Below are 72,089 nucleotides of genomic sequence, written 5' to 3' on the forward strand. Positions count from 1 at the left end.
ACTTAGATCTAGGAAAAAGAAGATAATTAGAACATATTCCCAAAAGTTTGGCCTAATTTTTTGGCACGAGGTAGTACAGATTCACCTTGGTCCTCTGAATTTCACTTTGTCAAAAGTTAAACTTGTCTATCAATGTCAACTCTGTCAAAATCCTAGGGTCATGGGGGCTTCACTGGCTAGGAAAGATTATATCATGTGCATCCTTATTGGAGGGTTTAATATCCCAAAAATGAGGGTGCAATTTATTGCCTATTGGTGAAAATAAAAGGGTTTTTAATTCCGGCTATGAAAAAATACAATAGTTGGTGAAAATAGGGTGCTTTTAATTTGGGTTTTGTATTGGGAGGGGGTGACAAAACAGGAGTTTAGGGAGATATTTTTTGAAAATAGGGGGATTCTTTAGTATGTCATAAATGCACGTGCTATATAACCCAGGTTCACTAAGTGAAGCCCCCATGCCTAGGCTACAACTCTTGAACCTATTTCCTACAAACAAAAATAAAGGAAAAGATGTTGGGATAGGAGTTTCCCTTAGGTCTAACCCCAATTTAGAAATTAACCTTGAAATTAATATAAGAATTGAAATGAAAATTACTACTAAATGCTTTCCTTTTAAGGGAAAGGCCAAATCTGAAGTAAAAATGCTTGTAATTGAAAATATACCTTGATGGATTTTTGTTTGATCCTCATTAAGGGTTATTAGGATAGCTTGTAGAATGTCTTCAAATAATGTTGAGCATGGATTCCATCTTTAATGCATAAACTTGACTTCAATTTTGTGTCAATGCTTGATGAATGATTGATTGCTTGCTCACTTGAATTTTTTAGATTGTAAATGAGATCTTGATTTTGGTTAAGTTTCAAATGAGAGGGATAGATCTCCTTTTATTCTTGATTACTCAAAAATTAATTAAATTTCTAGAGTAGATTGGCATGGGATCAATTTTCTCGCTCAATTGAACTGATTGTTGTGGTGACCCAAAATGAGCCCTTATTGAGAGGACTACGGTGTTGGGTTCCCTAGTTTTGAGCTAGGACTAGGGTACCTAGTGCCTTGGTCCTATCAATCAAGACTCAAGTTTTGAGGAAAGGTAGAGAAGGTGATGAAAAAGTAGGATTCTAAGTGGTGTGAGCAGAATCAGAATAGCCATTAGGCATCAAAAGTTGAAGCACCAAGGTGAGGTCTAGGTGAGGACAAAATTGTATGCAGATATAATTTATGATGCTACAGTTTGATGTTAGGAGGTAGTTGATTATCTGGACTTTATTCTTAATTGCTTCCATGACTATGGTACATGAGTGAACGTGTTTGGAAAAAGAAGATTGGATGTTGATTGGGTGTTTGAGTAATGTGGTCTACAAGATTATTCTCTTTGATATCTAATTTTGTAATTTACTAATGTGATGATTATTTTTTATGTTTCAGTGACTAGATATATGAGTTATGTGATTGGTAGGTATGTACAATCTATTTGGTTGTAGTGGGATGACTCAGATGTGGACTATACATATCCTCTAGGTTTGATTCATTGTGGTGCATAGTTGTTAGTTGGATTTTTTGTGGTCATTACTGCATTGGTATGTTTATTTTGAGATGAGAGGATAGATTATTTTTAGAGTACCTATATAGTTGGTGTTAGGACTTGTAGCATGTTATATATCCCGATGCCATGATATCTTGGTTATTCATTGGCTAGACTTTTCAATAGGATCTTTTGAGACTAATGTGTTAATATTGTAAGATTGATTCTTGATTGGTGGTTTGTTGGTAGTTATATGTATCTTCTTGCTTAGATTTCATGATTTCACTTGATGTTGTTGAATTTTTAATTGTATGTGTCTCTAGACACAGATGTTCTTCATTAAGGAGATGGTTGTCACAATGCCATGTGTGACTCAGTAACATGATTTAGTGGGTGTTATTGGTAGCACAGTGTTGATTCGCCATTGGATGGTGGATGATCTTCTTAGTATGTAGATGTTGGAGGAGCTCTTCATCTTGTTTTTGTATAGGGTCCTTCACATTTGTAGGTACACTGGTAGGAGATGATTATCTTCATGTTGATTGGAGATGTTTGCAGGTGATGTTTGATTTAGAGTATTTTGTTATTATACCACATTGGTATACTCTTGATTTCAGCTTTGATATTTGGCATGATACATTTCTCTTAAGATCCTGTTATGTTCACTTGGACTATGTGATCTCCTAGTAGGAGATTTTAAATTGTTAGATTTGATTAATTATAACTTAGTTGTTGAGCTTGAGAAGACTAGGTATAATGAAATTTATTATTGTTTAGGCATTATACTTGTAAGGGACTAGAAGAAAAAATAATTTCATCTTTGTTATGAAATATATATTGATAATATCCTCAAGAAAATTAAAAGACTGAATACCACAATATGGTAATCACTTTGATAAAAGTTGTTGAGATGTTATTGCTAGAAATGTGTTGAAAGACACATGAAGAAGAAAACTTTATGATTACATTTCCTTATTATAGTTTTCTATGAAGCCAATGCATACATAGTTTATATTACACTCAACACAACACATGTAGTAAGGCTCGTAAGTTTGTTTTCAAGCAACCTTGCACAAACAATATTGAGAAAATAGTAAACTAAACTTTTTGATATCTACAAGAAACAATTAAACTTCATTTCACATTCTATAGCATTCAAAATAAGTTTTTGGAGTTCATGAATTATTGTGACATAGATTGGTCATAGATGTTTATGATTGTATTTCAACATTTTTTGATTTTGAATAGTGTTATTATTTTCCGGCAAGCAAGAAAAAACCAACAATCTCACTTTTTGTTTCTAAAGCAAAGTACATATTAGCTTTTTAAGCTATTAAAAAATAATTTGATAGGAAAAGTCCTACTAAATGATATTAATTTTAATCAAACCCAATCCATGATTTCAAAATATGATAGTGAAAGTAACATCATAATGATAAAGAACTAAAAATTTCATGATAAAATGAAGTATATGGAAGTGTTATATTAATAAGTTAAAAAGAACATAATAATTAGCCAAAATAATTACCCCGAAAGACATTCTATACAATGTCAGCACATCTGTGAAACAAAAAAAGAAAAGGTAGTTACAATCGCAGCCTATGAAATTTGAAGAGTCTAGAATGGAAGTGGTTTCGTGTCCATAAGGTAGTTGTTTCGTCCATAATTACAGAATTCGAAGAGTTCTTACATCTTTGGAGACGTTGACGAAGGGTTTAAAAGTCGATCTTTGTGAAAATGAGAGAAATACTACACATCGAGGGTAGTGTGGTAACCAAATTAGAGAAAAAGTTTTGGGAAGTGATATGTGATGAACATGGGATCGATCCTACGAGGGCGACTCCGATTTGCAGCTGAAGAAAATCAATGTGTATTACAATGAGGCGATCGGAGATTGATATGTGCCTAGAGTGGTGCTCATGGATCTCGAACCTAGGACCATGGATAGAACAAAGTCAGTTTGAGACAAAAAGGGGAAGGAAAATGCAACAACATCTCATGCAAATGTAGCAGATGATGGCAGCAGTCTATGCTTCTAACAATATTACCACTCATCACATTCAAAAGGTAACGGTGGAGTATTGTAGCCTTACTTTTTCTATCACACCAGCCCATTAGCCCAAAAAATAATCGGATAACAACTCTGTTGAGGATAAGCATCATTTTGTATTTTGATGATTCAAACATACTTTAATAATCTGTTCATTATTTATCTTTTGTTCATTGAGATTCTCAAAATTTTAATTAATTCACAGTTTAGATATTGGTTTAACCTCCTCTTTTTATTTTTGTTCATACGGAAAGGGCACCACAAACAACCCTTAAAAAAAACTAGGCCAAAAAATTATTCTCGAAGTACGGCCTCATTTACTATATATATTGCTTTGTCTCGTTTCGTAGAGGTATTCTTAGTTTCGACTTTCCCCTTAGAGTGGGGGTTTTGAGTAAATTTTCATAGAATCCTCATCACCCTCCTCTGCAATACACTCTTCCTGCTTTGTTCACTCGATATGGGGAGGGTATTTATTACAGTTTTTAAAAGCATTTTTAGGCTTGATGGGGATAAACAAAGATTTCACAAGATCCATAATTAACAAAATCAGTCCTTCAATAAGAATAGGGAGCTTATAATTCTTCATATTTTCACTAATGTCAAACTCAAGAGAAAGAAGTAGATAAAATGAAAAGGAAACTGCTTTTTATGAAGAAAGTAGTTGAGCAAGATAAAGTGATAACTTAAAAGACAAGTGAACTTGCCATCAAGAGTAAACTACCCCATAATTACCTTAGTATTATCGGCCCAAATTGGCTTGATGGAGATCTTGACATATCCTCGTGAAGAGTGTTTGGCCAATTTATCTCTCTCATCCCTCTTGAAGAATTTGTTGATTGCCGCCTCCAAAGCCTTTTTGTCTCTAAAAATATATTTACCATCAATGAACAACCCAAAAAATTTCGTAATTAAGTCCTCCAAAATCTCCAATTCCTTTCCACAAATAGACATAATACAGTTCGTCCAACCCTTAATGAAAGCCATGCTTACCTATATGGATCATAGTTATGAAGCTTTTCTTAATAAGGACTAACCTCTCCTTCCACCAAGATTTTCTAGACCCAAGCATTACTCTCCATCCCCTAGCAGGAGATTATCTCCACATGACTCTTATCACCATCCAAGATTAAGGAAACTATGGAAATGAGAAGTAGCAGAATGAAACAAAGCATACCCCACCATAGATAGAGAATAAAAGGGCCCAAAACATTGCCCAAAATTTGTGTGAAAGTCACTTTGAAATGATAACTATTAAAATTATACTCATTAATGGCAGAGCCACCTTAGCTCTACTGACTCTCATGATTAATGATGGCATTAACATCAAAGGGTAGAGGGTTATGGGAGTCCCACCATTGTAAAAGAGGAATAGAAACTCCTAGCTTCACAAAATAGTCAGTGATCTTATTGCTCTCCCTATAAATATGGGAGATATGACACTCTTCAAAGGACTTGAGAACAATAATTGAGTCCCTTATTAAATCAACAAGTGCTATAACAACTAAGAAATTAAGAAGTGTTTTTGAACAAACAAAAATAGGTTTTGATGGGCCCCTGAAACCCATTACAGCCAAAAGATCAAAAGATTTACATTAAAGCATAGAAAAACACAAAAGACAACACCGAAGAAAAAGATAGCTAACGAGCAAAACGCCAGCAAACTAGAGACAACTAGTAAAAAAAAAGGACCGACACAAAGAGCCCAAATTTAGGTGAAGTTCTAAAGCATTTCAGCAGCTTCCAGCTCCAGTTGTTCCATATTATCAGTCGCCCACTTGATTTCCTCAATTGCCTTGCTATGGCTTTGCATCTTTCTGGTGCTCGCCCACTTTCTTCCCCCAAGCCCTATCTCCTTATCTTTTGTGGTATGTTTCTTCACTTTAATAATGTCTGCCGAAGCCTTATCCCCATGGTCATTCTCAAGCTTACTAATAAGAGCCTCCATACTAGTCGAGGCAGCCTTAAAAATCTTATGACTTTGCTCACCAATTTTTTTGAGCGTGTTCTCAACTCCATCAATTCTTTTTTCAGTGGCCCCTGCTCTGTTCTCCAAGCTAAGAAAGTTATTGCGATTAGCATTGATGATCTCCTCTGCATTACCAATAGCTTTGGTAAGCTTGCTAAGACAATCAGGGAGGGAATTGAATTTACTCGAGCCTAAAGCTTGTAAAGTCTCAATTTTTCTTGCTTCCTAGGCTTGTTTGGTTTTAATGCCAGTAATTTCCTTTTGCATCCAGAGGAACACCTATTTGAAGCTATCCATGCCATTATTGATACAAAGGTCAATATCCAGGTGATGCTCTTCCTAGGTCTTGTCACCTACCGTCTCAAGATTCACTTCCAGTCCCACCTCCCTAACATTAGAACTCTGAGCTTCTTTCATGGTCGTATCCTCCCCCATCATGCCCTTATCCTTAGAATCAGTCATGAGAGGCGACCGATTCTTGGTTTCCACATCCTTAGTTTTATGAGTCTTCATTTTCTGTTTCTAGCTCACGAGGGTTTGGACCTCCTCGCTTTCAGTATCCATGTTGTTATCAGTCTCATTATCCTCCTCATACTAGCTATCCTCCTCCTCCCCTCTCTGCTTCTTTTTGGCTGACCCTTTGTTCTATTTCCCATGCTCTATTTTTCTGAAGAAATTAAGAAGTGTTTGTATGAAAGTAGTCATTCCTTATGGTAATGTGCATAAGATTACCAATGTAGATAACATGTATGAGCCCTTGATGATAGAACCAATCATTTTAGGAAATATTATTATTCTTAGAGTTATCATGTTGTGGCTAATAATTATTTATTTAATTATTAGTCTATTATACTCTACACTTAAGCTAAACTTAGGCATTTAATAATATTGCAGGTATTTAATAATTATTCTAATTATTAAATACACATTATCCCTTTAGGGTTTCTTTAGGGTTGCACACCTTTAGGGTTGCACACCTTTAGAGTTGCTAATCTCCTTTTATAAGGATTGTATTGTACTTTCTTATTAATTCCCTCTTTGAATAATAATCTTTTTCTTGAGAGCCATTATTGTTTTTTTGTCTCCATTCTTCTCTTATTTATTAATAAAATCGTGTGCTTATGTAAATAAATAAAGGACATCCATTATTCTATTCATACCTAGTGCTTGAACCCATTGCTTAGTGTGAATAGTTGGGTGAATGACTATAAGGTATTAAGAATATTGTTTCAATTGTAACATGACATATAAACCTACATTGTTGTGTACAAAAATTATTTATAGACTTGAGTATAACTATAAGATTACATTTAGGTCTTTGCACTTGAATTCATATTTTCTTTCAATCGTGAGCATAGTTTATGAGTATCAAGACCAATCTAGGAATAGGATATATTAGGTTTTGATTTTGTTTTATATTTCAAAAATATTGCATAAATAAATTAGAGGTGGGTAGACTATGCTAAGGGTTTGGCTATAACAATTTTGAAACTTTTGTGTACTATCTTTTACTCTATAATTCAACCATCTTAGGCTATAGGATACCAAGATGTTGAATAATAGCGGTTAACTTGCATACCTTGTATAAATGATCATATTGTATATTGAAGGCAAACAAGACCATCTAAAGATAGGTTATAGTAGGATAATTGATTTCAATAGCTTATATACACCAATAAATACTTAAAATTATATGCCTAAACTAGTAGGACCATCTCATAGCAAGGTATACCAGGAGTTTGGTATCCAATGGTAAATTTCTGTTTTGGTCTATACCTTATTTTTCATATAATTAATTAATGCATTAGGAAGAATCAAGAGATAGAAGTGTTGTAAATAGCTAACCCATATTTATATGATTAATAATTGAATGCTTTGGCCAAAGTGACACTATATAGCTATATATATCATCTATTGTACCGCGAGGTCCATGTTAGTTGAATATCATGTTATGTATAGAGGATCTAGAAGAATTTCATAATAGGATGCATGTGATGAGTGTCTATAATTTTTAATATTTGCACTTGGTTCTCAAAATTGTCTCTTCTACAAACATCCATATCTATCACCCTCTATGAAGGCTCATTGCTTCTCATGGGAAGTTGAGTGGGTCACTGCCTAGTCTATGGTTGGAGGGTAAAGTGTTTAGATGATTATCTCTCTCCTATAGTTGGACATTTGAACATGATTGCTAGTACTTAGGCAAGATGAATATGTCTAAGTAGCTATGATTGACAGTAAAAATATTTGAAATGAAAACTCAGATTGTGTATATTGTTGTATCTAGTAGAATGGTAGCATAGTAATCCTAATATGAATTTATATCTTATTAACCTTTTATTTGTAAAAAGTATCATGGAAATTTGTATAACGATATAATATTGATCTTTCTATTTTAAAATGAGAATCTGTATATTTATCGATTTATATGTTGAGAAAGAAATTAAAAAATAATAATAATCATAAAGACATTTGAATATTTTATATTTAAAATTATTGTTTAATAATTTTGTTAATATGGGTGGCTCGTTAAATTGTTCTTGTTCGAATAAAAAGTATTAAAAAGAGAAAATAACAAACAGCAAAACCAAACATATAAATAACATGCTTCAGTTTTCACCATTCCTCTAGGGATCATTCAAGATACAGCTTTTAACATGCTCTAGTTTTCAACACTTGCTTTAGGGATCATTCAAGAAGATACTATTGCTTTTAACATTCTCTAGTTTTCAACACTTGCTCTAGGGTTATTGTGGAGGGGCATGGTGCGATTAGTTATTGTAAGAAGAGATGTTATGTATTTAAGGGAAGTGACTCCCACACCAGTTGAACTTACTGCAGCACCTCCCTGAGATGTTATGTATTGGGCCAGCACTGCCCAATACAGTTTTGCCTTCCACAGTAGTCTGCAGTGCTCCCACACCAGTTGACCTTACTGCAGCACCTCCCTGAGTTGCAAAAGAACCTTCCTGCCGGGCTGCATGTTGGGTCACTCTCCACACACTTGCTCATCATCATCACTATCATCATCACCATCATCATCACTTTCTTCATCTCCATCTTTCCTCACTTGCTTCCAAGACTTTACCTGCACAAACAAAGAGTATTACTACCTACAAACAATAGGTTTATATAAGAACTTTTTCAATCAAATATGAAATGAATGGATGTAAACTGAACTAATCTTAGACTTGAATAAGAACTGTTTCTATCAATACCTTTCAGAAGTTAAAAAGATTACTTGCTTTTCTTGTGTTGGAATGCTTTGAAGCGCAGGAAGTACTCTATTTATAGTTCAAAAAGTGGTGAGTTCGTATGCCCACCGAAGAGTAGTGATGAATGCCGGGCTGCATGTTGGGTCACTCTCCAGACACTTGCTCATCATCATCACCATCATCATCACTTTCTTCATCTCCATCTTTCCTCACTTGCTTCCAAGACTTTACCTGCACAAACAAAGAGTATTACTACCTACAAACAATAGGTTTATATAAGAACTTTTTCAATCAAATATGAAATGAATGGATGTAAACTGAACTAATCTTAGACTTGAATAAGAACTGTTTCTATCAATACCTTTCAGAAGTTAACAAGATTACTTGCGTTGCTTGTGTTGGAATGCTTTGAAGCGCAGGAAGTACTCTATTTATAGTTCAAAAAGTGGTGAGTTCGTATGCCCACCGAAGAGTAGTGATGAATGCAAGCAACCAAAATAATAGTTTTTGATGAATGCCACATCCAGCCAAAATAGAGTGAAAATGGATGCATCTTCATTGCGCACCAGATAACTGTCAAGGTCATTGTCTTTATAGCCGCCTATCAAAATTCTGCCAGCCACTTTATTAGGCAATTTTTAGGCAATTTTTTAGGTTGTTTTTAGTAACCGTCTATACCACTTTCTTTTATATTTAAGATCAATGCGATTATGCCAGCCACTTTATTATGATTTTATTACAGGTTTTTGGAAACAGCATCTCTTCTGATTTGTTAATCAAGGTATTTTCCTAGTAAGATCTGTCTGAATATGTCGTCTCGTTGGCTCACACCAACACCAAATTAAACACGTTATCATTATTTATGAAAAAAGTAAAGCTTCACTTCTAAGTGCTTTATTAATATTTATGAAAAAGTTTTCGGCCAATGGAATTGTTTTAATATAATTATATATTCATAAATGCAAAAGTTTGCATTAATTTCTACTAATTTCTAATTATTATTTTTATATAAATTTAATACATTTTTTAATGGAGGTTTGTTTATAAATTCGTTGCAGCCTTATCTCTTTTTGATGTTGGGCTCATTAAGAACCATTCAATATCATAAATAAATCAAAAGTCTATTAACAAATCTTATACATTTGTTTCGATTTGTATTTGCATTTGTTTATGTAATTATTATTATTAATTTAATATATTTATCATTATATTTGTGTTTATAGATTTATTCTTCAATTCAAGATTTGCATCTTTTTATCGAAGATCAATTCCATAGTGTTTGGTTGATTTATTGCTATGCCTTAGTATTTAAAAGATTAAAATCTTGAATTGAAGAATAATTCTACCTGACATGCATTCTTGTGATTTATTACTATACCTTCATATTTACATCCATGTAATGTATAACCTCTAGGGCAAGCCTCCCTTTCATAGCATCTTTGTGCCCATTCTCCCTCTTGATGATCCAAAAAATACATGGCTATCAAAAAAAGAAATGCATAGCTAATAGATGATCATTCAACATCCTCATGAGGGCTCCCGAAAGGTCTCTTTTTTTCCCAAAGTGGGTTCCTAAAAAGGTATCTTTTCATAGTTTTTATGTAACTACTCAATAAATATGTGTTCATGACACTTCCCCTTCATTGGTCTCATGCCAAGAAGGGTATTTTTATGATTTTAGGGTTATAAATGATATAAAAGGTGTCTATTCTTATAAATTACAATTTTTTGTACACACAAGCCACAAATATTAGATATTTTCAACCCCTTATACCCCATTCAACACTTACTAGGTACATGGAGACCTATAAAAGCTTACATTTATTTTTAACCACCTGACTATAACAAAAAAACATTAAAAATAATATATTTGAGAGATGCAAGATTGCCATGCACCTTTGCATCATAGATGAACTTAAAGTTAGTTACTCCCCTTATATAAATTGCATATCTAACATTCCTAGGTTTTTCTCAATGGCCTTGATGCCACGAAGGATTGTACACAAAAGCTCTAAATCTCAACAACCTTGTGCAACATGGAAAAACCTTTGAGCCTGTAGGTTGCTCATAACAAAGGTGAATCTCCAGATTATGGGTTGGTTCCCTTATAACAACTCCTAAAACTACTGGAATTTGCTTGGGAAAAGAGAGAAAGATTTATTGAACTAAAAAACTACAACTATCAAGAGGTGATGCACCAAGACTTAGGTCTAAAACAACTACTTTTTCACATACAATATGACCCAAAAAAGGCATAAATATTCTCACAACTTGAGTAAGATCACAAAGTAAAATAGTGTTTCATATGAAGGTATTCTTTTCAAAGTTTGCCTGAAGGAAACTAGGTTTCACAATACTAACTTGATTGATAAAACACGACATATAACATGTACTAATTATGAAAATTCTTGTTTCATCTTACCAAAATGAGACAAATTAATTGATTTAATAGGAAATCACAGTAACTAAATCAAATCAATCATTGACAATAGGAAAACAAGAGACACTTTGAATGAACCACAACTTTAATTGAATTTGAAAGAAGTATTTTTGTTGTTACAAACTGAAAAATACTCTAAAACCAAAATTATATGAGCTAAACTTTCTTTGTGCTTTGCTGAGAATGCAACCCAAAGAAAAGAACTAGAAAGAAAATAAGAAGAATAAAGACTTATAGAAGAGGATTCTTGAAATCAAATTGAGGATAAGCAATTGATGAACTGCTTGTGCCTCCTCAACCTTGGCCCCAACAAATGGTTTTTTTCCTCTACCTTTAGTTTTATTTTAATGTTTTGAAGAGCCTACCTATGATTTTATTTAGCACATAAGGTTAGTAGACTTAACTGCAGATACAACTTTCTTCCAACTTTTCCCTTTCTCTTCCTCCTCCTAGTAGTTTATTGGTTGTCTTCTCTCCTCTTTTCTATCAATAACTATACAACTTGAGTTGGCCTAGTGGTGGAAAACTTATGGCCTTGAAAGAGATTTCACAAGTTCAAATCCCACAAGAGGCTAAGGTATGTATGCCTCATTTGTAGCATAGTTAGGTGCCTCCCATAAGGAGTACACTGTTAGCAATCATACCCTATGAATAACCATCAAAATCTGGGTCAATGCAAGAAGTTGGGTCCCAATTCCGCGGAAGTTCACGAGAAAAAAAAATTTCCTCTAGAAACGAGCACCTGTTTTTTTAAGAAACGGACACCCGTTAAGCTTCTTGGCCCTGACCCATAAAAATAAAAGGGGTGCACGTTTTAAAAAATGGGTGCTTGTTTAGGATTGGACCACCGCAAAGAAAAGGGTGCACAATTTTTAGAAATGGGCACACATTTCTAGAAACGGGCACACATTTCTTAAAATGCTACAAATTTCAAAACGGGTGCCCGTTTCATAAAAGATGGAGTAGGAAACACACCTATGCCTCGGTTTGGTTTTGTGTTAGGCTTGGTGGGACCAAGCCTATGTTTGGACCTCCCAAAAAAATGGCTAAGGCACTAAAATACCAGATTTCCACCTTGCCATAATTTTTTGAAGGTCTTCTTGATCATATTTTTTGATGAAACGAAAACCCATTAGAGTTATCACTGTCTTGATTTCAAAAATAAAAATTTCATAGTGATATGATTATTTTTACTATTTTTGCATTATTTATTAATAAAAAGTGGTACCTAAATGTAAAATAGTGAGGTTCAGTAAAACTTTAATAACTTTTAGTTTTTTAGGTTTTTTGAAAAATAAATTATACGACATCAATCCACATACAATTATTTTGAATATTAAAAAAATAAAATTAAAAATATGAAATTTTCATCGAATTATGGTGGCCGTACACCTGATGTTTTGAAAATGTACTTTATAGTCAAGTAAAAATTAATAAAAAAATATATATTCAATAAAAATTAAGAAAAAATATTTTCATCAATATTTAATGTCTTAGGTATCTTTTCCCCGTAGGATTTGCAAAAAATCATTTATTTACGTCAAAATATGGTGGTCGTACATGTGTGGTATGGTCCTGAAACATGCATTTTGAAAAAGTGGTTTTTTAACATGCCAACTAAAAAGCAATTTCTACCACGTGGGTATTGAAATAAATTACATATTTGAAAATTAGACTTCGAGCACTACATTTTCTATTACTGAAGTTTTTTGAGATTCAATCTCTAAGTGCCTCAAATTTTGACATCAATCGACAAAAAAATTGAAAAATAGGGAAAACAGTTCCACTTTTTGCCCAAAAGTGGGACTCAACTTCTTACAGTCATCCATTTAGCTTAAGTAAATCAGGGTCAAGGGGTCAATATTATTATTTAGTTATTTGGAACAACCTAGAGCTTATATATAGCTATATAAGTTAAGCCATCAAGGTTAGGGAGTCAATATTATTATTTTAGTTATTTAGATCAGCCTAGAGCTTATATGTACTTATCTAAGTTATCTTGGGTGATATCCTAGGTAGAACTATGGTATATATAAGAGTTAATGAGTCTTATTTGTTTATCAAATTATGAATTATGTTCCTATTTCAGATATTTGTAGCTTTGCTCCCACAAAGTGGCTTGCTATTCTCATCTATTGTAAATTATTAGCAAAATATTTGCGCAAGTTATTTCATTACAAATGCTCCATCTAAAAATTGAATTATCTCACTAAAAATATTATCCAACATGAAATCTCAATCAATGAGGAGATGCAATGATTATTCCATAAATTTTCTAAATAGTTATCACTTTTTTTAATACGATAGTTACATCCAATGTGGTGGCATTTTTTTTCCTTTGGTGGTGACTATATTCATTCCTTAGCAACAACTTTAACTCTTGGGTCGAAGCAATTATCTTTGAATACACCTTTTGAATATCTTTTGATTCTCTCTAATCCTCTACAATAATTAGAAAATAGATGATCTCCTTAGAAAACTTTAAAAATTCCTAATATGATCTATCCACTTTGATACTATGTTGAGAAATTATGCAAAGCAAATAGAAAATTTTATATACAAATAATATTATATTTTTTAATATTGCTCTTCAATAATATATATATGTAAATTTATAAGAACAAAATCTCTTATAACAAACCCCTTTTATAAACGATTTATTTAAATGTCATAATACAAATGAATAAATCACAATCAATTAACAAATAATTATTTTCTCACCTATAATACTTACACAAGTTATTTCTACAACTCACTTCATCCTATTCACTCTAAAGCACATTATTATCCATGTGAACACTAATTCCTAACTGATCGATCAAATGATATAAAAATCAATGAGTCATGAAGGAATTTAACCAATTATAGAATTATACTATCATGACGCTTCCTCAAGTGTAGTAAAAATAGCCTCCATAATATTTCAAGTGGCTATCTCATCAATATTAGATATTCAAATGCATCAATCAAAATAAAGTTTTTCATTAAGTTATCAAAAGAGGAGGTTTGCATGTAGCCAACACAACAAATAAAGGATATATAGAACAAGGGAAGAAGCAACTAGTACGTAGATTCAAGAAGACTTTGTACAAGTTAAAATAATCCTCAAGAGCATTTTACATGAAAGGTTTGATGGTTTCTTGTAGAATAAAATATATCTTCACTACTACGTCGATTTAAATGTCCAAATTAATAATATTAGTGAGCTCATTATTGTTCTAGATTTGCATGTTAATGGTCTTAATCTAGGAGTAGGTTATTTTGAATTATTAGATTTGATTAATTCTAGATTAGTTGTTGAGTTTGAGAAGACAAATTATAGTGAAATTTGTTCTTTTTTAGGCATTATACTTGAAGAGACTAGAAGGGAAAAAAATCATCTTTGTTATGAAATATATGTTAAAAATATTCTCAAGAAGTTTAAAAGATAGAAGACTACAATATGGTAACTACTTTGATAGAAAATGTTGAAATCTTATTGCTATAAATGCGTTGAAAGACACATGAAGAAGAAGAATTTATGAATACATTTCCTTAGCATAGTTTTTTAGGAAGCCTTATGTATACATGGTTTGTATTAAACTCAACACAACACATGTAGTAAGTCATGTAAGTTTGTTTTCAAGAAACCTTGAACAAGAACATTGAGAAAATAATAAACAAAACTTTTGAATATCTACAAGGAACAATTGAATTTCATATCGCATTTAATAGCATTCTTTTAAAAATAAATTTTTAGAGTTGATGAATTATTGTGAGAAAGATTAGTCATAGATGTTTATGATTGTAGTTCAATATTTAATATTTGTTTTGCTTGATAAGAGGCCGAAACTAAAATATATTACATTAAAAGGAAATAAATATTAGGAGTATGTAGAATCAAGACCAAAACCCAAAATCCAATGCTATCTACTCAAATCCAATCTGTATCCACTATAGATTCTTGCAACAAACCAGAAACTATCGAGTATGTAGAAGGCAAAAGTTTCCTTCAGAAAAGTATTTCAACCCCTACTCAAAAACCAAGGGTATGTGCAGGATCGTGGTGTGCCAAAAAGTGGTGATATGAAAAAAATAGCCTTCTCCACTTGCTTAAAAACGCGAAAAATACGTGTTGACTTTTTGGTTGGCTTGGACGTCAGTACATCTTGCCATGACAAAAACCCGAGCAAATCGGATATCTGATAATTTCATATATCCAATATTAATGGGATATTATATTAAAAATATATATATTATATATTATATATTATATATTATATATTATATTATATTATATTATATTATATGATATAATATATAATATATATAATAATATATAATATAATATATAATATATAATATAATATATAATATATTATATAATATAATATATATTATATATAATATATATTATATATAATATATAATATGATATATAATATAATATAATATATAATATATAATATATAATATAATATATATTATATATAATATATAATATGATATATAATATAATATAATATATAATATATTATATAATATAATATATATTATATATAATATATATTATATATAATATATAATATGATATATAATATAATATAATATAATATATAATATAATATATAATATATAATATATTATATTATATAATATATATTATATTATATAATATAATATATATTATATGATATATAATATAATGGGTAAGTGCAAGAAGTTGTGTCCACTTAATGTGGAAGTTTTGGACTTAGTTAAAAAGTGGAAATCGGGCGGAGTGAATAGGAGACAAAACGGGATCCCGTGGACCCCGGGATCTCGAGCCTAGAACCCAAAACGGGATCCCATTTCATTTCAACACGGGAACGCGTTTTGAATATATAATTTTTTTTAAAAATGAAATGGGGTTCATTTTTGCCATACATGATCCCGATTGAAGGAGTGGAGCCCTCCCAGAAATTGCTAGCAACCCGCTTGCAAGTCTTCCAGGTACACCCAATACCCATTTTTATTCAATAATTCATATTTAGATTAATTTTTTAGTTAAAAAATTAGATTTTTAGTTAAAAAATTAGATTTTTAGTTTTAAATTTATTTTTTTTAAATTATTTTTTTTGTTAGAAAAAAATTATTTTTAGCTTAATAATTATTTTTTTCATTAGAAAAGTATGTTTTTAGTTTAAAAATTAGTTAAATTTAGTTTGAATTTTTTTTATGAATTGATTAGATTAGGATTTTTTTAAAACAAATAAATTTAATAAAAATGTTGAAAACCTTGAAACAAAACCAAGACCCCCAAAAAAATCAAAACCAAAACATTTAATTTACAAGATAAAAACAAAAATAAAAATGAAAATGAAAACCAAAAAATTACAACAAAAAAGAAACTATTTAAAACATCTAAATTGTATACAACATACCCCCTATGACCACATAGGATAACATCACGTCCAACCCTTTACGACCACATATGACCCCATAGGATCAACCATAGTATCCAAAGGGATCATGTATGTGGTCCTAAGGGGTCACGCATGCACATTCTAATGTACATGTGTGACCCCTTAGGACCACATACATGACCCCTTAGGACACTATGTGCGATCCTATGGAGTCATACATGTATATGGTCCTAAGGGGTTGAATGCATGTGTGACGGTCCTTTAGGACCACATTGTGTTCTAAGGAGTCATATATGTGATCCTAAGGGATCACACATGTGTTAGAACACATGCGTGACCCCTTAGGACCACATATGAGCCATATTAACATCCTAACTTAGTTGGGGTATACAATTATACCCCAACTACTAGGATGTTAATTTAGCCCGCTCATATGTGGTCCTAATGGGTCACACATGTGTTCTAACACATGCGTGCTCGATCCCTTAGGATCACATATATGACGATCCCTTAGAACACAATGTGGTTCTACAAAGGCCTGTCACACATGCACGTGTGAACTAACTCATGCTTTCAACCCCTTCTATGACCATATATATGTGTAATATGACCTCATAGGATCACACAGTTCACCCTAAGGGGTCATATGTGGTCCTAAGGGGTCGCACATGTACATTGTAGAACACATGCGTTTATCCCCTTAAGCCATCTCCTATTTTCAAATTCATTCCCCTTTTAAGCCACATGTGTCCTATAATTTAGTTTGAGCTATGTCCATATTATACCATGAGTTAGAATGCATGCATGTGTTAGAACACATGTGTGACCCCTTAGGACCACATATGACCCCTTTTACCATCCTAGTAGTCGGGGTATATTGTATACACTAAGTATAGGATGTTAAAAGGGCTCATATGTGGTCCTAAGGTCACACATGTGTTAGAACACATGTGTGACCCCTTAGAACACAATGTGGTCCTAAAGGCTCGTCACACACATGCACATGCTCTGATTCATGTGTTCAACCCCTTATAGGACCATGTACATGTATGACCCCATAGGATCACATGGTGTCCTAAGGCATCATATTATGTGCTCCTAAGGGGTCATGCATGTACATTAGACCATGTATGTGTGTCCCCTTAATCTATGTCTCATTCCCATTTTAAGCCACAACATGTCCTAATAACTATTTTGATCCCCTTTCAAGTGCCACATGTCCCAATTAGGCTTGCATCCCCTTAAGACATATATATCTAGTTTAAACACATGCGTGGACAGCCCCTTAGGACACAATGCCACCTTTTTAACATTTATGTACACAACATGTATCCCTCATGACCCAACTTGACCACATAAGATCTCATGTATTGTGTACATACGTCCATCCCCTTAAGTCAGGTGTCTTAAATGATTAATTACAAAATTTGTAGATGTTAAATTTATAATTCCTATTCTAAGTACACGAAATTAACTAATTAACTAATTATGACTATACCCCTCTTAAAACATACTATTATGATCATACCTCTTTTAATGTATACTAGGACCTATTAACTATATATATTATTAAATGCCATAAATTAAATAGCATAATAGGTCCTATTAACTATATATGAAATTAAGTAATTGCGATCAAATTAAATAGAATTACTTGACCAAGTCTTCTTTTAAGACACATGTAATTAGGACATGCACGTGTCTTAAGGGGATCCCAGTCGTAATTATTTATTTAAAATGATCCCCTTAAGTCACATGTGTGTCCTATATTTAAAGTAGTTCTTCCTTCCTTTACTTGCCACATGCATCCTATAATCTAGGCCTATCCCCTTAAGCTACATACATCCTAATTAGGCCTATCATCTTAAGGCACATACATCCTAATTAGGCCAATCCCTTTAAGTCATGTCCCTTAAATGATTAATTACAAAATTTGTAGATGCTAAATTTGAAATTCCTATTCTAAGTACATGAAATTAACTAATCACAACCATACAGGCCTCTTAAATAGCATGTAATAGGTCCTATTAACTATATATTCAATTTATTAAACTTAATTATAATCAAATTAAATTTAATTTTGACCATGTCCCCTTAAGACACATGTAATTAGGAAATGCACGTACATCCTATAGTTTAGACCTATCCACTTAAGCCACATACATCCTATAATTTAGGCCTATCCCCTTAAGCCACATACATCCTAATTTGGCCTATAGATCATCTTAAGCCACATACATCCTATAATTTAGGCGTATCCCCTTAAGCCACATACATCCTAATTAGGCCTATAGATCATCTTAAGCCACATACATCCTATAATTTAGCCCAATCCCCTTAAGCCACATACATCCTAATTTGGCCTATAGATCATCTTAAGCCACATACATTCTAATTAGGCCAATCCCTTTAAGTCATGTGTCTTAAATGATTAATTACAAAATTTGCAGATGCTAAATTTGAATTTCCTATTCTAAGTACATTAAATTAACTAATTGCAACCATACGGGCCTCTTAACATACTATTACGACAATTCCCCTTTTAACATACTAGGACTTATTAACTATATATATTATTAAATGCCATATATTAAATAGCATGTAATAGGTCCTATTAACTATATATTCAATTTATTAAGTAATTATGATCAAATTTAATTTAATTTCGACCATGTCCCCTTAAGACACATGTAATTAGGAAATGCACGTACATGAAATTACGAGGTCATGTACACCCCTTTTAACATGTATATTATTACAACCATACCCCTTAAGCCACATGTGTCTCTTATTTAAAGTTTCTTCCCCTTAAGCCACATACATCCTAATTAGGCCCATCCCCTTAAGCCACTTGTCCTAGTTAGGCCAATCCCTTTAAGTCATGTGTCTTAAATGATTAATTACAAAATTTGTAGATGCTAAATTTAATTACGACCTATTTAGGCCTATCCCTTTAAGCCAAAATTATCCTATTTCTAGTTTGATCCCCTTAAGCCACATGTCCTAACTTTAGGCCAATCCCCTTAAGTCATGTGTGTCACTTGATGATTAATTACAAAAAGTTTCATATATGTTAAATTTTAAATTCTTATACATGATCATATTATATGTAAAAGTGTGCATGTTCTTGATTTCATGTGTACACATTAAATTTTTTTATCATTTATCTATCTATAGAGCTTGTGTGTATATATATATATATTGTTAGGCCCAATATAGAAAGCTAATGTACTGAGAGGGGAGGGGTGAATCAGTACTCCAAAACTTTTCTTTGATATTAACCTTACTGTTATGCATAAACAGAATAGTGCAATAACATAAAATAAAATAAAATCAATAGATAACAATCATACATGATTCACTCCATAACACATATATTTTGGTCACGCAGAAACTCTTGGTTAGAGAGAAAAACTGCAGTGGGGATGGCACCCACAACTTCACTACTACAATAATAAAGAATGCTTGGTTAGAGCTACATTTAGCTATTTCTGATAGCTTACCCTGTTAAGAGTATCAAGATCAGTTAGATCTACCTTACTAAAGGATTTTACAACACTATATAAGTGTAGCACCTGGTTAAAGGATTTACAATTTATAGACTTGGTTAGAGTCTTTTACCCTATTAAAGGTTTCTCTTACAACTTCAAAATATTACAATAAGATCATTACAAATATCTGCAACTTTACATCTAAAATGCTAAAGCCGATTCTATGTGCTCTGAATAAGATTACCTAGCTTGTAGCATACCTTGGTAACCCATAATGAAACTCGGTAAACCCTTCTGTTTACTCTATTCTTTGACTGTTCACTGATAACCTTCTCGGTGACCTCTCTGTGTCTCTGTAACAGTCTTCCTTCATGCATACACACACACACTTGTATCTCTTGTTGTATATATCATATCTAACCCTAGAATCATGTTGTATAAATAGATCTCTTACAGCGATGATTTGATTCATTGCTTCGATATTACAAAAAGATTCTTCGAATGAATAACTAAACAAAATATCTCATTGGTTAGATTGACCTTGTAATCATACACAATCTCCTAATGCAATTTCCAATGCAAAAAATGGTTAGATGTGCCTTGATCTTGTAACACATTTTCATGTGCATGTCCAGGTTCAATGTATCTGGTAAAATGTTTCACTCAGTGAGCTAACTTTACCACTCGGTAGCCATGAAACTTTACTTGGTAAACAGCTCGGTGAATACTACGTTTTGTGACTGCTTTCTTCTGTAACTGACTAGACTGTTCATACCGACTTCTCTGTGTGTACCGACTGCATGATTCAGTAATAATAACTGACTAGAATATATAGTATGACTTTGGATATGAAACTAATGGCAATTTGATAAGTAGTAACAATCTCCCCTTTTGACATTAGTTGAGATGTTTGACAAAAACTACTTACAAAGTCATAACTCAAAAACTATATACTTGCAAAATGACTATATTTGACAATATATACAATAGTCAATAAAATAGTATATGCAGATATACTCCCCTTATCATTATTCTATACATAACTCTGAATTTTGCATGTTCGGTTCTGTTTTGTACTTGTGTGCTCTGAATGCTCTGTATATTCTTCTTGGTATACTCCCCTTGTATATAATACTCAAAATTGTGTTATCAAAACTATATTACTCTCCAAGTGTAGAATTACTCCCCCTTTGCTGGGCTTTCCTCTTTGTAGTATCATAATATTACTCCCCCTTTTTGACAAACATTAAAAACTTAATTTCCATCCGGAGGCGGTAACTGATCAAAAATAGTCTTATACTTGGTCCGGGCGTCGGTGAGGGCGACTGAGAGTGAGTCCTTGACACTTTCCATTAATGAGTTTTGTGCTTGAATATCAGATAAGAGTGATATTAAGCGATCAAGAGGGCTTCCCTCTTGTGTAGTTGATAAGCGTGTAGCTCGGTTGATCTGTTCCTGTACTGATGAGAGATGAGGAAGGAATAATGTTTGAAGGGTCATTATATCCATCCTAATTTTATGCTCTTTAGTCCTCAGTTCTAAATGTTGAGCCATGAGCTATTCTAGCTTTTTGTAAAATTTTTGAACTAAATTAGGCTCAATGGTCAACTTAGATGAGAGATCAGTGATCTCTTTCTCAATTGCATCAATTTTATTTTTGATATCTTTAATAAATAAAGAAAATGTTCACAATTTCTAGAATAAATAAAGAATGTGCTTGAGTTGAGGGGACAACTCAGCAATGAATTTGACAAGTTTTACCTTGCCAACAGCAATTGGTTTTTGTACTTCCTCTATCATTTTTGCTATAAGCTCTTTATCCTTGAGCTTTCTTAAGTACTTGGATGCATCAACTCCAGATGTTTCAATCTGATTAAGGAGTTCATCCAATTGGATATGGATGGCTGCATCGGTTGACACTGTTGCTGATGGTAGCATTTCTGTTAGTAGTGTCCTAACCTTCTGAAGTACTTTATTCTTTTTCTGTATGGCCAGTTGCTTCTCCTATTCGGCCTTTGCTTTGCATAGTTCACCGAATTCAGTAAGTGCTTGCCCTTTCAATTTGGAAATGTCTACACTGGGCAACACGATCGGTTTAGATAAGTCAAATTTAAAACCATGCTTTCTCACCTTCTTCTCTTTTCCTTTGGTCTGTGGCACTAAGACAAGTGCTTGTGAGGCTTGCTGACCCTCGATAGGTTTCTCAATAGATGCAACACTTTGGTCTGTTCTTGTAGCCATTGCAGTGTCTTTGGGTGGCTCAGTGATAGGGGTCTTAGTTGTAATATTTGCAGTGCTTGTATGTGCTTGAGATGTCCGATCTTTGGTTGTATCTGTTGTAGCTTTAGATTTGTTACCTGTATCTTGTTTGGTGTCCTTGGGAGCTTCGGTTGAGAATGGTGGCTTCACCGGTGGATAAGGCTGAACTTGTTCTAAGACAGATTCACTAGAGACAAATTTTGCAAAAGTGGTGCCTTCAATCATTTCCTGCTCTGGTGTTGCTTCATCCATTACATCTTCATTGATTTGTACAATGTCAACCAGGTCTGGACCTTGCTCGGTGACATCTGGGTCTTGCTCAATGACATCAACAATTTCAATTTGAGATTGTTCACCGACATCCTTTTGTTTGAAGATCTCTTGCCACTTGGCCTTAGTCTCATTCTCCACATCAATATATAGCCCATTCATTAATTTTAAGGCTCTCTATTTCACAAGAAATTTAGAATTGTATGTGGTCAGATGCTCCTTGATTTTAGCTATGGACATGTCAGGAAATAGATGGACTAGACTGCTTTCTCTTATTTGTCTTTCCGAATCCATTGCATATTTCCATCGGTTATCAATATGTGAGTAGAGTTCACTCGGAAGTGACTTTGCTAGCTCTAATGGTGCTAACCGAAACTTCAGAAGTGTACAGATGACAGCTTCTTCAATCTGTCGTTTCTCATCATTATTCCTAGTCTCATACTTAACATATCTGAATCTTGCAAATCCACCATATTCTTTCTAAATCCATTGCATATTTCCATCAGTTATCAATATGTGAGTAGAGTTCACTCAGAAGTGACTCTACTAGTTCTAATGGTGCTAACCGAAACTTCAGAAGTGTATAGATGACAGCTATGATACCAATTGCTAGGTCCCTGAGACAACTGAGAGGGGGGTGAATCATTTGTCTAATAAATTCAAACCAAAAACTACTTAACCAAAGTTAATTCTCAGTAGACAGTTTATCAGTTAATTGTAGTACTGGTAGAGATTAATGGATGAAACAAAAGGACAATAACATCCACAACACATAACACCAATATTTATACGTGGAAACCCTGTAAGGGGAAAAACCATAGTGGGAAACCTTACCCACAATCAGATGATACTACTGCAGATAGTATGTGTATACAAATGGGGTCTGCACATGCAGAAAGGCCAAGCGCCTAGAGCTCACTGCTCAAACACAAATAGGAGTCACACTAACTACAATTGGATGGTAAAATCCAATAATGATGTACTGCTCAAACTAGCACTTTTATATGTTGGATTCAGTACCGGTGTAGTTCTCATATGCCTTCACAAAACTTTCTTTCAGCCTTCAAATTATGTATGCATGTATAGCTCTTCTTATTCTCGCATATTCCCAATTACAATCCTTCTCACATTCATATATTGATCTTACAAATAAGATCTTACATTTATACCATAATCGAAGACCAATTTTAGTAGGTCGGCTCTAAAAGATATTACAATAAAAAAAATTTACAAGTAAATCAATGACCAATGCAGTAACCAATACAACATGTTGTCTTAATGGATTTACACCAATAATAAATCATCTCCATAGCGTGTCGTGCTGATCTGGAATAGATAAGCCTGTCGATGCTTATCCTGGACCTATATGTTGGTAACAGAAAATATGCAAATTTGAATATACCAATGAAAAAATCTCCAAGAAAAAGTTTCCAAATGATGTCTTCAACATAACCAAGTACCGGTGAACATTATACCCTACTAGTGAACCAGATACCGATGACAATGCATAAAGTCACTTGCTTGCCGGTGAACATTGCCAATTCTCCAAAGTACCAGAGTTGATAAGTCTTAAGTCTTAATAGGTGTTGACATCAATGACAAAACCATATCAACATAACCAAAATACCAACATGGGATAATCGGGACTTAAGTTCCCTTTACCCACTAAATAGGGCTACAAGCCACTAGGCCTAATTGGGTGAGTTTCTTAAGGAATGGACATGAGACCTTGCTACCGGTACTTTGTTTGACTTTGATGAGTCTTGTATGACCTAAAAACAGTATGAAATTGAAGTGTAACCCTTGTAGGCATCATGGATTGTGTTGTAGCAAGATACCCCTTTTGTGTAGGCATGGGTCTTGAAGATTGTGAGAAGTTCTACCTAATATTGTAGAGCCTTGTCTTGATAGGATCCCATTCTTGGTTTAAGGGGTCAGTGTCATACATTTCAAGATGTTTGGTGGGATACAAGTAGGGCTCTGCATCAATAGAGGATTTCATTTTCAATTCAAGCATGGAAAGTGTAAGATAATCAATAGATTTGGATTCGAAATTGCTTCCAGAACACAGGCCAAAGGTAATATCTTTCATTTGAACTCTGGTGAGAATTCTTGCTTGATAGCTCATATTGATGAGAGTTGGTTATGGTATAAGATGATATGTCATATAAATTTTGATTGCATAGTGAAGATTAATTCAATACCAATTGTTAGAGATTTGCCCAACATTGTTAAACCTCATAATCTGGTATGTAGAGAATGTCAAATGGGTAAGCAAGTTATAACGTCTTTTAGAAGTATACATGATAAATCTAATGAAATTCTTGATCTTATTCATACTAATTTTTGTGGACCAGCAAGGACTAAATGCTTTCAAGGTGATAGATATATTATATGACTTATTGATGACTATAGTAGAATGATGTGGGTAGCATTTTTTATGGAAAAATTTGAAGCTCTTGCGAAATCCAAAATCTTTAAAGCTATGGTTGAGACTGAGAAATGACTAAAGATAAAAAATTTAAGATCAAATGATGGTGGTGAGTTTACATCCGTTGAGTTCAACAACTTTTGTGAGAGCAATGGTATTAGGAGACAACTTTCAGCACCTAGGACTACACGGAAGAATTAATTAGTGGAAAGGAAGAACAATTGAATATAGATCTAAATGTTTTATTTCCAGCCTACTACATGCATGCAAATCTATTTCATTCCTTTCCTATTTTATTTCATTTTAAATGTATAAAAGAATAAAATAAATTTCTTTCTTTTCAAAATATCATATACACAACATATATTATTTTTAGAATTTTAGGACACTAAATCCAGAAATACTCATTTCTTTTCTGTAGTATAGCATAATAAAATATTACATTTCTTTAAATCATATTTCAAAGACACTATCGTCACTTTACAAAGGATCTCTCATTTCTAATAAATGAGGTTTTTTTTAAAATAATAGGTACATTTCTTTTCGAAAATAGATACAACATAGTTTCCCTTTACATTGCTGCAACTTAAAAATGTAAATATTCCATTTTCCAAATCGTTTTCTGCAACCACATAACTCCAGCAAACTTCCACTTGTCATATTCTTTTGTTCCAACAACCTACAAATAAATCATAGGCTATGACCATGGAGTGCTCACCTCCCAGCCTAGGCTAACTAGTAGCCACCCCCGAGCTTGGAGAACCAAGCCCTAGACAGGTAACACACATGCAAACACAACAAACAAGGGAAAACAATCACAAACATATTCCCAACCAAGGCTACACTGCACCACACAATGTGATGTCTTTACATGGGTGGTAGTGGACCAAATACCCTGAGGAGACTGCAAGTCTGGTAAAACACAAAGCCACCTCATGGAAAACAAAGATATATCATAAGTATAATAATCCCTACATCCTTATGCCCCCCAAGGCATCCATGCCTTATTTCCCTCCTTATGGCCCCAAATGCATAAACAAGCCATGCAGCAAGGGTCACATAAATATCCCTTGAGATCACTCTCATAACAAGAGCCTCTCACTTGAGGGCTATCATACTTCTACCACCCACAAGAACATCCTCTCTCCCAAGAGTAGGAGGTCTTGGTTACTCCCAAAACACAGAATGCATACAAGAAAAACAAAGACATAACTTAAGGGTAGCAGTGGCATTTCCAGGCGAGGCGTGTCATGTGGTGGTGAAATTCTGGTGAAGGTGGCCAACCGTTGTGATGTAACTTCTTGGTCTCCCCTTTTGTCTTGGGCATGTGAGGTTTTGCTTAGCATTTTTCCATGTAGACCTTTGTATTTAGGATTAGCGCATGTAATGGGGAAATGGATTAGTAAGATGGGGTCTAGCTCTGTTGCAGAGAAAGGCTCGACTCTGCATGTTGTATATGGGTGGTTTTGTGGTATAGGACCATGGGAATTTTTGGAGGCCCCAATTTTGGCCGAAACTATGATAATTATGTAAACTTTTATTGATATAAAAAATAAAATACTCATTTATAAATAAATAAAATATCGCCACTAAATGATATGCATTGGTTTTGTGTGGTAGTGTAAATTGTCAGTAAAAACAACCTTTCACATTAAAAAATGTTTGAGTTCGCTAGTAAAAACAACCTTTCGCATTAAAACATGTCTGAATCTGCAAGTATATTTATCACATTTATTGCATTACAAGGCAAAATTTCTAGCACTAATATGTTTCTCTAACACATGGGAAAAAATGTTTCACCAACAATTTTCCCCTAATTTTGGGCGATTGCCAAAAATTCACCAATAATAATTATATTTGATTTCCACGGGTACCAAAAAAATCACCAATAATCATTATATTTGATTTCTAGGGGTACCAAAAAATTTGCTGATATTTTGCTACTATTCCTGAGGGGGGGAGTCTTAAAGTTATTAGTGGTCCCAATCCTGAGCCCCAAGTGATAAGTGTTAGGTCCCAGAGACAACTAAGAGGGGGGGGGGGGGGGGCGGGGGTGAATCTATTGTCTAATAAATTCAAATCAAAAACTTATTAACCAACTTAATACTTAATATTGGTAAACCAGTTTAGTATGCCGGTAGACAGTGTTAATAGTAAATTGCTATACTGGTAAGAATTAATGCATGAAATATAAACACAAGATCATCCACAACACATGACACCAGTATTTGTACATGGAAAACCCTGTAAGGGGAAAAACCATGGTGGGAAACCTTACCCACAATCAGATGATACTACTACAGATAGTAAGTGTACAAAAAGGGGTCTGCACATGCAGAAAGGCCAACAGCCTAGAGCTCACTGCTCAATCACAAATGGGAGTCACACTAACTATAGTTGGATGATTAAATCCAATAAGAATGTACTGCACAAAATTGCATCTTCATATGCTAAATTCAGTACCGGTGTAATGCTGATATGCTTCTACAAAAGCCTAACTTCTCCTTCAAATGATGTCTTCATGTATTCCTTTGTTTTATTTCGCATATACCTTCACTCAAATCTTTTTCGCATTCCACACTTGATCTTACAAATAAGATCTTACATTTATACCATACCCTAAGACCAATTTTAGTAGGTCGGCTCTACAAGATATTACAATAAAAACATTTTACAAATAATATAATTTCTAATGCAATAACCAATTAATCATGTTGGCTTAATGCATTTACAACAATAATATATCATCTCCATAGCATGCCATGCTGATCTGGAAAAGATAAACCCGCTGGTGTAACCCTAGATAACCTGGACCTATTTGCCGATAAAAGCAAATATGAAAATATGAATATACCAATTATTATTACTTCAAAATAATGTGTCCACATGATGTCTTCGACATTACCAAGTGTCTTCCATGTCATTCCAGGTACCGATGAACATTATATCCTGCCGGTTAATCATATACTATTAACTGTTGCACAGATTACTGCTTGCCGGTGAATGTTGCTGGATCTCCAAAGTAGGTGTATTTAGTAGGTTTTGACATCAATGACAAAACCATACCAAAATACCAACAATAAGTACTCTGCACAAGCTTTCCCATAAGAAATAGTAGGCCCCCAATCGATCGCATCTCGATGCCTTCGCGCATAGTGAGTTGTTCCTTGTGGAAATGTATCAGCTATCAAGAAGAAAACACATAGGGTATCTCGATTTCATCCTCTAGCCATGGCTCGCAATCCCAGTAAGGCCTACAAATCATCATATCTAGGTCATCTAGCACCCATTGCCAGTACTCAAGTTTTCCTAGATTTCACTAGACAACAAATCTTGCATAACCATAGACGTAGGGTCTGCCAGTTGGTTAATCCATATTTTCCAAGGGGCGTTTGATGACCATGTGCTCCCATGCCCATATCTGTAGAAATGTATCACCTGCTAATAGACTAGTCACTCCTAGGTAGACTATCCTATGTAGATTATGATATAGGTGAGCGAGCATGCAAGAACCCTAGGAGTATCAGGTGCTTTGTGTGATCATATACTCCAGGAACCGATCCCAAACAACTCATAATCTCTTTGACCTATGATCTGGACAAAGGAATCCTCCCACGAACTTGACAAGAATAGAAGGTAGTGGAGGATAGGATTAATCGAGCATCTCCTGCCAAGCGATATCATAAGCGCATATTTGGTCATCATGAAATATTCTCCTCAATGCATATGTAACAACCTATTCAGTCAAATCATATGTCACAATGTCTCCAAGAACAAGAATCCATAAAATTTTGTAGACGTCCTCCAGCCTCACTGTCATCTTGTTCTTAGGTAGGTGGAAGGTATTATGCTTGCTATGCCATCTCTCGGATAGCGCGATCAATAAACCCTGGTTAATTGTATAATGAGGCATATATATTAGTGAGGATAATCCACATCGATCAATAGTATCAAACTCAACCTATCTAAGGCAAGGTATCAAACTCCAGGTCTTTGGGAAATGTTCTTGAGACTGGAAAACACCTAAACTAACCTACAATCATAGGTATCAATATATTAGCATTTCAATTTATCAATCTATCTATCAATATGTATCACTCATGTGAGATTTTGATCAAATCTCCTTGAGAATTTATCCTTGACTCTCATTCATCATGAGGTTGTTATCATTTATCCTATCAGGCTTTCAAATCATGATAATTGAAATTGATCACAAGTAATAAAAATAGGAAGCATTTAAATCACATTTTAATAGTCTAATATCAAAATGCCAAACTGCATCATCAAAACCCTGAAGTTTGGCACCAAAATACCAAAATATCCATAGCGTTATTTTGCACCATGAAAGCACTAAAATTTAACATCATAGCACTATTTTATTCAAAATGCTAAATGACATGATCAGAGCACTAGAATGTAACATTATAGTTCTAACTTACACCAAATGCTAAACTAAAAATCTGATACATTAAATTTTTGACAAAAAATGCTAAATTATCAGGAGTGCTAAAATTCTAACCGCACATGATAGGTGACTGACTCAAAATGCTAAATTAAAAAATACAAAACCAAAACGCTAAATTGCCTAATCAAAATGCTAAACAAAAAACCCTAAGCTCTTAAATTATAAAAATCGCATGGAACAATTATAAATTCAAGATAAAAATTCAAAAATCATAGAAATGAGGGTTTTTTGGGTACATACCAAAGGACTATAGGTTGAAGGTAGCTCGAAATGCCAGACTCGCTCAAATCTGTGCTTGTGATAAGGGACCACCATCTTTTCTCTAGAGCTCAAATTTTCAAAAATTAATTTGCGAAAATGAGAATGACTGGTAAAAATGACTTTCACTTTTACTTTTAAAAGAGGGATTACAAAGGGTTAATTAAGTGGGATGCTTTTTCTCACATTTTTTAGAAATCAATTTAATCACATGGCAGACCATTATTCAAAAAAACATTACAAGGAGATCAATCGGACAAATCCTAGAAATTAATATATTTCAAAAAAATAAAAAATAAAAAGCAAAAGAAAAGAAAAGAAAATCCTAAAAAATCAAAAATTAATTTGATTCATCTCCCTAGGGGGAATCCTCATATCGTTATCTAGCAATCGGCATCTGGGGCAACAAATCAAATTGTATTAGCATCATCAAGTGAAATTTTCTTTCAATCAATGCATCACTACACATCGCTTCAAAGAGGGACAAAATGTATACACCTAAAATTGGTTTGGAGATAATTAATTAAATACAAAGTGATTTAATTCATTAGTCTTTTATTCTTGTACTTGTAAATAAATCTAAGGATTTATTTATATAGTTCATTTCAATAATCCCTTGAATTAATTAATCCTTCCCATCATAATTCATTTCTTCTATTTTCATAATTAAATAAATAAATTTAATTATTTGTTGAATTTAATTATCCCTCATCATTTAATTTGAATTTTTAATTCAAATGAGAACATGAATCCTATTCTTAACCACTTAGCCTAACCATCCTCTAACTTAACCCATTCAGTCTATCCTTGGGTTTAACTAACCCTATCCCTTCTAGCTTCCTCATCCTAACCTCTTTCCAACCTCTTTGGAGTGTCCACCCTCTCTTCAAGAGACATGGCATCTTTTCCACATGTATTTTATCCCTTGGCAGGTTCCTTCTTGGTGGCACAAGTGTCCCTTCTCCCAACCTCCTCTCAAACTTCTTCATTTTCAACCCTTGATATCTCCAGATCAGATCTCAACCATTGATTCTTGCCACCTCAACCTTTGTCTTGGAAAATCTATAAAAGCATCTCATTTGCATTCAATAGGTCTCTCCCTCATGCTTTTAGCTTCTTCAGCCTAGCTTAAATATGTAGTTTTATCATCTTGAACTGTGCATTTTAGCAATTAGCAATTAGCATAGCATTTTATCATAATCTTTAGCATAGCATCACATATCATATCAATCATGCATTTAGTTCAAATCATGTAGATACTCATATTTCAATCAATCATTTTGTTGGTCATGCTGCTACTGAGAGCCACCTTAAAAATATCTACAAAATCCTTAGAATTAGAGGAAGATGGGACACCATTGGGAAGGTTGAGTTTGTATTGTTAATTCTTAATTTTCTTTCCATATAACTATCTCATTCTGTGTGTTTTTAAGATTTTTCAATAGTTTGATACATATTTTACACATGTGTGTGTGTGTGTGTGTGTGTGTGTATACACATATATATATACATATATTTATGTATATACATACATATATATATATGTACGTACATATATATATGTATATATATACATATATACATATAATATATGTATATATGTATATATATACATATATACATATAATATATGTATATATGTATATATATATAAACATACATACATATATATATGTATGTATGTTTATATATATATACATATATACATATATTATATGTATATATGTATATATATACATATATATATGTACGTACATATATATATGTATGTATGTTTATATATATAAACATACATACATATATATATATGTACGTACATATATATATGTACATACATATATATATATATGTATGTACATATATATATGTACGTACATATATATATATATGTATGTATGTTTATATATATATACATATATACATATATTATATGTATGTTTATATATATATACATATATACATATATATGTATGTACATATATATATATGTATGTATGTTTATATATATATATATATACATATATACATATATTATATGTATGTTTATATATATATACATATATACATATATTATATGTATATATGTACATATATAAGAATATATATGTACATACATATATATATATGTATGTATGTTTATATATATATATATATATATACACATACATACATATGTTTATTATATGTATGTTTATATATATATATATATATATATACACATACATACATACATACATATATATATATACATATATGTACATATATGTATATGTATGTATGTACATATGTATCTATGTATATATATACATATATATATACATATGTATGTATGTACATACATACATACATAGATATATATATATATATATATATATATATATATATGTACATATATATATATATATATATGTATGTATGTATATGTATATGTATATGTATATATATATATATATATATATCTATGTATGTATTTATGTATGTACATACATACATATGTATATATATACATAGATACATATGTACATACATACATATATGTACACATACATACATACATAGATACATACATACATATATATATATATATATATGTAAGTAATATATATATATATATATGTACGTATATATATGTACCTACATATATATATGTACATACATATATACATTTATATGTGTATGTATGTATGTATATATACATATACATATATATACATATATATACATATACATACACATACATATATATATACATATACATACATATACATACATACATATATATATATATATATGTACATATACATATATATATATATATATATATGTACATATATACACACACACACATACATGCATATACATACATATACATATCTTATGTGTCATGTTATGAATTTACACCTATTTTAAATGTCTATTTATATCAAAAAACAACTTGGGGTCTAGTAAACTTAATCTATGAGTACATGTCAACCTTCTTCAACTCCTTCAATGCAACTAGCGTTTGGTCATTGAAAGGCCACACATTGAAAATTCAAGCATGCATAAATATACATGGTATTTATGTTGAATTTTTTTTAACTCTTGTTGGTGTAAGGAGCAATAAGGGGATTTTTCCATTAATTTAGGTAGTATCCATCACATTCTTGCTATAATTACTTAGTTAGTTTTTCTTATTTTGATAGTTCTTTAGATATTCATTGTAAGAGGTTTAACATTGTTATACAAGTCAAGATGTCTAATGACTACATCAAGGGTACCCTGTTTATCTTTATAAAAAACTACATCAAGGGTACCACATAATTTGGAGTGAGCATAGAACTAAATTTTATGTTCAACTTATCCCTATGGTTATTTGGGTTGGTTCTTACAAATAATTATAATTTATATTGATTCCTATAGTATTCCGTGTCAAATCCTCATTGGTCATGAAGCTCAATATCAAATTAGTTTACATCTTATTGTCAAGCTTACTTAGACAAAATTCACCACTTTATTATTGTATTTTTATCAACAATATGATCTTCAACACTTTTAGCATGAGCACCAATAGTTTCTAAACAACCATGTGTACAATCTACATAACACGTATGATATTTAATGGCATGCATTCTAATATTATACCAATTTTGAATTAGGGCTTCTTGGACAATTTCAATATCAACTTTGATTTTGCAAAATGGTTTATACAACAAATCACTCCAAAAAAATCATTTTATTCAAATAAGTCATTATTTAGAAAGAAAATATATTTAGGTATTATTTTGACAACTATCAATATATTTTATTCAATTCCATTGCTTTTGTTTATAACAAAGTAAAAGTTTAGAACTATTTCATTCTTTTGATTATTAAAGTAGATTTGGCTAGAGTATTTTTGTGAAAAAAAAAGGTTTTATTTGAAACAAAATGGCATCTATGTGCATCAAATGGTTTTGTTAAAACCTTTTCACTTGAAATTATTTTGGACAAAAGGGTTTTGATTGAAACCATTTAAAATAAAATTAAAAAGAAATACAAGAAATTTATTTTATTTCGTTCACAAGTACATCACCCTCAAGCCAGCTTGCCAATTCCTACCAACCAACTATCTAGCTCCAATATTCTTTCTTCCAAACCCTAGATTGAGAGAGGTCTTTAATCTACATGAACTCATAAAATTACCAGAAAAAATAAAGATTTTGAAAATGTATATTTTGAAACTATCAGAAGAAATACATAGGCTGGAAGCATGGGAGGGTAGTTTTGGCAAAATTTTGCTAGCATAACCCCTGTGATTTAAATTTGAAAACAAATCATTTTATCATAAAAAAAATCAAAACCCAACCAAAAATTGGAAACACAACCTATTATATTTGATGCTCTGCAAAAAGGATTAGAAAATCTATTTGATGGCAACACACACAAGAGCACAAGAAACAAACGTTAGTGTTAGCAACAAAAGATTATCCTAAACAGGCATATCAAGAGAGATATTAAGCATGAAATAGAAAGCATATAAACATAGAATAAAATAGCTAATCAAGATGCTCATAGTTGCTCCTCCCTTGTTCCTCTCCTCTCCAAGTCCCAAATGAGTGTAGCTCTCAGCTTTTAGCACTAGCCATGGATGCCATATGGAGATTCAAGATGGTTGAATATGATAAGCAAATGCTATGCAAGTGTAGACAATGATGCTATGAAAAAGCTCTATGCTAATGCCAGTATAACAACAATACTCTAATGCTTCTCCTTTTGCTTGAGGAGAAGGGTTCTATTTATAGAAGAAATGGGGAAATGAAGGGTTAAGATTGAATGGTTTAATCAAGGGCCAAGTTTGAAAGTTGGGGATCCATGTGCACAATTGGCACCAATAAAATGGTGACAAGTGTCAACATAGGATTGGGTTGAGAGAAGAGGTTGGAGGCATTAAAGGCCTAAGAAGACCTCATGGTTATCTAGAGGCTAAGGGTCAAGTCCAAATTAAGATTACCCACTAGATTATGAGTTAATCCAAGGATAAACCTTTGTGCAAATGTTTAAGAGATAATCATGGTCAAAGCATTAATGGCCTGATGAGACCTTTGGGTTGGGTAGAGGTTGAGTCAAAACAAATGTTTTAACCATGTGGGAGGGTTTGAGGTAACCATTAATGGTTATTGGAGACTTTGGGGATTAAGTGGTTGAAGGTTGAAAGCCTTCAATGGTTATCAAAGACTTTTAGCCATTTAGTGGTTGAAGGTTGAAAGCCTTTAATGGTTATCAAAGACTTTGAGGGTTTGAGAAGTGACTTCCCTTTTGCTTAGGAATGTGACAAAGTTTAGAGAAGGGGTTAGGTTATTTAGAAGTGATTAGAAAATTCTAGAAGGGGTTTAGGCATGGAAGTGGATTTTGTAGGAAAATGCAAGTGGGAGAAATTTTGGTATTTTCAATTAAAATAAAATCATTTATTTCAATTAAATGGTGTAATTTGCATTTGGATAAATATTCAAATAAATATTAATTTATTTAAATGAGAAAAATGAAGATAAAGCATTAAAATGCTTGAAGACTTTGAGGGAAACCATTAAAGGCTTGAAGACTTTAAGGAAAAGAAGACTATAGAAGGAAGCCATCAAGTTTGAATACTTTAAGGGAAACCATTAAAGGTTTCAAGTGGGTGAGGATAAATAGGATTTTAAATAAATAATTTATTTAAAATAGTTGTGCAACTTGCTTTTGTAGGAAAATACAAGTGGGTGGAGGATAAAGGTGATTTAAATAAATTATTTATTTAAAATAATTGTGCAACTTGCATTTGTAGGAAAATACAAGTGGGTGGAGGATAAAGGTGATTTAAATAAATTATTTATTTAAAATAATTGTGCAACTTGCATTTGTAGGAAAATACAAGTGGGTGGAGGATAAAGGTGATTTAAATAAATGTTAATTTATTTAAATGTGAGAGGTGGGATTTTGGGGGAATTTAAATAAATATTAATTTATTTAAATGTGAGAGAAGATTTAATTAAATAAATATGATTTATTTATTTAATTAATGGTCTGAATTTGGTTAAGTGAATTAAATCAAATAAATTGAATAATTTATTTAATTAATAGGAGAAGAGGGTTAAGATGAATTAATTAAATATTAATTTAATTAAATATTAATTTAATTAATTATTAATTGATGGTTAAATAATCAAATAAATACTAAGTATTCATTTAATTAAGTGGACAGATTTATGTGACTACATTTGCCCCTCTTTGAGACGGTGCATTTTATCGCATCGTTTCAAAGAAAGAAAAATAGGTGTGAAGAAATGCCCCATAAAATGTAAATTTAATGGGTGGTATGCCCCCTCGAGAGATGGGCCGAATTTTTTTGAAAAATTGGCTGATCTCTCGAAAAAGAATGAAAAGTGGAGGGGAGATAGAATAGAAGAATTTAGAACTAATGATGAAAGAATGGGAGAAAATGGAGTGAATATGAAGAAACAACAAGCCAGCGAGTACCCTGAGGTCATGCAAGAGATACATAGCAGATGTAGTGTGGGGTTTGGATTGATGCTATACAATTGATCAAAATTGGCTGGACAATCTGGTGCAATCGGTTTAATTGCCCCGGTCAAGTCAAAGCGTGACAGTTGATGTCAGTTGGTCGCTTGGACATGATAAAGTCTGAGTAAGTGAATCAAAGTGACCTGATGTGACTTAGACAATTGATGTAATGGCCTGATGAAGTCAAGGTATATGAAGCAAAATACTCATTGAGACGTAGACAATTGATGTAATTGTCCGATGTGATTGTGTTTGATTGGTTTGATCAATTGATAATGTGTGCGTGTGATGGATGGTTGTGGGGAATCATGGCAGCCCCGTTGAGACTAGGTCATTATGATAAATGCCTGTTGTAGTCTAAGTTTGCCATAATCGATTACCTATTGAGACCCGAAGATACTTGATCAGAGTATCTGTTGATAGTCTAGGTGTGTGGGAGTTGATGTATCTGTGTAGACAGAGTAACTGGCTTAATTTTTTTGGATGAGTGAGGATAGGAAACACAATCCCTCCTATTTAGAGATGGATGGTGATGAACGTGGCTTGATTAGGTTGATTGGGACACGATGTAGGGTATGTGATGCTGATTATCGAGATGGGGAGGGTGGGGGGGGTTTCAATGTTAGATAGAAGAAATGGAGGACCTATTACATTCCTATGGAAGAAGAGGAAAATAGAGTATCCATTGTCATTACTATGTATGAATGATATGCAGCTATTTATGAATGTATGGATGGATGGAATGCAACGGAATGCAATATATACAAATGAGATGGAATGATGATCCATGGTGCTTTATTTTTCATCATTGAGCTTTAAAAAGTTGTAAGAAAATACAAGCAACTTGACATAAAGATTCAAGATGACCAGAGTATTTCTTACATGGATTTTGATATAGCAAGTTAATACAAGCAACTTGATATAATGGATCAAGTTGACCTGAGTATTACTTGCAGAACAGACAAGGATTATCACCATTCATGCATGACTTGGATCGTCCTCCTTGATCTTAGGCTGATCATATCCTGAGACAAGTGCATACCGTACTAAGAGATAAAAACCTTTATCCAGTTTGGATGAGGTAGGAACCAAAGAAAGAGCATTTGTACCTACAAACAAACAGTATATACATAAAGAATAAAGAATAAGGATCCTTGGTAATGGTTCATGCCCATATGGTCAAGGTATACGCTGTAGTCAGCAAGCCGTAGTGATCCATGACTGCATTTGGCATAAGATCACGTAACTCAATGAACTTCCCATGTAGACACCATTAGTACATGCCCCAGAACTTCATCGGAAATAATGCGCAAATGATACAAAACAATGCTGCAAGATCCTGATACAGATAAATGAACGATTGTACTCACAAATCAACCAAGTATTTGATAGCTTAACATAATTTTCTTGTCAAAGAAAACGTCACTTTTTTCTTTGTTTTGGTAAGGAAGGATGCATCCTTGTTGAAGACAGTTTGATTGTTGATGTTGATTGTGTGGTTGATTGGTAAATGGTCATTGTGTGAGTAGTTTGTCAAAGTTTATTTTGGTATCTGCATGGATGGGTATGTACAAGGTGTTGCCATGTTTTTGTGTGATTTTTCAATGGTTTTGTCGATGTTTTTGGATTTTGAATTGTTTTGAATGTTTTTGGTATTTTTGCAAGATATTTTTGAATGTTTTTGGATTTTTGATGATTGTTTGAATGAAGAACTTAATGAATCATAAGACAATGTAGAATCCACTTCCATCAATAGGTTAAAGGCATTGCCCCCAGTTTTAGACATGACTATGAAAAAGCGGGATGCAAGATGTATGGAGTACTATCATAATTGCAGAGGAATAACAAGCCATGTTTTTTGGATGGATGGATGTATGTATGAAGTAGATGTGATCACAACAAGTCTAAAAGACAATGGAGCCATAGCCTTTATGAATGGCACCTGTTTGCCAGGTTTTCACCATCGTATTGACCCAAGGTGCCACCGGAGTGGTTGTTCACCGTTTGGATGCATGATTTTTCTTTACTTTTTTTGAATGTTTTTGTATTTTCTTCAAGACATTTTTTTGAATGTTTTTGGTATTTTCTAGTATGTAGGGGAGCCTGATGCTCTATACACCTTGGGTATAAAACTGTTTGAGGTGCATGCTGTTAATTGGATCTGCGAGCGGTTCTCCTTCTGATGTAGCCAACTGATATGCCCCAGACCCGAACACAGCAGTGACAACATATGGGCCCAGCTAGTTTGATTCAAACTTGCCCTGATGTTCTTGGTTTGGTTGGTTGCGAGGATTCTCTCGTAGAACAAGATCACCTACCTCAAATGTATGAGGTCTAACTCGGTGATTGTAGCTTCTGCTCATGCACTGCTGATAGGCTTTGAGGTGATTGTATGCAGCTTGTCGTTTCTCATCAAGTAACTCTAAGTCCTGAAGACGGGATACTCTGTAGGCTTCATCATCGATGAGATTGTGCAAGGAAACCCGTAATGATGGTATCTCGACCTCAATAGGCAAGATAGCTTCTGCACCATAGACCAATGAATAAGGAGTTGCACCTATAGGGGTTCGAATGCTAGTTTGATATGCCCATAGCGCTGGATTTAGTTGAACATGCCAATCACGGCCGGCATCATTGACTGTCTTTTTGAGGATTCTTAATATGTTTTTATTGGATGCTTCAGCCTGACCATTACCTTGTGGGTAGTAGGGAGTGGAAAAGCGGTGTTGGATGTGAAATTTCTCACAAAGTTCACAGACATCCTGATTTTTGAAAGGAAGAACGTTATCTGTGATGATGGACATGGGCACACCATACCGGTAGATGATGTAGTTGAGGATGAATGAGGCGATCTTCTTGCCGGTGACTTGGGTAAGTGGAATAGCTTCGATCCACTTTATGAAATATTCAGTGGCAGTAATAATGAATTTGTGGCCATTGGATGAAGATGGATGAGTCTTACCCATAAGGTCAAGGCCCCATTGACAGAAAGGCCATGGTGTCATGATTGGTTGGAGTTCCTGAGCTGGTGCATGTATCAGGTCGCCATGAACTTGACATTTCTTGCATTTTCTGACAAAGTAGTAGGAATCCTTTTCCATAGATGGCCAATAATATCCAGCTCGCAGGAGTTTCTTGGTGAGTGATGGACCACTTGAATGATTCCTGCAAATTCCTTCATGTACCTCTTCCAAAGCCTTTGTTATCTCACCTTGTTCCAGACATCGAAGGAGAGTACCATCAAGACCGCGTCGGTATAGGGTTTCGGCAATAATGGTATATCGAGCAGTTTGGTGAATGAAGGTTTTTCATTGGTTATTCGATTGGTTGGGAGGAAGGGTATGATCGCGGAGATAGGTGTAGAACTCACCGTACCATGGGGATTCAGGACCGACAAGGTGACATATCATCTCGGATTTAGGGATACCATAAGCGGGGATCCAAAGCTGTTCGACCAAGAACTCATAACGTGTTGAATTCTGTGGAAGATCTAGGAGAGATGCGATGGTAGTCATAGTGTCAGCAGCTTGATTCTGATCTCTTGGTATCTGCTCAAAAGTGATAGTAGTAAATGATGTCTTTAGAGTGTCCACCATTTGCTTATATGGCATGAGTTTATCATCTTTGGTCTGATATTCATTTGTTGCTTGTCGAATGACTAGTTGGGAATCGCCATATACTTGCAGTTCTTGTAATTTTCATTGGATGGCTAACCTGAGTCCTATGATCAAGGCCTCATACTCAGCTATATTGTTTGTACATGGAAATGTGAGCCTGTAAGACTTCGGGATGCTATCACCTTGAGGTGTGATAAACAGAATGCCTGCCCCCAAGCCGTGCCTAGTGTATGAACCATCAAATATAGTTTCCATGGTTGTGCTGCTGTGATCATGAATATCTCCTCATCTGGAAAATTGGAAATAAGAGGATGATCGCCTATGAGTGGTGCATCGGCCAACTGATCTGCAATAACCTGACCTTTGATAGCTTTACGGTCTACATACTCAATGTCAAATTCACTTAGAATCATCACCCATTTGGCCAAGCGACCTGTTAATGCTGCTTTGCTGAGTAAATACTTGAGTGGATCAATCTTTGCAATGAGTTGTACTTTGTGTGTTAACAGATAGTGCCTCAGTTTAGTGGCTGCTAAGATTACTGCTAGGCAAGCTTGCTCAATAGGGGTGTAATTGAGTTCATAGCCGACCAGTGTGCGAGAGATGTAGTAAACAGCACACTCTTTTCCTTCTGCATTATGTTTTGCCAGTAGTACACCTAATGTTGTACTTGTCACTGAGATATATAATAACAATGGTCTTCTTGGATCTGGTGGCATCAGCAATGGTGGATTCATGAGATAATCTTTAAGCATCTGAAATGCTTGTTGGCATCGGGCATCCCACTGAAAGCGGATGTTCTTGTGTAGCAGATGTGTAAATGGGTGACACTTATCGGCCAATTGTGCAGTGAATCTTCGAATGGATTGAAGTCACCCTTGTAATGTCCTTAGCTGACTAATATTCTTTGGTGGTGGCATGTCCATGATTGCTTTTACCTTTGCTGGGTCGACCTCAATACCTTTGCTTGAGACAATGTATCCTAGAAGCTTCCCGAAGGTCACTCCAAGGACACATTTCTTTGGGTTGAGTCGAACATGGTATTGTTCCAGTCTATCAAAGATTTTATCTAAGATGTGGAGATGCCCTTCTCTGGTGAGTGATTTTGCTAGTAAGTCATCCACATAATCTTCCATCATGGTATGCATCATGTCATGGAAGATGGTGGTCATTGCTCTTTGATAGGTTGCTCCTACATTCTTGAGGCCGAAAGGCATTACATTCCAGCAATATGTGCCCCATGGACATGTGAAGGCTGTCTTATGTTGATCTTCGAGTGCGATCTTTATCTGATTGTATCCTGAAAAGCCATCCATGAGTGAAAGCATGGCATGTCCCGCTGTTAGATCCACTATGATGTCGATATTTGGTAGGGGGAAGTCATCCTTAGGACAGGCCTTATTTAGATCTCTAAAGTCAGTACAAATGCGGATGCCCCCTTTTGGTTTGCCAACTGGCACAATATTGGAGATCCATTCTGCATAATCAATTGGTCTAATGAAACCAACATCTAGGAGTTTCTTGAGTTCTGTTTTGACTATCACTACAATCTGGGGATGCATCTTACGAAGCTTCTACTTGACAGGTTTGGCTCCTTCTGTGACGGTGAGGTGATGCATGACTAAATCAGGATCAAGCCCATAGGCTAGAAGCACGGGAGGGTAATTTTGGCAAAATTTTGCTAGCATAACCCCTGTGATTTAAATTTGAAAACAAATCATTTTATCATAAAAAAAATCAAAACCCAACCAAAAATTGGAAACACAACCTATTATATTTATTCTTTTACAAATACACAGAAGACTACAGAGAGAGGAAGAATATTTGAGCTAATATTCTATTTATTCTTTTACAAATACACAGAAAAACTACAGAGAGAGGAAGAATATTTGAGCTAATATTAAAACAAAAATAAACAGGCAGAAGCTATCCAACCTTGGAAGCTTTCCTGGAAGATATTGAGGAAGAGCTCATCCAACCAGCTATCCATGCCAATCCTTCCTTCGAGATCCTTATTTTTCCGACATGCATCCAAGAAAAAAATAAAAAATTTCTTCGCACAGGCTGCCATTAAAAATTCGAAAAATATATGCAACCTAAACTTTTTTAGGTTTTCCCACCCAAAAATATTTACCAAAATAAAATATTTAATAATAAGAGTATTTATTTTTCAAATTAGAAAAATAAAAAAATGTTGTTCTCTCCCTCATGTAATTTCTAATTTTTTTCTAATCAACACAACTTAGCATTTTCTTTATTTCAAAATTATATGAGGGTAAAATATATTATTATTATTATTTTTAATTAAAACAAAATCCCAATTTTATTTATTTTTTATTTTTATTTTTTAAAAACTATATCCAACATTTTAATCTCGCTTTTCAAATTAAGTTGATTTTCTTAATTAATTAAAATCAACCTTTCTATTTTTAAAAGGCAAAGAGATTAAATTAATTATATTTCAAATTAATTGAAATCTTTCCTTTCCAAAAACATAACTAAATAAACTAATCAATTAAAATTAACCATTTAATTAAACTAGCTATAAATTTAAATTGAGCAATTTTAAATAATGACTAATCGCATAAAGGGAACCTATTTAATTTAGTCCCTTAATTTTCAATGCAAAAACACAACTTAATCAAATAAAATACAAAGGATTAATTTCTCAATTTAACCACACACACAAAACCCGCAATCCAAGAAAGCCAAACAAACAGATGACCTACATACCCAACCAAAGGAATACTGACTGACGACGCTCACTTGAGAACGACTAGGGTCACATGAGGGTCTCCCGACCACCTAATCCAATTTTCTAAGGGTTAATGAGAAGCATTCAAACCTGTGAATCTAGGTGAAGGCGAACCTTGCACCGATGCAGTACTGTACCTGCAACTCTGAATCATATATATATATATATATATCTCTGTGTGTGTATATATGTATATATGTATATGTATATATGTATATATGTATGTATATATATATAGATATATGTATATATATGTATATGTATATGTATATGTATATGTATATACATATATCTATATATATATATACATACATATATACATATATATATACATATATATATATATATATATACATATATATATACATATATACATATATACATATGTATATATACATATATACATATATACATATATATATATGTATGTATGTATATATATACATATATATATATGTATGTATGTATATATATACATATATATATATATATATATATATATATATATATATATATATATATATATATATATATATATATATATATATATATATATAATAAAAGTGTTAGCCCAAGATAAATAGCATAATTCAGGAGAAATAATAAACTTACATACGAATTGATGTGACAAACACATTAACAAGTATGCATATTAATTAAAACACCTGACTATAACTTGATTACATGATAACTAACCAAGATTAAAATATGATTAGGGCAGGGGTACTACATGAATAATAAATTTTCAACCAAAATCCTATGTGTCATGTTATGAATTTACACCAATTTTAAATGTCTATTTGTATCAAAAAACAACTTGGGGTCTAGTAAACTTAATCTATGAGTACATGTCAACTGTTCTTCAACTCCTTCAATGCAACTAACGTTTCGCCATTGGAAATTCAAGCATGCATAAATATTCATGGTATTTATGTTGAATTTTTTTAACTCTTGTTGGTGTAAGGAGCAATAAGGGGATTTTTCCATTAATTAAGTTAGTATCCATCACATTCTTGCTATAATTACTTACTTAGTTTTTCTTATCCTGATAGTTCTTTAGATATTCATTGTAAAAGGTTTAACATTGTTATACAAGTCAAGATGTCTAATAACTACATCAACGGTACCCCGCTTATCTTTATCAAAAACTACATCAAGGGTACCACATAATTTGGAGTGAGCATGGAACTAAATTTTATGTTCAACTTATCCCTATGGTTATTTGGGTTGGTTCTTACAAATAATTATAATTTATATTGATTCCTATAGTATTCTGTGTCAAATCCTCATTGGTCATGAAGCTCAATATCAAATTAGTTTCCATCCTATTGTCAAGCTTACCTAGACAGAATTCACCACTTCATTATTGTATTTTTATCAACAATATGATCTTCAACACTTAGAGCATGAGCACCAATAGTTTCTAAACAACCATGTGTACAATCTACATAACACGTATGATATTTAATGGCATGCATTCTTATATTATACCTATTTTGAATTAGGGCTTCTTGAACAATTTCAATATCAACTTTGATTTTGCAAAATGGTTTATACAACAAATCACTCCAAAAAAAACATTTTATACAAATAAGTCATTATGTAGAAAGAAAATATATTTAGGGATTATTTTGACAACTATCAATATATTTTATTCAATTCCATTGCTTTTGTTTATAACAAAGTAAAAGTTTAGAACTATTTCATTCTTTTGATTACTAAAGTAGATTTGGCTAGAGCGTTTTTGTGAAAAAGAAAGGTTTTAATTGAAACAAAATGGCATCTATGTGCATCAAATGGTTTTGTTAAAACCTTTTCACTTGAAATTATTTTGGACAAAAGGGTTTTGATTGAAACCATTTAAAATAAAATTAAAAAGAAATACAGGAAATTTATTTTATTTCGTTCACAAGTACATCACCCTCAAGCCAGCTTGCCAATTCCTACCAACCAACTATCTAGCTCCAATATTCTTTCTTCCAAACCCTAGATTGAGAGAGGTCTTTAATCTACATGAACTCATAAAATTACCAGAAAAAATAAAGATTTTGAAAATGTATATTATGTTTGTATATGTATATATGAAACAGAACCTAAATTATAAATCTAAACCCTATAAACAAAAAACCTAAACTTAAAACTAACAATAGAAAGATTTACATATTTATCATCCACTAATCTATCAATTGAAAGATTTCTACCATTTGACCAATGTTATAAGACTCGTCAAATAAATTTGTATAATCCTAAGCTACCACATCTCTTAATCTAAACAAATTAGGTAAATGGTCAAAACATCCATCATCAATTGTTAATCAAATGATATATCTTTGTTATTATATTTTTTTCAATAATTTATCAAATGAATTAACAATTATGTTTTCTTATGAACATATTTTTACCAATATAATTTATTTCTCAAATTAGAACACCTATCATCAATTGTTACTAAAATGATCTATGTTTGTTCCTAAATTCAAATTGATAATTCATCAAACAAATTAACAATTATATTTTCTCATCACCATATTTTCATTATTACATTATGTAATATTTTTCCTTCCATAACCCTTGATATGAATGACTAACTGTTCATTTTAATACTTATTTCCCAAAAAACCATCGATACAATTTGTCTCCCAAATAGAACATCAATTGTCAATCATTTTTTGTGTGGGCAGCATCTTTTGTCTGGAATGTCGCCGCCGCAGCTCGGTTTTGATGGGCATGGTGCCTCTATCTTCTCCTCGCTAGGGTTGAGCGTTGCAGTACTCGAATTCTTATTTCCAATATGTGCAAAGAGATTCTGCCTATCGGAGACATTCACGATACAAATAGCTAAAAGGAAGAGGAAAGCTTTAGACAATTTCATAAGCACTGAGCTCCCCATGATTATATTAGCACAAAAACAGATATTTTATCTGCACCACAAAGAGAATCACCACCTCCAGATGACCTGTTTATATAAGAACTATTTGCAAGCAATATGAGAAGAATATATGTAAACAGAACTAAGCATTAGACTTAACAATTTTACTCGCTTGCTTGCGTTGGGATACTTTGAAGAGCAAGAGGGGATTCTATTTAAAGTTCAAATATGGTGATTTCGTAAGTCAAGTGGGTAATGAATGCAAGCATATAATAGCGTTTGATATGCCTGCCATTGGGAATGCATTCGCAGTGCGCACCTGCGCATGCATTGCTTTGAATTAGGTATCTTATCCATGCAATAAGATGCAAAAAGGTGCTTTCAATTGTCTTTGTAGACGCCCACCAAAGAGCAAAATAGGTAATGCGAGCCTCTTTTATTATGATTTTATTGCAGGTTTTTGGGAAGAAAAGCTAAGGGCATCTCTTCTGAATTGCTTGCCAAGGGATTTTCGTACCAAGATTCGTTAGAGTACGTTCTGTTACCTATTGCGACATGTTACACATTATTATTATTATTATTTATGAAAAGATTGGTCCCAATACTTCTGTTGGCTCGCAGGTGAATACCTTTGGAAACAGGTCATTATTATTTATGAAAAATTCAAGATCCACTTCTTATGAATGTGACCACATTGAGGTATATAGGGAAAGGATCCAATAGTAGGGTACCTTATTTTATGAGGTCCACATGAGATAAAGACTACCTTTTATCTAATACATAAGTAATAAGGTAATATTATATTCATTAGTGTCAAGTCAATTGTCATGTGAAGGATAACAAGAAGAAGAGATTCTACATTTTCTTGTTATTTTTTATCAACATTTTCTTGTAATTTTAAATGTTGATCAAAGGTGGATCATCAAGATCCATAATGGTAGTTCTCAATTACTTTAGTATATGTTCATCATACAATATGATCAGAAAACAAATGGACATGTTTCATTCAAACATGGTAACATATATCTCTAGGTGCCTCACACTCCAATGCCAACCTATCACATTAACTCCACTTGTTTCCACATTAAGGTGTTTGAGATGGCACCGGTTATTAACCAATAAGCCCTTAATTGTTGGCCTTGAAAATTGAAGTAATAATAAGAGATTCTACATTTTCTTGTTATTTTAAATGTTGATCAAAGGTGGATCTTCAAGATCTGCAATGGTAGTTCTCAATTACCTTAGTATATGTTCATCATACCACATGACCACAAAAGAAATGGACATGTTTCAATGAAACATGTTTGGTAACATATATCTCTGGGTGCCTCACACTCCATTGCCAACCTATCACATTAACTCCACTTGTTTCTGCATTAAGGTGTTTGAGATGACACCGATTATTAAGCAATAGGCCCTTAATTGTTACGTAGCACAATATTATCCTTTCACTATCAACCCTTCTTCCAAAAAGATCGATTGGTATGGCACCAAAGATTGTCCACTTCTCTTCTCCTTTGATTATGGCTTCCATGATATTTCTCACCATGAAGGTAAAGGGAATGTGTCATCAAGATAAAAGTCCCTATATTTCTTATATTCAAGGCCAACATTTACATATCAATTTCTTCAAAGTGAGGCTATCAAACCTCAAAAAGTAGTGAACCAACATTTTAATTCAGTTATGTATCTTTGTTTTTTATTTTGAAAGGGAATTTATGGAAAGTGGGATTGTCATATATTGCAAGCATCTTTGTTTGCTTGGCTTATATGTATATGTCATTCATCTAATATAGGCCTGATTTATTTTGGTTCTTTGTGGTTATAATAATCTTCAAAGGCACAAGAATGGTTGGTAAAATATTCAAATAAATGTTTAAGTTTATTAGAAAACTAACGTTGAAGGATGTTTGTGCAAAAAGATTGTGCTTTCAATTATGAAGTTGATTTGAAATATCACATCTTTTGTATGCTTAATTTAGGGTATTATTACTTCAATTTTCATATATTTGTGAACACGTCTATTACTTTTGAGCATAATTGTGACGTAGATCCAATATATGTTCTAAATTTAATGTTTTTTATTCTTTCAACTAATAATTTATATCAACATATTTTGTGAAAATAGATAATCAAAATTTTTATGGGTTGTGAAAAATTTGTAAATAGTTTTTCAATTCTTTTAATTCATAATTTATACTAACATATTGTGTGAATAATAATTTTTATCTATTATTTAAATCTTGATTAAACATTTTGTCACATTTGTATTTATTCTTGATTTATATTCTTTTCATTTGACACAACGCTTGTCATTTTACATTTGAGATCCATATAAAATTTCATCTATCATGAGCATATCAAATTGTAAACTTTGGAATTGGTATCCCTCATGGACATCTAACCTTGATTTTACCCTAATGTTTACAATTCTATTATTCTTGGTTTATAATTATGTTAACTTAAGCTTGAAATTTCAACTTTCAAGGTTTACATCTAAGATTTTATAAATTGAAACACCATGTTTGGATAAGAATTTAATGATTGAGATATTTAACCCTAGATGTTAGGTTTGATTCTAACAAACATGGACAAATGTAAAACTTACTATCTAAAATATTCAAGTTACAATCACTTGTTCTCATGTGTTAGATGATTGTAGTCTAAATTTATAATCTCCTATGTTATTTTTAAGTTTAAAAATACATTATTAGACTTGTGGGTAAAATTGGCTTGTAGTTACAATCAACTTCTCTCCATCTTTACAATTATATGGGCATGAGAGGCATCAAATCCCAAACTAAAAATAGCATAAGTTATTAACATTATGTATTGATATATTTCTAGTATAAGGGAAGTATATATATAATTCATATATCTACAGTTTTGGATTAAGTTTTAAGATGTACAATTAACATGTACCAATTAGTTTTCTCGATTTGGGGTTTTGTTGACACTATGATAAGTGGGGTTTGAATAAATCATATTTTGTGACGTAATATTTTAAATACAACTACATTTCAGATATAGGGTTTAGCATTTATTGTGTTTAAGGTATTTAAATTGTTTTACTTAGGTTTGAATTTTTCTAAGGGTTTGCGTTACTTTTTTTCATTGTCTATGTGCATTTACATTTTATTACGTTTTAAATACATTTGGTGAACTAGGAGTTTCTACAATGTTTCATGATTTATGAACTATGGATTTCTATTATTGGAAATAGGGTTTGGGTTACTTTGTTTCATGATCTATGATCTATTAACTAGGGATTTCTATTATGAGAAATAGGGTTTTCATTAATCATATTTCAAGATATAAGGTTTCTAAAGTCAAATTAGGTTTGGGTTTAAAGTCTAAAACTCTAGGTAAGTTACTATTAGATCATATTTAGCTATTAGTTTCTTTTTTATAACTAGATATGCTTTTTGGCTCAATTTCACTTAGGAGTGCTTATATTACTTGTGCTCCTAGTTTAGTTTTTTATGTGTCTAGCTTAGCTAGAGTTGAGATTTATTTAGGTACTCATGCTTGCACTTTAGTTCTCCTAAATTTAGTTTAGTTTTTTCTTTATAAGAACCTCATTGTACAATTGTAATTCTTCTTGTATTTTTGTATTATTTGTTTTTGAGTAATATTGCATTCATTGTTCTTGTCTGCCATTTGATCTTGCAGATCTATGTTATAAAATTCAACATGGTATCAAAGCTTTGAAACTTTGACATGGTATCAGAGCGTGGATTCAGTAAGCCCCTTCTCAAGTTTTGAGGGTTTCTTTGCTCAAAAGTTTGCAGGGTCACATATTTGTTTTTTGTGGATTTGGAGGAGGGAAATTTTTTTATCAATTTTAGAGTAAATAAGAATCACCATCACATTTACAACATCAAAAAATCGTAAGATCAAGAATTATTTTACCAAAATATGAGTAGTTGAAAAATTAGGTCAAATTGGTTGAGGGGAATAAAATTTTGGCGCTTTGGAGAAAAACAGAGGTCACCAACATGCTTATGAGCCTCAAGAACCCTAAAATTGCCTATCAATTTGTTAAAATTAGAGATCGGGCAATTTTTGGAAAAAAATTCAAAAAGTTTCCATTTTTAGAAATTTTTCATTTTTGGAAATATTATTTTTTGGAAAGTGTGGCATCCTCAATCATACTCCATTAAAATTTTGTCCTCATTTGTGCCCTCACCTTGGCGTTCATGTCTTGAGGCCTGATTGGAGCCTTGATTTTGCTCACACCATGCAAGTATCTCATCTTTTTTCAGTATGCACACTTTTTACCCATCTTTTCTTTGTCCCTGTTGATCAGGACCAAGACGTTGATGCCCTAGTTCATAGGGACCAGCACTCTGGTCCTCCCATTCAGGGCCCATTTTGAGGCCCTCAACAATAACAACATTTGAGTAAAAATATAGATCTCGTGTCAGCTCAAGTTGGAAAATTAAGATGTTTTTCAACAAGAATGTATAAAAGGAGGTCTACCCCTCTTAGTTAAAAGATATAAAATCATATTAATCAATTGATTCAACTAATTAGTCTTGCCTCAAATACTGGAGCAGAAGTAAGGTCAAGATTCAAGTATTGGAGTTAACATTCATGTTCTATGTTTATGAAGACCTCATGAAACCCTAATTCCTTGTGGATAAAAATAAAGCTCCATTAAGAGGTATATCATTAGTGTTTCAGTCATTATTCAACATCTCCCTGAAATTGAGATCATTTCCATTACTGCAATTCAATTACATTTCATTTCTATTTCATGGTTAATTCAAAAACCGATGTTTGACCTAAAGAAAACCTATTTCCCTTCTCTATTGTGTGTAGGAATAGGTACGAAGCTACAATCTTTTGACTTGGATTTATTCACAAAGATGAACAAGTTCCCCTTTAGACATCAAAAAGTGGGGAGGATCTCGTAGCGACGGGCATTCTTGTCTCGATATTTTAGAGCTCCTTTTGGGGTTAGATCTAATTACTCTTACATTTCTTAGATCCAGGTTCATGGCTTGATCTAATGACTATAGCTCATTGTTCATGTATTTTTACTTCAATTACAACACATTTACCCTAATTTCAGCATTATTACAAGTCAACTTAAAAGAGGATAATCAAATCCCCCAAGGTGAATCTAATAGAATTTCTCAGCCTTGTCCTTGATGGTTTGAGGCTAGATTTATTAGGTTCACCCCTCTTTTAATGTAATGATCCCTAAGCCTAAAATTAGCGGTTTTTACATCTAATGGTGGAATCCCTAATTTTTCACCATTACATTTTGGTGAACCCAACATCTTACAATTTCATTTTGTTATTTATGTTCTCATCTTTTAGTTTTTATGCATTTCAAATTACATTTACAAGTCTAATTTTTGATTGAATTTAAAAAATTTAGAGGTAAAATTCACAAAAACCCTAATTTTTAATTCTAAAATTGAGCTTGTGAGTTAATTATTTCAAATCTGATTATTCATGCAACTTAAAAATCAATTTTGCACTCATAGATCCAATTTTTAATTGAAATACATAATTTTAGTGGTTGAATTCACAAAAACCCTAATTTATAATTCTAAAATTTACTTGTAGGTTGCATAATTTTCCAAATCAATTTTCAAATCCAGTCTTTATGACATGCTATGCTTTGATATAGATGCATTTATCTTTCAGAGTGACAAATTAAATTGCTTAATTATTTGGTTAATCAATCATTTTCACAAAAAAAATTATTGTTTAATCACTATTTTCAATTTCAAATTCAAATTTCCCTCCTTTGTGCATGATTTTTACTACCATTAGTTTGACCTATAATATTCTCGTGAGAAGAAATTGTAGGATTAAGGCTTCCCAAGGTTTAATTACCAAGTATATGGAGCCTAATTTGGATAACTTGTTTTATGAGAATGTTGGTGGTTCTTCTATACCAACAACTGATGTTATTTATCCTATTCTTTACATAATTCTCATGATGAGGGTGAGTCACTAACTAGGGTTTTCATTGACCAATTGGAGAACATTTACAATGGGTTTTAAAATCTTCAAAAATGGATGAGTTAACAATACCCTAAAAGTGAGGCTATCCCATTAATTGAAGGATTAAAAATGATGGTTCAAAATGATAAAATTGGCATGGATTTGTTGTGCAGCCTTGCTCGTATTGTTGACACTATCATGCCTATGAAAATTTGTGTCAAAGTCCTTGGTTATACCCAAGCTCCTAGTCAAGTTAATCATTCTCTTCTTATGCCTACATCCTTACCTAGTGTGCCTACTTTCACATCTAATATCATGACTACTTCCACATAAAATGTTAATCCTACACATATGTTAGTCAAGGGGGTAATATTTCTAGTCGAAACTCTTTCATCTCTCCTTTCATGAGTCTTCCATTTGTGACACAATCATCTCTCATGCCTACATATCATATTTTTCCACCTCCTTACTCTCAACCTCCACATTCATACAACAATGTGGACTCTTCCATCCAATCCAACATGTCCAATTTATTCACTAAAGCAACCATCAACAACCTAGCCCAAACCATTTCATACTTTCAACAACAAATGGCTTCTATGAACCAATAAAAGTTTAATGTTTTATGTATCAAGCCCATTATATAATAATATTATCCATGTCATCCCTCCTAAACATAAGGAAGTCCCTCATATCGAGCTTTATAATATAAAAACTGATCCCTTGACTCGTGGAAAAACATTTCAAACTTTTTGTAGTGATTTTTCTCATGATCAAACACTTATGGATAAATTATTTACTAAAACATTTAGAGGCAAAGCATTGAAATGGTATTTTTCTTTGCCTCCTTATTTTATTACATCATTTCAACAATTTTCTAATGCTTTTATTCAACAATTTCACAATAATATTGGTCCTCAGATTACTTTGAATAATTTGATTCATTATAAGCAAGGCGTTAAAGAAAAAGTGACTGATTTTACTAGTAGATATAAACATTTGCATTCTCAAATTGCTTATCCTATTCTTGAGCAAGATGTTCACAAAAAATTTATTTCTAATTTGCAAAAAGACGTTAGGAATAAGATTCTCTTTTTTGAGTTTACCTCCTTTATGCAGCTATATGCAGTGCTTCATAATTATCAACTTCAAGTGAGTCAATTTGAATCATCTTCTTCAATGGCTTTGGTTTATAAGAATGAAAGTTCTCAATAATAATTTGTGAAGTTTAAAACAAACAAGGGATTCATCAAGTTCAATGACAACACTGAAACCCAAGTAGCAGCTATAATCCAAATATTTTAGAAAAGAATTCACACCTGTTTCTAAATCTTTGCATAGCATTATGACACAATTGTTGTAAAAGAACATGTTGAAACTTACTACTATCAAGACAATTGATACATCCAAACCTTTTCCACCTTTTCATGATCCCAAAGTCTTTTGTCAGTATCATTGTCAACCTGGTCATGACACTGAAAAGTGTTATTCCTTAAGGAGTAGGATTAAAGATCTTATTGATAACAATACCATATTTGTAGTAGATGTGAATGACAAAGGAAATAAATCCATAGCTCCTCCTAATAAAAATCTCCAAATCTTTACTAATCATTTTCCTTTCCATTCTACTAATATGGTTGATTCTAAGCCTCTTGCATTTTCTCCCAATGACCTTGGCCTTGAGTCTAACAATGTGGTGAATCTTGTGGATAAACCTATACCCCCTAAGGACCTATGCATTACTTTTGATCCTATTGAGACTATTGAAGCACCTAATGGTGCACTATATATCACTGCAAAGATCAAAGAGATATTCTCAGGAGGAGTGCTCATTGTTCCAACATGTCTGGTGAATGTGACAACTAAAGAATATTTTTATACTTTACAATTGCATCAAGTAACATATGATAAATAGAATGTGATAGTTAAGATATTTTAAGGTTTTTTTTGTCCTACTATTTGTTCTATTACTCTTCCCATTGAGGTTGGTACTAAGTGATTAGATGTAATTTTTGCTATCATCCCTAAATCGAATTAATTTTGTGTGAAGTTAGGACATCCTTGGCTCTCTTCCATGAAAGAAATTCCTTCTACCATTTATAAATATCTTCAATTTCCTCATAATAACAAAATAATAGCTATTAATCATATTAGCATGTACAAACCTGTTACACACAATGCACCACTGAGAGGGGGGCGAATCGGTGGTTCTCAATCTTTTCACTTTAACTATCCTATGAGTGCAAACTAGTTATTAGTTCTAACTCGATACAGGCTTACCGGTTAGTGGAGAGACTAATCAAAAATGAATTCACACAAAAGGGACATCACATAACAACAACATATACAAGGAAAACCGAAGATGGGAAAAACCTCAGTGAGAAATGCTACTGGAGACTACTGCTCCAATCTGAACTCACAATCAATTTCTAATTACAATATTTAGGGCACCAACCCAAGGAGCTATAACCGCTGCACTGAGCTACAACTTAGTGAATACAAAACATAATCATTTTCAACTTAATAACCTTGTTACGAATGGATTTTGTAACACTTCTGCAAATCTCTCTGATGGATCTCTTGTCCAGTTCACTGTCGGTTCTCTACCTTACCCTCTCACTGCTACAACCTTATCTATTGTTGCAACCTTATCAGGTCATCCTTCTCTCCTTGTCTGCCGGATCACTTTCTCTATCGGTTCTCTTTGCTGGTTGCCTCTTCTCTGAACTACTTTGCTGCTCTCTACCACCAGTCTTGGTAACTCAGTTAGATATCTACCATCAGATACCTGTCAGTCCTCAGCTTCCCTTCTCTGTAATCTGCTATGGCTCTTCTCTTTTGATTTGGTCACCATTGGTTTCCTCCCCTGTCAAACTCAATGGCCGACTACCGGTTGCCTTTCTCTTACCGATTGAACACTTCAACTTGATTCTCTCTCACGCTAAGTGTCTCCTCTAACTCTTGATGAGCACTTGACTGATTTTCTCTCTTTTCCAACAAAAAAACTCTCTCTATCAATAGCCTCAACAATATCTTTGGCTTACATTCTTATAGCTATATTTTCTCGCCAAGATGTGAGTTTTCACTTGGTGCCTTTAGGGTTTCTTCCAATAATCATGAGGCACATCGAATCAAATCATATTTCATTTGATCTGATCTCCAAGATAACTACCTACACATCACCGTCATTAACGTCCCTTCCAAAACACATTTGCCAAGTTTAGCAAACATGGATAGTTAGTCGAAGAGACACGAGATAAATCACCATTAATGGTTTGCAGATTTCATCACCAACCTCATCCTATAGCTGGACACTCTACATCAATAACCTCATTTTGACCTTCCTCGAGCCACACACCTTTGCAATGTCTCTGCAATGCCTCCCATGATTTATGGGGTCTACAATTAATGTCGACCAACTTTATAACAACTTCGTCGATGTACATTCCATCTACTGCTGCATGCATGTCACCCACCTTGACACCACATGGCATATTTGTTGACATCCACCTTAGCTTGGTCCTCTTTTTCAGTTTAGATAGGATCACCGACCAAACACTCAACCAGTCCTTCTTTTCTTTCGATTCACTAACCCTGCTGTTATCTCACACTTTACTAATTACCCTTTATGTCTGCACTTTGTTGATCTGTCTGTGGATCACCTTAACTGGTCATTAGACATGTCTATCTGTAGCATGCACATTCTTAGCAGATAGGAGCACATCACTTCATGTGAGTTTGAGCTTGGCACCTTTAGGGTTTCTTCCACTAATCACAATGCACATCGAATCCAATCAGATTTCATTTGATTTGATCTCCAAGACAACTACCTGCACATCACCACCATTAATGTTCCTTCCAAGACATGTTTACTAAGTTTAGCAAACATGGACAGTCAGTTGGCGAGATAGAAGATCAATCACCATTAATGGTTCACAAATTTCATCACCAACCTCATCCTGCACCTGGACACTCTGCATCGATCACCTCAGTTTGACCTTCCTCGAGCCGCAAACCTCTGTAACGTCTCTGCAACACCTCCCATGATTTACAAGGTCTACAATTAATGTCGACCAACTTTGTAACAACTTCATCGATGTACATTCCATCTACTGTTGCATGCATGTCAGCCACCTTGAATCCATGTGGCATCTTTGTTGACATCCACCTTAGCTTGGTCCTCTTTGTCAGTTTAGACCTAATCACCGACCAAACACTCAACTGGTCCTTCTTTTCTATCGGTTCACTAACCCTATCGATATCTCACACTTTACTAGTTACCCTTCATGTCTGTACTTTGTTGATCCATCGGTGGAACACCTTAACTGGTCATTAGACATGTCTATCCATAGCATGCACATTCTCACCAGATAGGAGCACATCACTTAGCCTCTTTTCTTCCTTACTGGTTCTCATACTCACCGGTAACCATCTTGATGACACCTTGTCATCAACCTTTGACTAATACCAACTAACGCATCTGCATACTGGTCGCATACTCTCTCTGCAACTGCTCCACATTGCCTTCTTCACCATTAGGCTAGACATCATCTCAGCCAGTTTGTCAAGGTGACAAAACCATCACTCTTCATTTATTTCAGCAACTCAACATGCCTTCTCTGTCGGTCCAGTGCATATCCCTGATTTCATGCACTTGAGGCATTCCTTTCATTCACTGGTAGATCCTATGTGAGCCTCCATTCACCTGTCTTCTACTTTTGTCTTATCTCACAGAGCTAACATGCACACTTTTCATAATATGAGATAAGCTCCACTTATTGGTGGGAGTTAGTCCTTGTCATCTGCATCCTGCAATGTACTCATGTGGCTTGCCTATTTGTGTAGCATACCTTCTAACAAGCACATGTGATCCAGTTTGGGACACATTCACTATCAATCAGCTCTTCACATTGTGACTGCATCTTCATCGGGCAGGAGTCTTGTTGTTCTACATCCACACAGCATATTGGTGACCTGTACATACTTCTTCTCCCATGTTTATGTGATTTAGGTAACATTTTGCCTCTTCATCACAAACAATAGCTCAATATCTTTCCCACTCACAGATGTCATCATGTACTTGTTGTTATATCATAGTGGTCTCTTGTCCATATCTTCCACACAAGTTAGACACTAACTTTTGCACCGGTGACTCAATTGTGACTCCAATGGTCATTCCTTTGAATGGAATTCTTGTTCTTTACCCATGACCTGGAACACTTAGTTAACATTAATGACTTCATGTCAACAATACTCCCATACCGGTTGTCCTTCTATAACAATTGACATCAATGACAACCCAATGCCAACACCAACTCATGGTGAGGCATGGATATGTTAATCTTGATTACTTTTGGTATAAACAATTTGAGCTTCTTAATCCTTGAAGTGATACTCTTTTTGAATCTTATCAGAAGTGGAAGAATGAGATGATTTTATCTTTGAGTAAACCTAGACATCCTAGACCTATCCCTCCTCCTCATGATGGACCCGATCTCCTTCCTACACCTTCTATTTCACCTTTATATGTTGTGGTTCTGCCTCCTACATCTTACAAATGGAAGCACATGACATCTCCTACCTTTCAACCTCATAGACCTTCTCCTATTCCTAATTATTTCAAGGAAGAGAAGAAGCTTATTTCTATTGATCCTAAACCTTCACAACCCTCAGCTAAAACAAACAGATACCATTGTACGAGAGAATGTTGATGAAGAAGATGTGCTAAGGCTCGTAAAGTTTCTTCTCAACCCAATTCCTCCCCAAAGACACAAAATGCTGACTTGATACCATTGGTCCAACCTTCACCTAACTCTAGGGAGGAAGTTTAACCTAAATCTCGAAGATGTAAAATGCTAAAGAGAAAATAATGGTTCATGTTCTATTCCTATTATAGATCTTGTTTTTATTAATCTTGATGAAGAAATGGAAGGTAATGATGTTCATGCTAGCAATATTGATGAAAATGATTCCAATGACGAATATGAACTTGTTGATGTTGACAATGATTTATCTAAACAATTTTCAGAAGCATTAATCCTAGCTCTTAGTAACAGAAAAAGATACTCATCATTAGGGCATGGTCCTTGGTTGGAACTTGTAGTATCTCCATCTACCATGCTCGAAGTTGCTCTTCTTACATCTTGTCCACGTTCCCAAAATAATGTTCATTCAGATTGGTAGGCGGATGAATTTCTTGATTAGCTTCATTCATGTCATAGATTCTCTCTCCTCTCTTTCTTGTTTGTAATCTTCTTCTATTTGTTGTCCCTAGTGTTGTCTACTCGAGGATGATGCAAAATGTTGAGATCTCTTTTGGTCTCTTCCATTCTAGTTCTACTCTCTTTGGAGGATGACTCAAATAATTCAATACACATATACTTCATGATATACATTATTTATCATAAGAGCATACTGACCCCAAAGTTAAGTAGAACTCTTATGTGTTTTGTGATCATTATCATTTGACTTGTCCTTTCTTGGCTTGGACATATCATTGTGGTAACATGCTTATCTTTTGGATGCATGTTACCTTAAAGAAATTTCTCCCGATGTGGCATATGCAATCACTTTAATGTGGGGGCATACACTTCGCTCAATATTTCACTTTTTGCACACACTTTCACATGTCTTGATACTCAAGTTACTTTGCAAACTTGGCCTTTTCTTTGTAATTTTGGTATTCATGACTCATAGTAAGAAAAACTTACTAGGATAGTACTCATTATTCTCTCTCTCTCTCTCTCTCTATTTCATATGATGTCCATTTTAACTTGATATTAAAGTTGTAAGATACCTAAAGTCCACTAGGGGCTTGACATTTCTTGCCTATTTAATATTTTGGTTAAATTTTTCAATGCTAACCTTTGTACTTTACTGAGAGTATGCTTAGTCTCATACTCCTACTAAAGTGGGGGCTAAATGTAGCATCCAAAATTGTACCCCCTTACAATTTTATCCTCATTTGGGCCCTCACCTTAGCATTCATGTCTCGAGGCTTGATCGAAGCCCTGATTTTTCTCACACCATGCAAGTATCTCATCTTTTCCAGTATGCACACTTTCTGTCTCTCTTTTCTTGGTCCCTAATTAGTTAGGAATAGGGCATTAGCACCCTGGTCCTCAGAAACTACAACACCCAATGCTCTGGTCCTCCCACTTAGGGACCATTTTAGGGCTCCTCAATGGTAACATCATTTGAGCGGGAAGCCAGATCCCATTTCAGCTCATGTTGGAAAATTAAGATGTTTTTCAATGAAAATGTATAAAATTAGGTCTACCCCTCTCAATTGAAAGACAATCATTCATATTGATCAATTCATTCAAATTTAAGTGAGCAAACAATCGATCTTCCCTCAAATATCAGAGTAGAAGTAAGGTCAAGATTTAAGAATTGGATTTGATAGTCATGTTTTATGTTTATAAAGACCTCATGAAACCCTAATTCCTTGTGGAGACAAATAAAAATCCATTAAGAGGTATATCATTAGTGTTTCCGTCATTATTCAGTATCTCCCTCCAAAGATCATTTTCATTGCTACAATTTAATTACATTTCATTTCTATTTCATGGTTAATTCCAAAATCGGGGTTTGACCTAAGGCAAACCCCTATCCTAAACTTATTTCCCTTCTCTACTATGCACAGGACTTGGTACGAAGCTATAATTAGAATTGTCTTTATTCACAAAGACATATAGGATCCCCTTTGGATGACAAAAAATAGGGAGGACTATAGTGACATGCATTCTAATCTTGACATTTCAAGAGCTCCTTCTGGGATCAGATCTAAATACTCTTACATTTCTTAAATCCAAGTTTGTGGCTTGATCTAATGACTGTATATCACTGTTCATGTGTTTTTATGTCAATTACAACACATTTACCCTAATTTCAGTAGTATTACAATTCAAACTAAATGAGGATAATCAAACTGCCCAAGGTAAATATAATAAAAATTCTCAACCCTATCCTTGCTAATTTGAGGCTAGATCTATTAGGTTCACCCCTCTTTTAATGTAATAGTCCCTAAGCCTAAAATTAGTGGTTTTTACATCTAATGGTGCAAACTCTAATTTCTCACCATTACAAAAAGTTTCTATTTCTAGAAAGTTTTTATTTTTAGAAGGTTTTTATTTTTTGAGAGTTTCTATTTTTTTAAACTTTCAATTTTCAAAAAGTTGCTATTTTTGAAAATTTTCATTTTTGGGGTCTCTTCAAGCCTTACAAGCCCTCAAAAGTAGTATTTATTTTTTTGCTCTTAACTTAGTCATATGGAGTCAAAATTAAGCGAATAAGATATCATTGGAAGGTTATTTTAGAGAGATATCCAACTCTATAGGTGGTTTGATCAGATTTTGTACCAATTTTCCATACCAATTCTTCAAAGTGATCCTTTATTTTTATATTTCTGAGGTAATAACTTGAGCTAAAAGTCTTTGTTTTTCAAATTCCATATATTTTTGGGAAGATAATAGTGTCCCATATCCATATTTCAAGTATATTTTTCCATATGTTGCTCCAAGTACATTTTCTTGAGATTTTGTTTTTTACTATATGCTCAATTACTTAGATGTCTTTGCACTGGGGATGGATTTCTTTTTGGAGAGCATTCTATTTGATGTACTTTACATGTTTTGAGATTATTGGAGTTTGATCATTTCTCTTGAGGAGGTATCATGGGTTTTTCTACCCACCCTCTTGTTGTCATCTTGGCAAAGGGCAGTTATGAGTCTTGGAAGAAGGGCATCTTGACACATCTTAGGTGTTTATATTTTTTTCCCTATCTCTATGGACTCATCCCTCAGCTAGATTCAAAGAGGGGTAAGTATTATTGGAGGATTATTAATTACCATGTTGTAGGATTCATTGGTTCTAACTTGTTGGTTTTGACACTATATGTGCTTTGATTGACTCACCTTTGGGAGATCTTTGGAGACCTACATATCTCTCCATTTCAAGAGGATCTTGTAGTAGATTGTTGCATCCTCGTTGCACCTAAAGATCGTATATCCTATGATTGTGGTACTTTTGAGATGCTAGAGTATATCACAAGTCTTTCATTCCCAAATGGATCTAAGGCTTGTCTCTCAGTTCTCACTCCTCATATTGAGACTCCATATTAGTCATCTTCGTAATCTTCTATTTTTATTGATGAAATTGGCATCAGCTCGTGCATAGCCCCTATTGATTTAGTTCAACAAGTTGATTTTTTCTTCTAGTTTCAACTTTGTGGGATGGCATTTTACCAAATATTGCAGCACTATTTGCTGAGTCACACATTGCAACTATTGGGGACATATTTGAGGATCTTCACTTCCTCTTTGATGGCAGTTTGAGTATTCTTGTCATCCCATATAATTTAGTATCTTCAAAGATTTTTTGGCAGGTATCTTCACAACAGTTTGGATTTACTTCAATTGATTTGGAATATCATGATTCAGATAGTTGGATAGTTGAGCAGTCTTCCATGACACACATCATGAGACTTGTCCTTCCATCTCCTTTCATGGATTTGTTTCAGCCTTGGCCACTTGATTTTGTTTCTTCATAAGGGGAGGAATTTGGTTTTCCACTTTTGGATCATCTTTAGCATTCATCCTTGAGCCTTCATCTTTGGCATTAGAGATTCTTCATTATGGTGGGGATACATTGTCTCTTATTTTCTCTCCTATGGAGGGAACATTCATTGTACTTCCATGACAAATTTTATACTTGGGGGAGTGGGCACTTGGAGTCCTTCATTTTAGTCACATATCTTACCTTTTTCATTTTAATTGCATCTCTCACTTTTGGAGAGAATTTTTTTCCCACATTGTTTTTTCTCTTGTTCTCTTCTTAGAGATACTTCATTGTTTTGTACATGGGTACCTAATTAGGCCTTTTTTTTCTAGGACCCATTCCACATTCATGCATTTAAATTTTTTCTACTCACCGTAAGTTTCACTTATGGGGGGGTGTTAGAGAATATTTAGCTATTAGTTTCTTGTTTACAACTAGTTATGATTTTTTTAAGTTCACTTAGGAGTTTTTTATTTTAGTTGTGCACCTAGTTTAGCTTGTATGCATCTAGTTTAGCTAGATTTGAGCTTTATTTAGCTACTCATGTTTTCAATTTAGTTATCCTAATTTTAGCTTTGTGCTTTATTTATAAGAACCTCATTATACAATTGTAATTCATCCTATAATCTATATTCTTTTCTTTTGAGTAATATAGCATTCATTTGTGTAGCTCTTGTTTGTGGAAGGTGTTCTTGTTTGTCATTTGATCTTGTAGGCTTATGTTTCAAAATTCAATAGTGATAACCACCCCCTCTCATGTACATGAACATAATAATTGTTTAATTTTATTAAAAATATATTATTTAAACTCAAAATTAATATAAATATTCTTGGGGTTTACAATTGTATGGACATGTGAGATATTTTATTACAAGCTTTAATTGATGTAGACAGTCTCTACTCATAAAATTTCAAACTAATATTCTAAGATTAATTCCATAAATAGAAAAGAAATCTACTTTTAATTGTCTTGGGTATGCAACACTTCAAAAAAAAGAAAATTAATTGTCTTGGCTACACATGAAGCAGCCACTCATAGTAAAAAAAAATAATATAAATTTCTTTATAAAGGAAATGCATTACAAAGTAACCCATCAAACAAATAGATACATTTTGTATGTCCTTATCAATTTGATTTATCAATTGAAACTATTGGTCGCTTCCACTATGAATAGATGCAAGCACCACATTGAAAGGCACAAATATTTCCTATTTAGATGTCAAAATTTATGACAATAAAAATCACTCAATTGTAAAAATTATTACTAAATTCTAATTTTTAACATCCATAAAATCTATCTATTAATATCTCATGAATGATCAAATCATACAATTTAATTTTAATTATAGAGAAAATAAGAGGAGAAGAATTTAAGACATCAAACTAAACAAGAATTCAACCAAATGAATTACAAGTTTTATGTTGATTATGTTGGGAAATAAGTTGTTGTACACCTTGCATAATAATATTTATAATTGTAATATTTTATTTATTATGTGATGTAACATATGGACAAGTAACATGTAAAGGTTCATTCAGAATATTGTCGAGGCCACTATGATGTTGTAATGTAACATTATAGTACTAGGGAAAGATATTTAAAATGAGAAAAATTAGTACCTAATATTAAATGTGGGGGTCAAGCGGTAAGTTAGCACAAGGCTTTGTGGCACATGGTTTTACGTTACTACTAGTTGTATTTGTGTAAGCTTTTGTCCATAAAATTAAGCACATGTTTAGTGGTTGAGGTTGGTTGGTAGTTTTGGGATGTCATTGTATTAATTCTTTTGGAGGATTGCATTTGTGAAGCCTGGCATAGGACATACATTGATTCATGCTTGAACACATGGGAATGCACATGAGGGCTTGATGGTTCAAGGGTATTCATTGTAACTCCATCAGTGCTTTATATTTCTTTATGGTTGATTAATATGATGGAGTATAGATGCTTTTGGATGATGGGTTTTCCCTCATCAGGGTTTTCCTAGAGTATGTCTTGTGTTATCTTGTGGCTTTTCTATTTGATCCTTGCATTATGGTGATTCCACATGCTTGCATTGCAATGTTTTCTCTCACGGGTTATATAGGAAATGGATTAAATAGATTTGAAGTTGGATCTTTTCAACAAGTAGTATTAGAGCTTTCATGGTTGATTTGAAGTTATAACCATAGCTTGAGTGGAAGAGGTTTAAAGTGGAAGTCATGGTTGGGCCACTAAAAATTAGGGTCAATTGTAATAAACAGGCACAATTAATGAGACAACAAAAACATAAATGGAAAGAAAAATGAAAACTACATAATGAAACCAAACCATAAGCCTTCCTTGAGATTTCTCATCTTCCTATATTTTTTAGGACCTTGAAGGTGTTGAATTTGTTGGCTCTCAGCAGAGCAATGACCTCCAAAGTGGCAACTCAAAAGTTGAGTAGATACTTCATGATAATGCAAGTGATTTATTGCATGATTGATTGATGTATGATTTAGCTAAAATGATGATATAAGCTACATGATTGATAAATGGAAACTAAATTAACATGCTAAAATCTATTCTAAACATTCTAATATTGATCTGATTGCCAATTATGCTAGATGATTAAGATATAAAATGCCTATAGTAATGATGCTAAAATCTAGGATGCAAGGGATCTTCTTTTCTCCAAAATGAGGGGTATTTATAGGATTTCCAAGGCCAAAGCTGAGGTGGCAGGAATCAGCGATCTAGATTCAATCTAGAGATATCAAGGGCTAGATTGAGGAAGTTGGAGAAGAGGTTGGAGGTGTTGGCTCTTTTTTATGCTAAACAACAAAATCAACAACCAGTATAATCTACAACCAAAATTTGAAAGGTAGCCAACCTCAACTATGATTTCAAAGGACTAATTGGACCAACTTAACAAGGATATAAAATCCTTCTTCTCTTTAGGCTCTGCAAGGCCTAGGCAGGTTTACCTATGATGCACTTCAAATATAGTCTAAACTCACACACAACCTCACCATTAAAGCAGAAATCTCAAACATAGATCAACAATAAGGAAAGTACTGCAAACTAGCTACATTCACATTAACTCTCAACTACATTGGAGCTTGAGATAGGTGGGACATTACCACAAAACAAAAATAAAAGATATTATATTCTGATTTAATTTTTAAAATGATGCAAATGACCTCTAGCTATAACAGATCAGTGCCTCATCTTGGGCATACAGTCAATACAAATAACTACAAATGGAATCCAAGCTGCATATCAAATTTATTGAAAAGATTTCCCTGTATTAATGCCTGACATTAACACATTCTAAATTCATCAAAGGATCATACATAATCCAAACATTAACCCAAATCCCTAATTTTTGCTCATAGAATTTAAATCCCTTCTGTAAAGGATGCCTAAGAATAGGAATTACACTCTCACTTTGAGAAGATAAACCCAAACTTCCTTGAAGACTAAATTTATTGAATTTGAAGAAATGTCTAAAGATAATCTACTACACTGTATATATGCTTTACATATATGTGACCTGAAATTAAGATACAACCTGCAAAATATATCTACTCCATGACAACAAAATAGGAACATCAACCATTACAACCAAGAAAATCAAAATGCATAAAACTGGAACCTGCAATTTTGGATTTCTCCCTTGGAGAAAAATTCCAAAAAAAAATTAGGAACCCTTATAATTAAGAAGAATTGAGAATATGAAGTCCAGAGGGGAAAAGATTAGATTTCACCAAAATTTGCCAAGTGTCCTTTTTCCATAACTGCAAGAATATCTACTCTTCTTCCCATGGAAACTGCTCTCACAATATACATTTTTTTGTTGAAACTAATTCCATAGCTGCATTCCTCATTCCAAGATCTTTCCAGTGATATACAATACTTGCATATTTGGCCAAACAATACCCTCTGGGCGAATTAATCTTGAATATGGGTCCATCATTTAAATTTTTTGAATTTCTCTATAGTTGAAACTATATCATTTAACTTTAATTTTTCTCATTTTTTGGCCTGACACCCTACCACGTGGCAGCTTGCGATTCACTAGGAGGGTCCACTAGGCACCACTTGGGATGACACCTCATCTTTCACCATTTGTCCACCACCTAGATCGTCACTGGACTGCTTGTTTGTCGCCACCTCAGTTGCCATGTCATCGGGACCTCTGCAAGGCTGCCACTTGGACAAGTCACGTCACCTTTCACCATTTCACGAAGGGTAATAGGCGTGCATCTTCAGATAACAAAACCACAACGACCGTCAGATCTTGATGAACCTCACAATCTTTAATCCTTTCGCTGCTTCGCAATGGTTAATGGACGAGCACCTTCACCTCGTGAAATAGTGTGCATCGTCGATATGCGTCAAACTTGCTCACTAGTTAAGTCGCCCTTTCACTGCAAAATTTTCCTACATCAGGATTCGTGCCCACGTGGGGTCCACTTGGTCGCCACGTGGCCCCCTTGGTCACCTCGAGAAATGCACCCGCGCACGTGGGGTCCGCCCAAGTGTCCAACTGGCACCATCCATCAAAAGCCCTTGAGGCTTGGACACTATGGATGAGTGTATGTTTGCTTATAAATACCAAAAATATCCACTCCCCATCCAATGTGGGATAAATGGTTTTGCTTGAAAATGCATTTTTTGTAAGTTTTAATGGCAAGGAGGAGTTGCTCTCTTCTTTGGCACCTTGCCTGGGGGTTTCAATGCCCTTTGTAATCATCCACGGCCTGCTGCTTTGACACAGCAACGAATTTGGTTGGAATGACATTGGTTGCCTTTATTATACTTTTCTTGAGGTTTTAAAACACCTCTCCAAACATCACATTTTCTGCATTAATTTCATTTGCCAAAGGTTTATTGCCTGCCAATGTGCATTTGTTTGGGAGCTTCAATGAGTTTCATACTTACCAAATGCATTTACTTGAGTTTTTTTTTAACTCCTCCAAATGCCATTATACATTTGCTAAAGTTTTTATGGTCTATACAAAACCACGGAGGCCAAACACCCACCAATAGTGTTTGCTTGAAGGGCAAATGTCTTGGTCTGTAGCCACGTTGAATTTGTTGAAAGGTTTTAATTCCCTAGTCAACAACCACGCACCCCATTTCATTTTTTAAAAAGCTCAAATGGTAACCACCCAGGGAGGGCTGCCATTGTTATTTACTTATGTTTACAAAGTAGGGAGGACATTGGCAAAGTTGTGGAATTTGGCTTACACCTGCCAATAACATTTGCATTAAAATTTATTGCTGCCTCTCTCCAAACACTAGGGGTTTTCAACAAAGAGAAGGGAAGAGAAGAATTTGTTTAAAATTCTAAATGCCCCCCTCCATTATCACTACACAAAAGAGGATGTTTCTACTAGCAATGAACTACAAATTGAATTTGCTGAGGTTTAATTTATGTGTCAAACACCACATTTTTCAGATCCTCATCCCATTTCTTTAAGGCATTTAAAAGAGATATCCCATGTGACCTTATCTATGAATCAACAGTCATTTCATCACTTGGACATGGATCCAATTTCACAGATTCATCTAAAGCCTAATATATGACACCATCGTCAAATCCTTCCTCTGGTAACATGACCATTGCTAATGGTACAATCTTAAAATGCACATAAAGTTCTGGATGGAATGAATAGAAAGCTTTAAACTCAAGAGTCCCAAGTTCTGCTGGAAAAGTAAATTTGAGAATTTTACATATTTTGATTCTGAAAGGATATTGAACTCCATCATTTCAAAATCGTATAACATATGACTTAAAATAACAAATTAAACTTTGCCTTAAAAAAATGAATGAAGTGGCAAGTCAGGTCACACCCCAAAGTGGGTCTGGCTAAAAAAAAAAAAAAATTTCATGCAACTGACCTTTGAAATGCCTCATGAACCTTAAACATACCTCTGGAATCGATCGACACCATTTTCGCATCATTAAACTGAGTTTTGCGAATTTCAGGCCCCTGCGCCACATTTTCGCATTTGATCGTAAAGGCGTAGTTTTCAAACTGGTCAAAACACCTTTCTAGACTTTGCAATTTTAGAGGCGTGTACTCTGATATACAAACATAAACTCTGCCAAGCCGTTTCTCCAGACAAATCCTAAGTGAAGAAATATTAATAGTCAAAGATGACCAACTGGCTTTGTCAGTACTGCGGACTTGATGAAGTCAATGCGCAGGCAACACATGATGCCTTTCTTAAAAATATCAAACGATCTTCATAGACCCTCAAATCTGAGGCATAGGTACTTTGAAGTACATATCAAAACTTAGAATGCTTAGTTCGACCGAAAGGCTAATTGGGTGCAAATGGTGCGCTCATGAAAATAGCTTTTAACTGATGTGGCAATGAAAGTACAAAACACTGAATAAGGTGGCTCAAGAAACCCTTTTGAAAACCAATCAAATGGATTGGCAGGAGCTTGAAATTTGAAACATAGTTTGTCTTTTATACCAGCAATATCCCAGAAAAAACATTCCGATATGATATTCACTAAGGAATCTTTTACAAATGTGCAAAGCGGGGCTCTGACTAGCTCTTGAAACAGGGACTTGTGCAAACCATAAACTGTTGGCAAATGCACACTCCAATAAGATATTGTAGGTGATTAAAGGTGTTGTCATTGATGGAAACCTTACAATCCTATGACACTGGCAAGACAATTTACCGGCACTGAGACCACAAACAGTAAAAGGAAGCATACCGGCACAGAAGCCAACAGGAATTTTGTTTGTAATATATTTTGTTAATTATTGTAAAATCATTGTAAGCTGACTTGGCAAGTTGTAAAAGGACTCATATATATAAGAGATCATTGTAGAACATTTTGTAATAGAAGGAAGAAAATATATAGGCGAAATAAGGCAGACCTATTATGCAAATTATAGGTTAAGGGTTTATGTATGAAGCAGAGCTATAAACCAGCCCTGGATCTGGCATAGTAGATGCTATTTTGAAGCAGTACAAGACATTGTATTTATATAATCCATTTTGTAAGTCAGTGAGACTTCCCATTTTGTAATTGAGCAGTGAGCTCTAGGCACTTGGCCTTCCTGCATGTGCAGGCCCCTCTTGTAGCAATAATATTCTCTTATTGGCCAGTAAGTGAATATTGTGGGTCACAAACCCCACTGAGGTTTTTCCCACATTGGGTTTCCTTGTTAAACTATTGTGTTATGGTGTGTTTTTCATGTGGTTGTTGTTATCTCTGTTTATTGCATTATTTATTGTTTACCGGTATACAGTATTAATATGCTTTACATGTTTTAAGTTAAGAAAATCTTTTAACCAGTTAGATACTGATTCACCCCCCCTCTCAGTATCTATGGGAATCCTAACAATTGATATCAGAGCTTGGTCCTCTATTTTCAGAAGCCTAACAGCTTGAGGAAGATCTTGACACCGGTAGAGATGGAAAACTTGATGAAGCAATTAGAAGCAGCTCTCTTAGACTATGATGTAGAAAAATTGAAAAATATCAAACTTGAAGATGATCTAAAAGATGCACAGGATATTATTCAAGCACTTCAAGAAAATCTTACCATTACAAGAAACAAGAGAAGAGAACTTTGTGAAAAGATGCAAAATGGGAATGATGAAAAGGTAACTCTTAGTGATCTGATGAATAAGCTGAAACAAGAAAACATGACAACAAAGAATGAGATGCAGGATATGACTATGAGATTTTGTAAAGAAATTGAAGATAGAAAGAAGAATGAAGAAGACTTGACTAGAAGATTGAATGATGTTACAAATGAAAACACAAGACTTAGTTATGAAAATGATATGTTGAAGACAGATATGATGCATGCACAAAATGATTCAAATGAACTCATGAGACAAAAAGGTATCTTGTAAGGAGAACTAGCTGCTGCAAATCAACATAAAGAAAAATTCAAGAAAAGCTCAGAAGAACTTGGTGACTTGTTGAAGAATCAGAAACCTAATGGTGACGCTAATGGTCTTGGCTTTGAAGCTAGTGAAAGCTCTAGTACTGCAAACACACAAGATCATGGCAAACCGGTAAGACAACCTACTACTTATAAATTTAATGGAAAATGCTTTAACTGTAACAAGTATGGTCATAGAGAAAATCAATGTAGATCTAGAAATTATTAGAATACCAATACACCCACCGGTCAATGTTCAAAATGCAACAAAGTTGGTCACAATTTAGAGAATTGCAGAATTAATGTAAGTTGTTATGTTTGTGGAAGATTTGGACACTTATCTAATCAATGCAGAACACAAACTGGCATATGATATGGAAAAGCTATTCAGAAAAATAATGTGACTTGTTATGCTTGTAACAAAATTGGACATATTGCTAAATTTTGTAGAAGCAAGTCCTCACCGGTAAATAACAAAGGTCCTAGTTTGAAAGGTAAAGAAAAAGTTGAAGAAGTTAAGCACGAATTCTCAAAACAATGGATCACGAAATTAGAACTAAATATTGATAGGAATACTCCTCCACCGGCAGAACAGAGTAACACTCCACTGGCAGAAGAGAGTAACACTCCACCAGCAGGAGACTCTTCATCTAACTGAAGAAAATTCCCTTGAGGGTTTAGCAATCAAATGTGAAACATGCTATTATTCCCTCGGTTGATGGTGAGAAGTTGAAATTACTTCTATACCAACAAATAAGTTAAGTCATTACTTAACTGATAAGCATTAAATGTGGTAGTTGGCAAAATTAACATTATAAATCAGTGTTTTAGGCTCCATTTTCATTTCACTGAGCATTCAAATAATCAAGAAGTGCGAAAATTCTTGAGCAAAGACATTTCGAGTAAATAAGTGAAGCAATTCAGCAAGCAATCATTCCTAAGGCAGATAAAGGTATTTATAATCATGGCTTCTTCATCTGCTCCTGAATTCATAACAAACCCTACTGTAGTCGAAGTGATTAAATGCCCTAGACCCGTATTTTAGTTAGTTCCTGAAATTGCTAAGAAGGATTATAATGTTGGTGCATTCTCTCAAATCCCCAAAGGATTAGTTTTTGCAGAAGACCTTAGAATGTACATTCATTGTCACATAGAAGAATTAGGTGATGAGGAAATCAAGAGCATGTATAAGACTATAATTTGTGACGATTCCAGTAATGTGAAACTTGAACACAAAATAGTTGAAACCCTAGGATTCACTGAAATTCTTAGTATTTCAGAGTTTCCTAAGGATGTTATAAGGATAGTTTTAAGTAGGGTTCATGGTCAATTACTAAAGAGGTAGTAAAGGCTGTGACAGGGTTACCTTCCACCGGTAACAGGCCTGATAAGACAAAGAAGGTCTCAAATGACCTGGTGATGAACCTAACAGGTGCAACATCTGACAAGAGATCTTTAAGAGTGAATGATGTAACTAGCATCAATGTTATATTCATTAGCATGATTTTAGGCTATAAAACCACACATGCAAACAGGTTAAATTCAGTGTCTAGCCTATGCATAAAGAGTGCCTATGATATGATCAAGGATAATGCAAAAATAGATGTATGTGAATGGTTGAAAGATGGAATTATTGACAATCTTGGAAAGATAAAGAAAGACAAAAGGGGGACATTCAAATTTGGAAACATACTTGTCTATTTAATGCTACACATAAAAAAACAAGTGCTCGGTATTGGTAATGAAAATCTTGGTTTTGATATACTGGTAGGCAAACAATTGTTTGATTTGCTAAATAACATGGGAGAAAATAGAGAAAAGAATATAAATGAGTACTTTAGGGCATTGAAGGCCCAGATAAGTACTAGAGTTAGACTTTCACAAGCGTAAATAAGTTATAAGGATGAAATATGCTTTGTTATTAAGAAGGATGAGATTTGGATGGAGGTAGTTATCCCAAGAACCATTTGGGTTACTGAAATGGGTTATGAAACTGATGACAACATAATTGAAACATATACAAAAGCCCTTCTGGAAGCACCCAAGGAACCTAAAGAAGAGGTATTTGGCAGTGTTGAGACTATTGAGAATCAAATTCAATCTAAGAAAAGGGTAAAGAAGGTGGAAGCAATAGTTAGAAGAGGATCTAGACAAGCTAAAGCTATCAAAGAAGATGTACTTAAACAAACCGGTATCACTAAAGATGAGTTAGAAACACTACAGCCTAAAACTCACCTTTCACCAATAGCAACTTCTTCAGAAAGTGATATGCTAGCTGCATTTAAAAGAGTTGTGAGGAAAAGAGAACCTTCACCGGTATCTACACCTTCTCTTAGAAGAACTAGATAGAAACAACAGGTAGTAAGGCCCCTGGCTAAGAAGATAACTCCAAAGAAGAAGAAGTTAACACCCAAGAAGAAGACTCAACAAAACATTGCTCCAATTGACAAACTACTAGATGAAATAACAGAGGATGGACAACTGAAAAACATCAATAAATTATATGATTCATTATCAGTTGATGACAAGGAGAAAGTTGAAAACAATGTAATTCTACACTTCGACATATACAAGAAATTTCTAATGCAAGTTGTAAATGAATTACCGACAAAACTGTTTAAAAGACTTGAAGCTAGAAGGCAAGTTGTTTTAGAGCTTGATAAGAAAATGAAAATTGAAAAACTACTTGTTTATCCTATCAAATCACCAAAAGAGATAGATGATCTGATCTCAAAAGCTAACCAGCTAGTATTTTCAACTAGACACCAGCATGTAGTACTTATGGTTGGTAGAGTAAATGATGTTGCAGAGGAAACTGCCAATGCATGGGACATATTCCTTGTAGAGAAGGAAAAGTAGGAAGAATATAGAAACCCTAAACCCATCAGAGTATATCATAAGGATAAGGATAAAGGAAAAGGCAAGGTTGGTGGACCACCTAGCATAAAACTAAAAGATAACTTATCTCCACTGCCTTTGAATACTCCACCGGTAGTGACTACTGAAAATCAACCGAATAGTGAGAGCATGGACATACCACAAGAGGACACAAATCCTAACTCTGAGGTATTATACACAGTGGACATTGATACTCCAAAGGTCAATATTGTGGTAGATAAGGATACAACTGGGAAAATAGATATGGCTAATGAGCCACT

General features: G+C 33.7%; 1 protein-coding gene across 1 annotated transcript; it reads right to left on the reverse strand.

The window, feature by feature from the left end:
* Positions 1 to 5,296: 5,296 nt before the first annotated feature.
* LOC131876619 (ATP-dependent RNA helicase dbp4-like) lies at positions 5,297 to 55,631 on the reverse strand. The gene is made up of 5 exons (XM_059222059.1): positions 55,467 to 55,631; positions 8,917 to 8,988; positions 8,547 to 8,630; positions 8,379 to 8,490; positions 5,297 to 5,667 (listed from the first exon to the last, which is right to left on the reverse strand). Exons 1-5 carry the CDS (start codon positions 55,629 to 55,631, stop codon positions 5,297 to 5,299), a joined length of 804 nt encoding a protein of 267 aa, XP_059078042.1.
* Positions 55,632 to 72,089: the final 16,458 nt, after the last annotated feature.

Source organism: Cryptomeria japonica, chromosome 6, assembly GCF_030272615.1.
Source record: "Cryptomeria japonica chromosome 6, Sugi_1.0, whole genome shotgun sequence".
Lineage (NCBI taxonomy): Eukaryota > Viridiplantae > Streptophyta > Pinopsida > Cupressales > Cupressaceae > Cryptomeria > Cryptomeria japonica.

What these genes read in the sequence shown, in the direction of transcription:
- LOC131876619 (XM_059222059.1), bottom strand. Translation starts at nt 55,631, where the DNA reads ATGCCACATGGATTCAAGGTGGCTGACATGCATGCAACAGTAGATGGA. An exon ending in ATAGTGATGATGATGAGCAA is followed by an intron (nt 8,491 to 8,546) that starts GTGTGTGGAGAG and finishes TTTGCAACTCAG; the next exon opens with GGAGGTGCTGCAGTAAGGTC. An exon ending in CATCTCAGGGAGGTGCTGCA is followed by an intron (nt 5,668 to 8,378) that starts GTAAGTTCAACT and finishes TTGGTAATGCAG; the next exon opens with AGGAGATCATCAATGCTAAT.